Source organism: Haemaphysalis longicornis, unplaced genomic scaffold, assembly GCF_048455015.1.
Source record: "Haemaphysalis longicornis isolate Haplotype H1 unplaced genomic scaffold, Haemaphysalis longicornis Haplotype H1 scaffold_9, whole genome shotgun sequence".
Lineage (NCBI taxonomy): Eukaryota > Metazoa > Arthropoda > Arachnida > Ixodida > Ixodidae > Haemaphysalis > Haemaphysalis longicornis.
In genome coordinates this window covers 154,790,354-154,862,442 of record NW_027526460.1, presented here as the reverse complement: position 1 = coordinate 154,862,442, position 72,089 = coordinate 154,790,354, and the positions used below count along the sequence as shown (strand labels likewise).

The following is a 72,089-nucleotide window of genomic DNA, read 5'->3' as shown; positions in this document are numbered from 1 at the left end:
CCAGGTAGGTTTATTGGCGGTGGCTTTGGGCGAAGCTCGCCAATCGCACAAACACGGTAATGTGACGTCATAGCAAATTCCTCTGTCATAGGAATCAGTAAAATACGAAAGTGAAATGTGCAGCGAACTCTGCAGCTGAGCATGATTTGCGGGTCGGCGGCTGCCTTGTGGGTGTGCTTGGCTAGCGACGTCCTGCTGGCTGTTCGCTTTTACAAAGGTGTACTGGCGTCATTTTCTTGAGGGATATGACGTCAGTGAAATCATGGTGTATCCCGGCATGAAAGAGTAAAACCTGAGAGCGAACAACCCTAAATATAATGTACTTTTTATTACTAAAGGTTTCTTCCCCAAAAGAAGACCCTGTGAGCGGGGCTGCACCCTTTACACGCCGCTTGCTTCGTTGTACTGGCGTCATTTCCATCACGGATATGACGTCAGTGAAATCTTGAGGATCACCGCATAAAACACTTCAGTGTTAAAAACGCCGGGTAGTGGCTGGAAGTAGCCACTACGACATATTTTAATTTAAATACCTTTATATTTTCTCGATGTTTGCGAGAAAATTAGTGTCATTGTTATCGCGACAAAGTTGCATTTTAAATGAATCAAACTTGTATCTTCTCTTCATGGCCAGATTGCAATCACCTTTGCCAGACGATAAGTCAAACCGCGTGTACAGGTCTTCACAGCAGTGCCTTTTCATGACAAATCATTCCTAGCTGGCAGTACGAACTTCGCAGACCTCATCGCAAGGATAACTGCACTGATAGATACCTAATTTTTTTTGTAGCAAAGCCGCAGTACTAACAGGCCGGGTAATTCTCATTAATTGTCGTCCTCAGAGACTCAACGCCTGTCCCGCTATCCCACCCAATCAACTCCGACCATTTTGCGTCGCCTGTAAGCTGTTTTGACGTCTTTTTGCGGAGATAAAATACACTCGGGGAGCTGGTGTCGTGACAAGGTTTTGCCTAGCAAAAAATATGGCACCAGAAATATGGAAACCGAGCAATTTCACAGCAACGATACAGGAGTATAAGAAGAAACTAAGGATTAATGCGGTTTGTTTGTTTCTCTGTCCGTGCTAGCAGTCCTAAACTTGAAAACATTAGCTGTAAACAACTTTCCTAGGTAATGCTTTCATTAGCTAAAAACAAAAGAATACTTTTCTTCGGTGAGTTGTGGTCCCCTATAATTAGGTGTATTCACATCTTGATGGTTTGAATAAAGTGCCCTTTCTTTTTTAGGACATATACTTGCACAAAAGAAAACGACTGTTGTGCGACCTTAATTCAACTCGGCAGATGGTAGTGAAAGTTCACTTTTATTTTTGTCTCTGAAACAGTTGGGCAGCCATGGCGAAAAGTCGACTCAGGAACATTAGGTTCAGTTCTGAAATTCACCTTCACTGATCACCGATCTTTGCGCTGAGGGCTAGGAGCTCTAGGAACCAAAAACTGAAACTTTGCAGAAACTGTGGTTTGGCGCTACTTTAAGACTTCATCACTTTATCGGTGTTCCTTGAAATATGCGATGTATTGATTTCGACGCAGGTGACGGCATTAAGTTGGATCAAAGCACTGCAACCGTTCGCGGTGCCGACCTGCATCTCATTCAATATGGCGGCTATCAAGTTCCGCTCCGCTGGCAACGCCACCGTCGAATCTGCTTGCGAGGAGTCCCAAGAGAGCCACGACGTACGATGTTTCAGTTTATTTCAGCATTGGGTTCACAATTGTGACATCTCTGGCAAAAAGCTGTAACAGCTTGGCAAGGCCAGAGAGCGGTGCTACTTGAGCTATCAACACACCATGACGACGCTTTGAACTTTTGGTAATAGGTTCCAGTACAATAATGTCGAAAGAAATTGCACTCCGATATCATGGTCATCTAAACATCTAAATATCAATATAACAAATATATGTACCACCAGGAACCAAATTACAATACTATACAGGCATACATTTCTCACTCACTCTTCGCATGAAGAAAGAGAACCGTTGAACGCCTTTCTTTAAAACTCTAGTCCAAAAATTTTTCAGCCTCCCCTTTGTTCAGCAGGCTTAAGGCCGCTGAACAGGGTGTGGAAAGGGGCGTGTTTTATTATGGCACGCTGGTTGAAGCAAGTGGCCCTTTTCCCGCAGGTCTGCTCCAGCGAGAACTGGCCGAGTACAGGAGAGTCTAAATCCCTGCTGTCTGCATATCGCTCTAAAGACAGCGTCTCTTTCACCGTGGAGACCGCAGAGCTTCTCCGTGAGAAGGTACCGTCTAAACCTAGAAGCACTGCGGTAGCAATTGATAGCCAGGTTCACATCCCATCTTAGCTTTCGTGCTTATGATTTCTTTTCTTTCAGAAAGCCGTAATTGCTTCCATTCCTTCGTTATATCATAGTTAAACTAATCATGCCCTAAAGAACAGTATTGATTGTACGACCGACCGTTTAATGCAGTATAGCTGAGATGGTTAGGATAAACAAAATATGAGCGCAGCTGACTGGTGTCTTGGATCAAATTGCTCAGAAAACCAAACAAATGCATTTCAAATGAAGCAGTTTTCAATAAGCGATGCTGAAATGTGCATGAAAAGATGAAAGTGAAGCAAAGTATTCACAGCGCCGATTTTCTGAGATTACAAGGTCTGCGCTATCGTATAGGGACCGGATGATGATATGATGATTGATGATTGCTACGGGTTTCCCCTTTGTAGCGGGGTGATGACATGTCATCTTACCAAAAAGGACTAATATACCCAGATACTCTTAGTTTAATACTAGCGCTGCTTTGGGCAGGCACAAAAAGCTTACTAGGCACAAAATACTGTTTTTCCTGTTACAGGTGGTAACTGTCCTAGGCAATGTTCCCCTCTCTGCTTTTTGTCCACCAGCATTCTAATCTTCTTTTCGTCACCTCGACAGGCTTGAAGTTAACTTCCCCTGTGCTACCCTTAAATCCTAGGGCTTCTGGAAGCCGAATATTTCCCTCATGTAGATTTGGATGGATACCCTCGCATTTTAACACTATGTGCCGCGAAGTTCTGTCTCTTTTCCGCAAACCACGCTTGCCCCATCATTTTGTGAATACTTCCCCACAAAACCATTAGTTCGTAAGCAACCTGCTCTAGCCTCAAAAAGCAAAGTACTGCCCTGGGAATTATCGTAGAAATTTTCCTTTCCGATGTTCAGTTTCTCAGCCCTGTACATCTCTAACGACGTTTTAACTTCCATTTATTCTGTTCATTTATTCGTTTCAATCTGCCTTGCCTCTTTTCTGGTTACCTTGGCTGTTTTGGATTCTCCACTGTTCTTTCAGTATGTCATCGTTAGCCTTCTAGTCTTCCTTAACCACTGCGTGTCCACGCTTTTCTATGTATAGGTACCTAAAAACCTTAGCTGCACACCTTCGTTGACCCATTGCTCTCAACCTCATCTCAAAACACATTTTACTCTCTGCTTCTCGAACATCAAACGACGTCCAGCCCATATCTCCCTGCATTGCTTCGTTAGTTCTTTTTCCATGCGCGCCTAAGGCCAGACGGCCTACCCTTGTCTGGTTCATTTCAATTCCTGATAGAACGTCTGATTTTAAGCAGAGTACATCATTCGCAAATGTGCGACCCGGAACCAGCACTTCTTTCCACATTCCTCTCACTGCTTCATATTTGTTATACCCCCCCCCCCCCCCCCAGAGCTTTATGCTTCATTATAGCTGCGTTTCGCTTTCCCTTACCCTTACGTTGCTCCTCGTGATGTCTGAAGTGGTTATCCCCTTCGTTTATCCACACTCCCGAATATTTATATTCCTTCACTCTGGGTATTTCGCCTTGATTGATAGACACTGCGTCAGTGGTAGCGTCATTGAAAACCATTATTCCCGATTTTTCTGCACTAACATTTAACCCTAGGTCGGTGGCTTCCTTGCCGCTAATATTTATTAGGCGTTGCATATCGGTCTGGTTATCAGCTAAAAGAACAATGTCGTCTGCGTATAACATTCCCGGAATACGCTGTTGTAACACTTCGCCTTGCAGCATATGGGTTAGGCTGAACCCTACCCTAACCCTAGGTCGGTGGCTTCCTTGCCGCTAATATTTATTAGGCGTTGCATATCGGTCTGGTTATCGGCTAAAAGAACAATGTCGTCTGCGTATAACATTCCCGGAATACGCTGTTGTAACACTTCGCCTTGCAGCATATGGGTTAGGCTGAACCCTACCCTAACCCTAGGTCGGTGGCTTCCTTGCCGCTAATATTTATTAGGCGTTGCATATCGGTCTGGTTATCGGCTAAAAGAACAATGTCGTCTGCGTATAACATTCCCGGAATACGCTGTTGTAACACTTCGCCTTGCAGCATATGAGTTAGGCTGAACCCTACCTCACTTTCTTCAATTTTCTTTTCTAACCCTGCCATGTAAAGCATGAACAGTATTGGGCTCAAAGGGCATCCCTGTTTCAGTCACCGATGGGTGTTGACCTGCTGGGCGCATTTCGGTCCTTGCCATGTAAGGTGCACTCTATTGTCTTTATAAATTGCTATAAAGAGTAACACTATAGTAACACTTCATCTAATCCCTAGAGTTTCAGCATTTTCCACAGCAGTTCTGTGATTACGTTGTCATATGAACCCTTTAATGTCCAACAACGTAATCCATATTTGTCTATTCTGCGCTTTCGCAATTTCAATGCACTGCGTTATAACGAACAAATTATCATCCAATCGCCTGTCTTGTCTAAATCCATTCTGCAGTTCCCCAAATATTTCATTTTCTTCCATTCATGCTTAAATTTCAGATTTTATCGCCTGCATTACGAATCTATACACCACTGACGTTACTGTGAGTGGTCTGTATGAATCAATACTGGCTTTGTCCCCTCTGCCTTTATATATTAAATTCATCCTACTTTCTAGACAGTCCTCTGGTATTTGTTTGGTTTGTATCACGTTAACTATTGCCCTAATAAACGATTCCTTACTTATAGGTCCAAGCTGGTTTATCAGTTGCATTGGTATTCCGTCCGGGCCCACTCTTGTCTGAGGGGAAACCTTTTGCTCGGCTTTTTTACAATCAAGGTTGCTTAAACTTATTTCCCTTTCCGCAGTCTTCTGTGGCACTGATACTACCGGCGCTGGCGTCCCTACCACCATTGCCCTAAATGTCTCACTAAACTTCTCCGCTGGACGGAAGGCGCCACAACTCGGCGCTCTCCTCGTTAGTGGAATGAGCCGGTGAATGTGACTGCACAGCTTCCCGCTGTTTCTTCCACGTTTGCTTCTGTGTTCTCAATGTTTTGGGGGCGTTGTGAGCGGATATGGGTGTTGAGAGGAAGTCTAGACAGATGTGTTCGGTTCTTAGATGTAATAAAGGCTACGTAAACTGTGTCGACGATTCTGAAGTTGGGTATGGGCCACAATGAGATGACCGCTGTTTTCAGCGATATGCGCTTGGCTACACCTTATCTGAGCACGAATAAAACTATTATTAGTACTCATTTATTATTAAATGCACTGACGGCTACGTAAACGTATTTGACGTTTCTAATTTTGGGAATGGGCTACATTGACATAAGCGCTTTTTGCAACGCTTTGCGCCTGGCTCCGCGTGATCTCAATAGGAATAAAACTATTATTATTCATATTTATTTCTACAGCTTTAGATTGTCTTCACTGGTTTGAATGACTACGGTTTCACGCCAGCCTTAACGCTGGAATACCTCGATACGAGTGCTTTCAAGAGAAAGGCACTTACGCACGAGATCGATTACCGTGTGGTCGGGGAAACGCCTTTGCAGTTTACACTTTCTTTCTATAACCCTGAGCCTTGTGCCTTCGGTTTTGGTGAGCGACACTGTGACAGCGGTGGAGCCGAAGCGGGATTCCCACGTTTGTAGTGGTAATTTTATCAAGAGCCAAAGTTATTCAACCACCCAACAACCCAAGCTCCAAGCCAGCCCACCTTCCCTTACCATTTTACTACCTGCGCGGAATAAAGGGTGGTAACGATAGTTAAAAACATGGCAGTGTTAACTCCAGCCTGCGTTTTTTAATGCTTAAGTATCAATTACCGAGTACCTAAGAATCGTTTAATGCCTTGTAAAGGCACCAAATGCGCGCACATAGTTGCCTTAAAATAGGCGTGCATTAGCCCGGGTCCTCCAGCACAGACGCATTTCCGACAAGCTGGAAGCAGTTGGAGAGGGGTGCATGGAAGCGCAAAATTAAACAGAAAAATCGCCCAGCCCTTCGTTTAACGATGATGGTTGACCGCGAAGCTTTCGTCGCGCGAAATAGAATGGGAAACGGTCAAAGACAAAGACGCGGCGATCAAAGACCAAACAGCATGCTATTCAAATTTAAAGCTCAAGTAGTCAGTTTCAATCTACAAGGCAACCAAGGAAATCCACACCAGAAAGGTTTGGGATAAACCATCATGGTAATTAGAGGGAGGAGTGCATGATTTATCAAGCGTAGGCTGCAGCTTGTAAAGAACCGCAGCATTGAGTACGGGATTGAGTACAGGATTTCGGCATTCTCCTGGCTCTGGCTCTTCAGCCACGCAGGAATTTTTTTTTTAGAAACCATTAACCGACTAGCCAGAAAACAATTGTAATTCTTGTAAGCCAATGCTTTTCCACGACAAGCAATAACGTTCTACTATCATGCAGTATTTAATCCGTAAATGATCCCCGATGACTGTAGTAAGCGTATTTCTGTGAAATCAAACACGTTTCTACAGTTGTTAACGAAGTTACGGAAGCGTCGTCCATCACAATTTGTTTTGAGGTAAATCGTAAAAGGCAACCCTCAACTATGTCTTTCGCTTGTGCACGACGCCGTTTCGTCATCAACTGCCAAAGGCCGTCCCCGCAGCATTCCTTACTCGGCTGCACACACCGGCTTTTTAGGAGCATTTAGCTGCAATACATTCGTCGATACTCCAAACTGCATGCAGGCACGAAACATTTCAACGAAGAAACCGACGTTCACTTCTAGCTTGACTTTCAGTTTGGCGCATTGAGGATATTCCGCTGTTTGTAATTACGGAGAGTTGGCGTACGTCACACACACATGGCGTGCCTGGTAAAGGTCACCTGCTCTCATGATTTACCGATCTGAAAAAAGTCCGCGTGGTTATCTACACTTTCCAAGCCGCACCGCAGCAGAACGACAGAAAGCCATGCACAACTACGCTGCCCTGACCGCCCCCGGCATTCCACTGACGAGCAATTCGGCACAGGCGGCCTGTTCGCTGAAGCGACAGTGGTGCCATACAATGCCCGCCCGGTCCCTACATGTGTGTGCTCATAGCGAAAGGGCGTCTCGTCCACCTAAAAGACATGGTAACACTATGAACATTATTATCGTACTGGATATTAATAGATACTATTACTACTACTACTACTACTACTACTACTACTACTACTACTACTACTACTACTACTAATAATAATAATAATAAAAATGATGGTGATGTTGAATATGAATATTATAACACTATGAACACTATAAGCTGCAGAAAAGCCTAAATATTTTGTAATTGAGAGATTCATCAACAAACTTTAGTTTGAAAAAACTTTTCTTTGATGGAGTTTTTTCTGTTTTTTTTTTCTTATGTTCCACCAAGTCGACGACATGACCCTGTTCGGCTATAATATAAGGATACAAAGTATAGACGCTACAAACTACAGCTACTCTACACTATAGGCAATAGACACGGCTCTATACACAGTGTTAACTCGTCCTTGGTTAGCTCGACGAAGAAGTCATAAGACAAGGTGACCAACGGTGCCCGTCTTGCGGTGTTCGCAGGTGACCCGCGCGTATAGTCTCTATCCCCGCTTCTGCGTGGCGCTGTACAACGCAGACGTGGACGCCCAGCCTTGTGAGGGTTCCGGTGTGACCTTTGCCCGCGTGGCCCAAGTCGCAGAGGCAGCGCGTGAGTATTTCTAGAGGTATCTCGCTGTACCTCAACACCAGTCTGTTCGACACAGAACTGCAGGTTGCCAAACTTTGTTGACGTTCTTAAGAATAGCAGCATTAATAAAGGTGCTGGAGGTTTAAAAATAGACCTCACCGTGTGTGCCTAAGCGTCTTTGTATATACACTCGAGAAGAAGGGATTGTACAAGAGCGGGAATATTATTCTGCTATTATTTGCTTTGCCCCACTCGTTGGCGAGACTTCTTCGGAACACTGCGACACAATCAGAAAACAAGTGGACGATGGAAATGCGAAGTGTAGAAGACATCTGGTACGAGAATTTATAGAAATGAGCCGATACCTTCCAAATGATCTGTGACTTCCTTTCGTGAGTAACAAAAAACATGAAATTAGACTGCTTAGTTTTTTCCCCCCCCAAATATTGCGGTACTTGCCGAATTGCGCTTAACTTTGCAGGCATTACTGAATTAAAGACGGCTTGTTTTCCGGGTGGTTACTATTCTATAAATTTACTTTAGGCGCACAAAAATGTTTCTTCCCATCGATATTTTATTATATATATATATATATATATATATATATATATATATATATATATATATATATATATATATATATATATATATATATATATATATATATATATATATATATATATATATACCTATTTTAGGATAGTCTCAATCCCGTTATGGAATTATTACAGGAGTGGAGTCACACTGTAAAAACAAACAATATACCGACTAAAAATACATATTGCCAGCACTTCGTATTTCAAGCACTTATCACGGACCTACTGGAAAATTCGGCGCCGTGCAAGGCACAGAATCGTCGTGAATATAAACATTGGTTCAATCGCTGGGGCAAATGACAAGCATACTAAAAACAAATACAAAAACCAGTTGCACAGACAGAGTTAGAACTTGCGACATTGTCAACTCAAGAAACCACGGCTACATAAGTCAGCACCGATTCACTCGCTCGAATAACAAATTTGTCAACTGTAGGCTGTGTCAACGCAGTGGGGTGCAGTGCATTCCAGGCGTGTATGGCTTGTGGAAAAAGAGTGGCCGAAAACAATGTTCTTGAAGGGAGATATATATATATATATATATATATATATATATATATATATATATATATATATATATATATATATAATATAAAGGTTTGTTAGGAGGGCACAGAAGGTAGCAAGGCGGTTTGGCCGTTACTAAGTCCACACGAAGTCGGGAATACTAGCGCAGATCTCGCGCGGAAGCACTGTCGATGGATCTCCCGCTGCGTCTCTGCGGGCGACATATACCCACTGGGGGATTTCCCGCCGTGGTGGCTCAGTGGTTAAGCTGTTGTGCTGCTGAGCACGAGGACGTCAGTTCGATTCCCGGCCGTGTTGGCCCGTTTTCTAATGGAGGCGAGAAGCAAAAACACCCCTGTGTACCAGATTTCGGGGAAGATGCCCAGGTTGTCAAAATTAACCCGTGGCCCTCCACTAGAGCGCACCTCATCGCCTGCGTTGCGTCGGCGCGTTAAACCCTACGATCAATCAATCACTGGGGGACTGATGCCACTCGGAACGTCCGTCTCCATTTTAGCTGAACACATACCCACTTGAGGAGACTGGAGCTTTGACGGTCGCGCACTGTCTTTGTTACAGCCTCCTCCCCCTTCCAGGGGCAGAAGGAGCCATCCTTGGTGAATCAGGGCGATGCGACAATGAGCGAGTCGTAATGAGGCTTGAGACGCTGAACGTGAACCGTGTCGCGGCCACTGAAACGACGATCTTACGAGTGACTGGCTCGACGACGTAATTGACGAGGGACGTATTATCGCGACTACGTAGGAACCTTCGTATTTAGTCTGAAGTTTGTTTAAAAGCCCTGGGACACTTGTCGGTATCCATAGCTACATAAGGGAACCAGAAGCGTATGTCGGAGTTCCACTACTGTCCTCGTGGCCAGACTGCTTGCGTCCTTGGTCTGCGGCCATGAAGGAGCGTGCAGTTGACGGCACTCTGTGGCTCGCTTAGCGATTTCCGAGACTGGAACACATCCGAAATATCATGGCGGTAAGGCAGGATGGTGTCAAGGAGGCGGGAAGGTTCACGGCCTTATTGCCGAAAGAATGTTGAGAAGCTTGTGGTTGTCGGCGTGGCCGTATTATACCCTTCCCAGTTCGAATGGTCACGAGAAACATACATCGAGAGCATGTCTCTGAGGGTACGGTTAAAGCGTTCGGTCATCCGGTTGGTTTGAGGATGGTAGGTTGTAGTCTCGCTGTGAACAACGCGGCATTCGGTGAGCAGACTAGAAGACAAGAAGACTCATCATCAGAAGCGGACAAGAAGACTCATCCCAGGTCGCTCAACAGTTCCCTGGGCGCTTCGTGCCGCAGAATACAACGCTCAAGAAGGAAAGATGCGACATCGCGAGCAGTGGCAGCGGACAGTGCAGCTGTTCACGCATACCGTGTCAGATGATAAACTGCCACAATAATTCAACGACTGCCTGCGGCCGTACTGGGAAGTGGGACGTAAATGTCTATTTCAACACGGTCAAAAGGTCGTGCTGGGCACGGTAGTGGCTGCAATGCTCCCGTGGGAGTTTGAGATTTACGACGCTCACACTCTGTGTGCGAGTGGATGTACTTGATCACAAATGTGTACATCCCACCACAGTAGAAGCACAAACTGAGCCGCTGTTACGTTTTCAGCACACCTGCGTGGGCGCCCTGTGCGTCAGAAGAGCAAAAGTCGAAACGCCAGGAATGAGCCAGTTTCTGCCTTCAGATGAGTAGCTCCGGAAGTGGAGCAGGTTATCACAAATCGCGCAATGTTAGCCTGGTGGCGCATTGCCCGGGATACTGGAACTGTTGATGGACTTGACCGGTATTGTAAGATGGCGGCAATCCATCGATATTTACGCTGCTCCGAGGCCATATTGTGTATGGCTAGTGACGCCACGGTGAAGTCTGTTGTGAACAGGCAACCACACCAGCAGCCCTCATTATTCACACCCCCACCCTCGAGCAGTGGGAGGTCGCGCTGTGCAGTTCTGACCCTGAAAACCAGCGAAAGTTGTTGGACCGGGCACGCAGGACCACAGCCGCCGCAGGGGCCCTGGACTGCGGGCTTCTCCCGCTTTCAAGAGCGAACCTCTTGCCCTTGAATAATTGTTTCACCACCACAACCACCAGTGTCGGACACGACGGGTGACCGAGACAGAGCATCGGTATCACTGTGTTTGCGTACGGACCGGTGTGTCGTAGTCTTGAAGTCGAAGAGCCCAACGTTTGTCTACCGGAAGGGTCTTTCAGTGAGGACAGCCAGCATAGAGCGTGGTGATCCGTTACGACGTTGAATGGACGACTGTGGAGATAAGGACGAAATACTTCGGCATAATTACATCCGATGACTTAAAGTGGGATAAACAAGTAGCATTTTTAACGAACGAAGCCTTTGATTCGCTATATTCTCTTAAGACGTCAATGGCCTCAACTGATACAAAATTACTTGCTTACATCTCGCTTGTACGACCACTCCTTGTTTGTAGTATTTGCTGGTTCGCTCATACAAACAGCTTATTGCTAAATTAGAAAATGTCCTGCGGAGAGCCATTCATTTCACCCACAATAAATATAAGCGTTACGCGTCTCCCACGGAATTACTCAGAAGAGCTGAACTACCTACAATAAGTCTTTGCGGCACCGATTTACGCCTGGAATATTTGTTTTAACTAATTCATGGAGGCCTAAAAATACATTTTAAGAGATTTTTTACTCCATCTGTTACCAGGTCTAAAAGAACAAAACATGATAAACATCATATTGTCTACGTGTCACAATGAGTCCTTTAAATACTCGTATTTTCCATGTGGGATAAGAGAATAGAATTGTCTTCTTAATAATTTTTTTTGTTCATCACTTGGTAATTTTACTTTAAATTGTCTAACGTTTTGTTAAATATTCCTTCTTGATTTTTGTTCTGTGCTCACTATTGCTGAAATTTTAATGCGTTAAATATGCTGTTGGGCTAGTTGGTTCATTGATTAAGGAAAACGAGCGCGACAAACAAAAACAGAGAAAACGAAAAACGACGAGAGAGATGCGCTACTAACAACTGATTTATTCCAAGGAAAGACCGGGACATAAGTAGCTTGTCTACAAACACACAACATACACAAAAAATAATAGATCTAAAAAAGATACTATAAAAACAAAATAGCCGCTGCTGAACACAACAATCACACCCCTTTTACCGCATGTTGTCTAGGATCCGGTACTCATTTGAAAACAGTGATAGCGATGCTTCACTGATACAGCCTGCGCTGTTTTTATTGATAAAATACGCTTCGCGCAGCTTTCGCGCCACGGTGTCACGACTCTTTCCTATAATGAGTGTTTCAGTCAGTCGCGGAAGGCATCCTTTGCCACACTCGCGGCAGTGATGAGGCAAATGCGACCCGCTGCCATTCTTCATGGAAAGATCATGTTCCTGTCCGATGTACACCTTACCGCAAGTAAGCGGAATTTGGTAAATGACGCCAAATTGGCAGTCCACGTACTGCGCACCGTGCTTCTTTTCACAAAAAACTTTCTATTTTTCCCTGTTGATGTGCTTACACAGGTTCGCCAACTTGCATGGTGCAGAGAACACAAAGGCGCATCATTATTTTTGGCCACACGCTTTATATTATTGGTCACTTTGGGCATATAAGGCACTACCTCAGGTCGCTTTTTCTTTTCCCTGGTCACCTGGCAATTCGAGTGCTGGTGCTTCATTTTGTTGAGTAGCGACTCAGACACAACTAGCAGTAGACTGCGAGGATAACCCGCGTCCTCAAGTCTTGACACCTGGGCATCAAAACTAGCCTGCATGCGATAAACGCATGATTTGGTGAGGGCACACTCTAAGCACAAAATAGCACTCGCTCGCTTCGCGGTTTTAGAATGAGCGGATCCAAAAGAAAAAAAGCCCTTCAGTCGCGCGTGGACAGTACATCCAGCAAACGTGGTTTTGTGCTATGCAGATGTCTACATATAAAAATCTAAGGTTCTGCCCTTTCTGAAGCTCATGGGGGAAACTCAGGCTGCCTCCTACCTTCCTAAAAGACTCTAAAACCTGCGCAACACTTTCGTGGCAGGTTTCAGATTCTCGCTTTCTTAAAACAATCAAGTAGTCGTCCACGTATCTAGAAACATTAAGAACTATGCCATGTTTTACCTCATAGCTAAACCGCCGGTTAAAACTGGAAAGAAAAATAGGAAAAAGTCGTGACACCGTGGCGCGAGAACTGCGCGAAGCATATTTTACCCGGAACAACAGCGCAGGCTGTATTAGTGAAGCATCGCTATCACTGTTTACAAATGAGTACCGTACCTTAGGCAACATGCGTTAAAAAGGGTGTGATTGTTGTCTTCAGCAGTGGCTATATCTTTTTTAGGTCCATTATTTTTTGTGTATGTTTGTGTGTCTGTAGACAAGGTAGTTATGTCCCGGTCTTTCCTTGGAATAAATCAGTGGTTAGTAGCGTATCTGTCTCGTCGTTCTTCGTTTTTTTCTGTCCTGCTTTGTAGCACTCGTTTTCCTTAAGAAATGTAATGCGTAACTATAAATGATTTCGTAGTAGTTATCATTTCAATGCCTACGTCCTTATGCGTGTAGTCTATTTGCCTGATATGATTGTTTTTCACCTCGTTCCTTGTTTCTCCTGTTGCGAATAGTGCATAAAGTGCACGTTTATTTCTTGTGTCCCCCAATCCTGCAACAGCTTCCACAGTTGAGGCTCGCAGTATCAATAAATAAATAAAAACTACCTAAAACAAACGAATACTCCCTTCCGGAATCGGTACAATTCCTGTTACTCCCGGGTGGCGCGTCGTACGGCATTTGGCGCGTTGGTATGCGACACGTCGTTCAATACCAAAGTTATTTGCAAAGAAATACTTATAATTGAGCCATGAGAGCATGTTTCTCGCAAAAATTTTACTACGCTAAGGAATCGAACGAGGCTGGTCGCGGCATAAACTGCCATTCTACCCGTGCGATACTCAAACCGAAAGGCGGGTCTCTTAGTTTTAATTAGCTCAAAAAGTCAGAAGGGGTGCTGGAAGTGAACAGGTAGATGGTGTTGCATGCGTGCAGGTAGTGGGGGTTGTACCCTCAAAGGAACTTAACCTCCAACCAGAGGTGCACAATAACGCATGAACAGGGAACAGACGATGTTATTTTAAATGGCATAGAGTTTCAAACTAATATGTACTAGAGGGAAATCTGGCGCCACTCTCTAGGGGAGCCGCGCTTCAGCGAGCGGTCGGTCATGTACCGGGCAGGCACGTTCCACTTGTCCTTGGCATGCCTCATGAACAGGCTGAAAAGTGGGCGCTGGCTGCAAAAAAGCAACAATATTACTGAAGAAGGTTCATGACATTTGTTCGGTTAATATAAAATTAAACCTCCAAGAAGACTAATTTGTCAGCGATTGTTTCGAAGCTTCATGTATGATAGACACAAAAATTTACCTTTTTTTGTTGATTTTTGCTTCGAGACAAAAAAACGCCATATGAGTAGCTAAGCCAAGTAGGCGAGTAATGTCGCTAGCGGCAATGGCGCCGCCCACGGCGACCCGCGACTTCAGCGACAGGTTTCCCTCTAGTATATATTAGTATGAAACTCTGTTAAATGGGTTCCTGCAGGGGTCAATTGCAAAACTGAAAATCGCTAAGATAATACCCTCTGCTTTTTTTGCGACAGTTCATAGCCCTTGGTATTCTCCATTTATTGGCATTGTCACACGATGCTTTCGCCGATATTGTTTTGTTTCTTCTTCGCTGGCTTAGCACGCCTTCTATTGGAGTTCTTTGATCGCGTTTTAGCGAGTGTCCACATTGTGCAAAAAAACTCTCCGTTTTTTCCAGATTTCAAGCCTCGTGAAGCGCCAGCAGTTCGTAAGTAACGTGCCTGCACCTATTGTCAGAGCAAATACCATTGCCCACCTTCTTAATTGATGTTTGTCCAATTCTTCGCATTCATATTGGGCTTAAAGGGCTGGACAACCAATTTTTTTTCGCGTATATGATCTCTAGCTCATATGAAAGCCAGCGTTTTATATAGCCCGGTAACCACAAGCAATTTATAAACAAATTGGCGGAAATAAGTTTAATTTGGCGGCAACCTTTCTGAAATCGGAAGGGTGGCGGTTTGTAGTGTCGAAACTTGACGCCACAATGTGTGTCCCGGTCACGTGACCTGCAAACCTAGCAGTTATTGTAACTGCTGAAACGTTTATTTACTCATTGCAAACCTTTTAACACCAGCAATTGTATAAGTTCCATTTGTATGTGTATTTTTAAACATTATTTTGAAAATTTTTATGACACGCCGCCTGCCGTCGCTGGGTTGCTCTCAGTGTGGCTAACTGAGCCTCCATGCCCAGAATCAACGGCAGCGTTCAGTAAACAGACCCAGTAAAGGAGCTTTGACGGTTCTACCTGAGTCAGGGGCGTTTTTTTCTGCCAAAATATTTGATTTCAGTTTTCAAATACGCCAACGGCAGTTCAAAAAACAAAAACAAAAAACACCGCAACCGGGAAAAATCTAACTTCCGATCTCCACAACGTGGAGCCAGATTCTACCTATCGTCTATCCCAACAGATTACGCATTCGTGCAAAATACACTGTTGAATAAAAAAAAAACACTTGAAGGAATAAAAAACCATGGTATGCACACTGTTGTAGCTGGATACAAGTTTTTAAATATCGTTTTTCATTTCCCATACAGACAAAAGTATGTCGTCGCGCTACTGTATTTCATGGTTGCCAGCATTATTTTTGGAAGGACACATACGCCGCGTAGATCTAAAAATTTTGATTTAGAAAGTTTTAGGGCGTTATCAGCAAAACCGTTTCTCGTTAAGGTGCTTTAGTTGATGCCCTTTCATTTGGGATAGAAAATATTTACTCGACAAAAATCGGTTGTCTGTTCCTTTAACGTCGAGAACATGCTATAGGTTAGCAAACACTAATACCGTCTCCTAGCGATTTTTTCCTGATTGTTGATTAGAAAATAATTGTTTTAATATTCTATGCAGCCTGTAAAAAATTGTTTTTGTTTTGTCCTTCCTTTTCAGCCGCTGCAGATCAGGACGCGGATCTAAATGCAAATGGTAAGACCTATCTAAACACGTCTATAATAACACTTCTTTAAACGTACATTCCCTTTATTATTCTGTCCAGGTCAGCCGCTTCCGATGACGGCTGTCCAGAACGCCACGTCCAGCAGTAAGTTCGCGATATTGTTTGCCATCTTCATGCCGTGTAACAGGTACTTTTTCAGGTATTACGCGAACACAAAGGCGTAACAAACTTTGCTCTAGTAGAAAAAGTTCCATACCAGAACGATACGTGTGTCAAGGTTTGTGCAAACAGAACTTTAGGATTTGTTACAAGGATACAAGGACAAGTGACGGCACCTGGCTACTATTCAGCTTTCGCAGAATAATGCCCCTTGGTGCTTCGCAATCATATCCTTTTACCTGAAATCCAAATTGCGCCTTTTTGTGTCAGTAAGAAGAAATGGAAATCAGGCGGAAAATTCTTACGAAAAAGATACAATGTTACGGAATTGCGAGCGGAAATGTCAACCACTTTGCTGTGTTAGGATATTGCGCCAGAAAGGTAACAGTGGCATATCCCCTGGTAAAAATGTGCCGCTCCTCATTCAGGCTGTGATAGTTTAAATGAGAGTTCCTCAGTGAAACAGAATGCTTGATAAGCGTAATATGTGATTAGGTTTTATTTTATTTGGGAATAAGGGTTTATATGAAATGCTAGTACGATTTTGTTTAGGGCGCCATCATTCAGCATGACAAACTTATTACTGTCATTAGCGTTCTTTCTCAAGTTCCAGGAAGCCATTTTTTTTCATTAGACTAGTTGCTTTAAGCGCACCTTTTCGCAACCATTTTTTTGCGCCCGCATCAGCACTCACATTTTGAGCTATTAACGCGCTTATTTAAAAAAAAAGGGCTCTCGTTGGTGATTCAGTTTGTAAAAATGAAAATAAAAACAGTTCTCAGGCTTGAAACTGGCCGTGAATTGCTGATTTGAACTGGAGCAAAAACGTAATTGTATCTGAGGAACGTTGATTTTCTCATTAATGATATTTCTTATAGTAACGCTCTCGAATTCGCGCTTGTCAAAATGAAATAGTATACTGTAGCGTTGGTCCTGTAAAAGTTAAATATATATAGATCATACATGTAGTTATACTTATGACGTATTAAGGGGTGACCGAATTCTCCCGAAGCCTATAAGGAATACTTGACTATGACCAATCCTGTACAAGCGATAAAAATATTGCCCATCACGATACGAGTCATGTATGGCGACAGAGAGCAGCGTTTCGGCTCATACAGGTCCTAGGCAGTAATATGCAGGACTATGAGCTTATATTGGTTGTATATACCGGGATGCACGGTCGCATCAGTATCATGCAGGTGATATAGTGTGAATACAGGCCTCGTTATAGCATTATACCGGAGCCACATCTGGATCAGGCAAGGTAGCTTCGCTGGACCATTATTTGATGAGAGATCAAAGCGTGCCATCATTTGGGTCCCAGAGGTGTTCTTATAAAAACTGAAGCAGTATTAAGTTACGAACAAGAAAACGTCTTGTAGCGTCAATCTGACATTGAAGATACTGCTCCCCCCCTCGCAAGGGGCATATGTTAAAGATGTTTGCGGGTACAGTGCGACACCACGGACCCCGAGCACCCACGCCTAGCCGTGCGTGCAGCGCCATGTCCCGTGAAAGGAGGTTTCCGATAGTTGAACCGATGCCGAGTGCTTGGACTTTTAAGGCCCCTTGGCGATGGCAACACAAAAAAACTTCAAAGCGCACAAATAGACGGGGGCAAAGAGGAGGGACACAAACGCGCTTTGTGTGTGTCCCTCCTCTGCTTCTCGTAGATGGCACCTTCGGTTTGACCCATCCGGGGGGGGGGATCCGCAGTCGCCTTTTCCTGTCCTCCCCTTTATTCCCTTTCCTATCTTCTTTCTAGCAACTTTGCTGTCGTCTGTTCCTTCTTCAGTTCCCCTTTTTCCTGTCGGCTAGGGTTACCCTTGCGTGGCGAATGACCCTGTGTTCAGCCATATTTCGTTATGGTCGTGGTGTATGGCTCGCGTGGGCAGGACGTGCCCGAAAGTTCGTGTCCCGTCTCTTGTTGGGCGCCATTGTGGATGGCTGGCACCATGGCCGAACAGCACCATGGCCCCTACTGTCTGTTACTTGTTTCCCTGTTCCTCGTTATTCTTTATACCTTTTACTTTGTTGGCGCATTTCGTGTGTGAAAACGCGTTCTTACCCCCCTACTGTAATGCCCTCTGGGCGAAATGTAGTTATGTGAATAAAAAAATAATAATGAATAAGGCTCTTCACTTCATTGCTTCCTTTTTTGTTCAACTGATCTCTGTCAAAAAAAGGGGGCACCGATGCAACCACGAAGTTCTTTTTAAAAAATGCCAACACTTTCCCACGCTTCCGCGTGGTGCATAGTAATAAAAGAGGAAACCACACGACTCGTCTCGCCATTTGTAGTTGCAAAGACCCTAACAGTTACCATTGGTGAAGGCTACAAGATGAAGAAGCTGGCGAACGGAGACCTCCTCCTCGAACTGCTCTACAAACAGCAGTGGGATGAACTGCCACAACTGTCTTTTGGAGACATTCCTGTAGCCATCCGAGAACACCGGTCACTGAATACAGTCCGGGCAGTCATCTCAGATGACGACCTAAAGTAAGTGTCTGAGGAGGACTTCTAGAAAGTCTAAGGAACAGAATGTCACATGTCTACCGCATCAAAATTGAAAAGATCAATTCAGACAAAACACATCGTCCCCATCTTTGCAGCAAGCGTCCTTCCAGAATCTGGAGGTGGGCTACAAAAAGATGAAACATAGACCCTACATACCAAACCCACGCCGATGCTACAAACACGAACGATACGGCCACGGCTCGCTCAGCTGCCGGGGCCAAGAGACATGCGCCAAATGTTCCTCCAACGAACATCCTGCAGAAAAGGGCAACCACGCCGCGTACTCTGGTATTTGCCCAGCATAGAAACAAGCAAAAGAAGTAATCACCCTCAAACTGCTGAATATATTTTGCCATTCACGGAGGCGACTCTCGCCTGCCACCCGATCAACCTCCGCTGTTGTGAAACAGGGCGCGACATTACAGCGGTCTTCAGCGCCTGCTGAACCCACATCGAATGAGGCGGAAGGAAGGCTCTCCGCGCACCCGGTGGAAGCAGCTGGCTCTGCGCCGCCACCTCCAATGCGGGTTGCACGGGGTTGCATGGACCCTCACTTCACCTGTCTCCCTTCACGTTGATGTCAATCTCTTCAACATTTCTGCATCTTGCACAAACATCCAGCATCTCAGAGGAGACAATGGACGCAAGCGAAGCATGTTCTGGGTCGTCTACATCCGAGGGCGGGCGGAATCATAAAGAAAATTAAAAAAATAAGCCCCGAATCACAGGACCGAAAACATAGTTTCCACCATATAAAATAACTTGGCATTTATATTCCAATGGAATTTCAGAGGACTTTTAAATACCTTAATTGACGTCAAAATATTTTTGCCACACACTCACTCGTCACCGTTTGGGGTCTTGGAAAAACTTGCCCCATAATCACAAGAATATACTGAAAGGCTACGACGTCTTCCGCTACGACCGAAAGCAGGCGAGCAGGCTCTCTGAGGCGTTGCTGTACTTGTGCAAAATGGCATAGCATCTCGAGCAGACAAACTTAAAACTCAGCTAGAAGCAGTGGCTGTCACCCTCCTTGGGTTCAAAACAATAAAGGGGCTGTCTGTGCGTTGAACCACACCTTACAGTAACACTCCAAGATTTGAAAGACTTAGTAAACCGATTACCAGAGCCGTTCTTTATAGTTGGCGATTTTAATGCCAACTCTTCTTTTTGGGGGAGTGAAAAAACTGACGTAACTTGCAACATTTTAGAAGATTTTTTTTGTGAAATATTGCCTCTCTACTGAATACTGGAAAGCCTACATACTGCTCCCCAAGCTCAAGACAGATGAGCTGCACATGTTTATCATTTAGCTGCGTCTGTTTTTAGCGATCTCGAATGGGATATCATAGGCAAACCATATGGGAGCGATGACCTGTACTGATTAGCGTACCATCGTCACCAACATCAGCCCGAGGACACGGTTTCGATTCCTGTCCCGGCCGCCACAGCCGCAATTCTGATGGAGGCGAAAAGCAAAACGCTGGTGTGTACGTGATGTCGGCGCACATAAAGATCCCCAGGTGGTCAAAATTAATCCTGAGACCTCCACTACTGTGCTCCTCATCACCTGCGTTCCGTCGGAGCGTTAAACCCTACAATGAAGCAAGCAATCAATCGTCACCAACAATTATCCCGATGAAACCACGCAGGTGAAAACGTATTGGCCGACGGCGAACTTTTTACTTTCGAAGTTACTTTAGGCCAGGTGTTTTTGGAAAATCTTTGTGTTGATGAATTGAATGAAGTGTTTACATCCCTCATTGCTAATGCTGCACGCGTAGCTATTCCCCAGTCCACAGGAGTGATGAGGCAAAACCACAAAATACGGTGTACCCGAGAATGTAGGGAGGGAAAAATGGGCGCAAAATAATGCATGGGGAGTTTTTCGATGGTGCCCAACACAGTAAAGTCTAATAAATTTTGAATAGAAATGATGTAAGGCAAGGCACATTCGGCGCAAAGCTGAGAAAGCCTCATGGCGAAATTGTCTCGTCCGTAAACAGCTCAGTAACATCAAAGAGGTTATGGGAGCAAGTTCGCAAGCTAAACGCGACATACTCCCTCTGCACAGGTCCATTTTTAACACCACTGGATTTACCAACAAGCATAGAAGAACAGGCAGATATACTGGGTGAAAACTTCACATTGTATCAAGTTCCGCACACTGCACAGAAGCGCTCTTGAAGTGCAAAAACACAGCAGGGAAACGACGACTGCCAACATGCGGTGGCACAAACAATACATGCAATGCTTTATTTGCACTCCAAGCACTAAAAAAAGCTCTACAGGATCGTAAGCAGACCACCCCCGGGCCAGATGATATACATCACGAAATGCTTGCACATCTATCGGGTCCCGCTGTACAAGCACTTATGAAATATTTCAAGAAAATTTGGGTGTCGGTAAAAATGGCGGAAGCTTGGAAAAAGCATTTATTGCAGCGTTCCTAAAACTTGGAAAGCCGTGAACCTTTCAAAGTGGTTATAGGCGAATAGCCCTTACTAGCTGTCTAGCCTAAACGTAGGAACTTGTCCGGAACACCAAATTAAGCTTTGTCCTGCGTGCTCACACATAGACCGGCGACTGCGCCACGCAGCGTCTGTATTGCGGTTCTGTTATGTGCGGGCTTATTGCGCGCTCTCGGCGCGAAAACAACACACTTGGTTTAGTCGCGTTCAACCACGGCAAGTATTTATTTGGGGGGCTAGCCACTGGTTCGTTCTTACGCGTGCTTTCATCTCTTTTCATTTCATTGCAGACGCCCTCGTGTGCATTCTGTCTGCGTCGGCGCTGAACCTGGACCGCTTCCCCATGCGGCTGTGTTCCTACGTGGTGTATACGCGGCGCGTTACCCCGGGCGGCCCAGTGCAGCCGTTCGTCCCCGAGAATGGTGAACTCTTCGCTTGATATGCTACAGAGATTCCTGTTTTGGTTGAGTTGCGTGACGCCAGTTGTCACTTCTTTTGCGAAGGACCATCGAAGGCCATGTTTGCGCAGCCTCAAACTTGTTAGAGCTCATGAAGACTAAGTACATCTTTGTTCGATTCGAAAGAACAATGTATAGTAATCGCTCATTAAGTCGAACTGGGATATCATTATCGGTAAAGTGGAAACTTTTTTTGCCCTGCATTTACCCCCATTGTCGTTTACCATGGTGTGCCGCTTCACGTATAAAAGGCAGCATAATTTCTCGAAGTTAGCGCCATGGAGGGCAGCGCCCTGACTGCACCTCGCGGTGAAACAATATTGCAGACCCCAAATTTTCCAAGTTCGTGCACCGCTGCGCGAAGACGCGGAGCCGATGCGTTGTGGCAGGGATACCGTCGACGCTGGCCACGCTGTTCGAAAACAATGGCTCGGCCATCATGCCGACCGCCGTATCCGCAATGGCGAAACAGTTGGACAGGCAAGGACTCGCGGGCCTCGCCGTCTTCTCTACTCCAAGCGCTGACCTCGGGAAGCTGGTGGAGATGACAGGGGTAAGATACTGAGACAGTGCCACCTGAAAACCGCTCCTAACCAAGAAACGCGTGCATTTTGCTAAGCAGTCCTTACTGACGCGCTCCTCGTTCCTTTCTTAAGTCTTGTCTACTCTAGGAACTTCATTTCTACGATGATCCTATCAATGAAAATGAATGCCAGAATACGCTGTTGTGCGCAGTCGCAAGTAAAAGTATGCTGAGAAAGCGAATACATATTTCTCGGGAATATGCCTAACGCAAACGAGTACTGTTGGAATAGGAGTTTTTGCGAGGACCACAGTTAACGCAGCGTTGATTCCGGATGGTGCATACAATTTCCTGTGCTGCAAGCGTGATAAAAACCTTTTAAGAATTGTTGGTAGGATTTTGACAAAAAACCTTGCATTTATCGTCGTTCTCTCGGTCCTAAACGTATTTGTCGTCTAAATCTATCAAAGTAAACAAACGCACATGCTGTTAAGCACCTTGCACAACGGAATCCCTCGCGCATCCGGGGTATATATAGATGCTCTAGACGCCTACAGTGAGTTAAAGCAAACCATGAGAAACGGATGAAGGTATTATGTCATTTAACGCGAATAATTACGTAGTATGTAACATGGCTGATTAGTTTAAGTAATTAATTTTGAAAAATTTCAATTATTAAGAAATTTTGTACGGATGTCAATGTAGGGGTCATCGGTAAAATGGTAACGCCGAAAGAGGAAGAAAGATAGGTCGGTGGGGGACGGCAAAATAACTCTGCTTAAATGAATTCGCGCTGACAAGGCGACCAAGCAGGTGCGAGACTCGTGTGGAGTCGTCGTAGAACGTGAAACAGACAATTTAGAACTAAGTAAATTATCGCCACTTTGGCTGCCAAGTTCAGTTAGGGATAACGTTAGATACCCTGTGAATCTTTATTTATTTGCGCACATTTTGTTTGCTTGCTTGCTTATTTTTGCGTGAAGAGCCATGTTGGGGGCATTACATGAAGGGTGAGCAAGAAAACGGACAGGTCAAATACAAAAATGTGCAAAGAATAAGGATTCCATAACAGAAGAGGGGCAGAATTTAGTTTTTTTATATATCATGCCCATTATAAAGTGGTCACCTCGCGTGAACCCTGATTGGCCGAAAGAAGACGACTGGATATGACGCAGCACATCCATTGGTCAGAGGCCTCGCAAGAGCAGCTACGTCCCGACTGAAACGGACGTAAAATGGACATTTAAGAAACGGACAGAAGTGAAAGTTCCACTCCAACGCAAAATTCTTTCATCGCCAAAATAAATTCGGTAAATAATTAAACGATAATAAACAATATCAATAACTGTTTAATGAACGAATTGATTCACAGATATATTAGGCCAATGTCTTTGAGTAATGTACAGGTCCGCGCAGAAGTAAACGGAGCACTGGAGCGGTGGCCGAGCTTCATCGCTGCGCTGCGTATGGGCGCCGACGGGAACCATGGAGCGCCGGTCAAAAAGTGTGTTCGCACTGCCCGCGCCACCCTGTCTAATATGTTTAATCACCGCTTTGCTGGCGTGTCATGCTCGGCGAGGCGGTCTTCAAAAGGCAGCGCTGGCCTATGATGGGCGCTGATTGCATCGGCGCTCGCACGCATCAGCGGCGACCGAATCGGCTGTTCATAAGCTGGACCAAGCTGCGCGCGCCCGCAAACGTGCCTTGAGGCGCGCTGTAAAGGGCGGTATAAAATTGTGGGCCGCTGTGGTTTGGCATAGCATGCCATTGCGATATAATTAATTGTAAGCCGGAAACAAAATTGCCACGTACAATATAGAAAGCACATTCACAGACATTTACGTTGTTCGAAAAAAAAAATCTCGCTTACGAGATTTCTTCTTTAATGTTGTTTTTGTCCCAAGTTATTGCGGCCGGTCAGTCCAGGTCTGTTCTGAAGAAAGGGAAATAAAAAATTTCCATGCGGTGGAGATTCTGTATTAGAGAACACCGTAAAGAATAGGTACAATCGTTGCCTGCCATGACTGCGTGCTCCTTTATAGGGCGCATATTTTGCTGTCGCATTAACCCTTCCTCTCCCGTTGACGAGGATAGCCGTCATAAGATTTTGTACTAAATTAACTGATTAAGAGTATGGTCGTCATTGGTCATGACGGCTATATGCGTCATCGGTCCTTTAGAGGCCTTGAGGGCGCTTTTTTGCAGAACATTGCGGTCATGCAGTGAAGCTATCTTTCAATTCAGTGCGGAGTTTAATTTAAATCTCAACACTTTCTTAACTAATATAATGTGCTCGTTAAAAATAACAACGTCGGTTTTAATACAACAACATATGCGCCCTATGAGGCCTGCTGTAATAGCAGGCAACGATTGTACCTATTCTTTATGGTTTTCTCTAATACAGAATTTCCACCGCATGGAAATTTTTCATTTCCCTTTCTTCAGAACAGACCTGGACTTACCGGCAGCAATAACTTGGGACAAAAACAACATTAAAAAAGAAATCTCGTAAGCGAGACTTTTTTTCGAGCAGCGGAAATGTCTGTGAATGTGCTTTCTATATTATACGTGGCAATTTTGCTGCCGGCTTGCAATTAATTATATCGCAATGACACGCTATGCCAAACCGCAGCGGCCTACAATTTTATGCCTCCCTTTACAGTGTGCAACAAGGCACGTTTTCGGGTGCGCGCAGCTTCGTCCAGATCATGAGCAGCGGATTCTGTCGCCGCTGATGCCTGCGAACGCCAGTGCAACCAGCGCCCTTCTACATCCCAGCGCTGCCTTTTGAAGACAGTCTCGCCGAGCATGACACGTCAGTAGAGCGGCGATTAAACATATGAGAGAGCGTGGCGGGGGCAGGGCGAACACACTCTTTGACCGGCGCTCCATGGTTCCCGTTGGCACCCATACGCGGCGCAGCGATGCAGTTCGGCCGCCGCTCCTGTGCTCGTTTACTTCTGCGCGGACCTTTACGTTCAATAATTGGATCAATCTTCAATGGCAGCCGCTAGGGCAACAGAAGCGGTCTGTTCTGCTGCACCTACTAAGCCTGTATTCCCCTGCAATGTCTATATACATACGTACTTTGTTGCGCCGTTATCGCGTATGCGGCTGGCATAGGCCTCCTGCGCTGCCCAGGGGGCGCTGCGCAAGCGGCTTCCGGGCAGTACTTCCGGGTAGTACAAAGCTGTGCGGGTCCCATAGGATCCCGTGTTGACAGAAGCAAAATGAGCTCGACGCTCCCGATTATTTTGCGACGTGGTCACCAGCTCATCCCCGACGCGTCAGATATATTTCAGCGATCAACTTGGCATTAGGGGAAAAAGCTTTGCAGCGCTAAACACGTTTACAGCGCCGACGAAAGTGCCGGGACCGTTGCGGCGTCTGCTACTCGCAGGTTCACCGATCGATGGTCGTACGAAGTGAAATTTTAAGTAAAATTTCTAGTTTAAACTAATACCCTAGGTGACAAAGACTTCTCAAAAACAGCCGATCAAAAAACAAGAGTGACTCAATCGGCGATGATCGCGCTTTAAAAAGCCAGCGAGTCCGACGGACCGCAGGCTCGCCTGCTGCGGTGCGCCGCTCTTTTGCGTACCTGCACACTATGCGTGCGCTTTCAACAGTGCTCGTTTGCGTCGCCGTTACGAATACATGGTGCAGCGTTAGCTTGCCGTTTTGTTGCGTGTCTCAGAGACAAAATGCCGCGACCGTCAGAAGCGTGAAATCTGTTCTCGATTCTGAAATTAGTGGCCGTAAAACAAAGTGGTCGGGAGAACTAAGAGGCCGCTTGCTTTCCTTGTTTGCTCTCACTTTACTTAATTACGCTCTTGCAGCATACATTCTCAGTTCGCACCTAATAGCCTAGAATCAGGGTCAGCAACGGCTGAGTTCCATGCAGCCTACACAGCCAAGGGCTGGACGGCAAATAGGGGGGGGGGGGGGGGCGGAGGAGGAGGAGGAGGGGGGCTTTGAATGCAAAGAGAAAAAATTCAGCGAATTTCTAATAATATTTGACAATAATCTGGCGAAGTGTAAAGATGGGGGGGGGGGGGGCAATTCAACTGGAGGACGCCACTTCTCTGTTCTTGTCTCGCTGTCTAACTCCATTTGAAGTCATAACTGGCGTGTCGGCGTACGACCCCTGCACTAGAAAACCAACACAGTCAGTGATGATCGTATAGAAATATTCGGGGCCCCGCGCCGTGTATGCGGCTTTGTTATGTGTCGTTATAGAAGTACACATCTCTGCAGGGCGTGTGATTTGGTGCGTGTTTTGCGTCCTTTAATAGCACTTAATTTGTTTATTTAATTGGCGCTATTGCCCCACCTACTCGCTATGTACCCTGCCGTTCGTAAATCGTGCGGCGTAAAACGTTACGCAAGAATCATTTAGTTTGCGAAAATACGAAACAAAATTTCCACTCGTTTCAAAGGCGGTGCCAGGCCAGCAGTGTCAGCTGAGTCGGCTGCGCAATTCTTGCGTTCGCTTGCATGCTCCCGATGAAGCAACATTTGCAGTTACTACAGGATGTAAGATGAGCAGCCTTCCGTGTTTATGCTACTCGTGAACTTTCCTTTGTCGACCGCGCGCAAGAAGAAAAAACTGTAACTGTCGTCAAACAGTTAAAGCACCCGACCTGGCGATATACTGTCCCACGCCGCGACCACCGCGACAGCTCGCTCAAAAGAAAGCCTACAAATCGGCTTCTTTTTGCGGATATTATTTTGTTTAGCCTCTGCAGCTACTTTAGGGGTTATATCATACAGTATGCAGTGATTTAAACACGCCACAAAGCGCCACAACCAACTTTCACTCTGGCTTGTAATTGAAAACACATGGAGGGCGGCGAGGGTCGTCTGCTTTTGTACTACCCAGAGGCGTCGGCCGCTAGGGGCGCTGAATGTCGCCAAAACTCCAGCGCAGGAGGCCTATAGGACATAAGGTACCTAGAAATCCGGTCAGATTTCCAGGTATCCCCCAGTTTAGCTCCTTTTCGTGCTTACGCTATTCTGCTTTTTTTATTTTCCTAGCAACTATTTGAGAAGCTGGAAGGCAAGTACAAGCTCATCGTCGGAGTCCACAGCACGGCGTTCAACGATTCGAAGTTAAAAGACCTAAGCAAGTAAGTGAATCAGACATCATTCGAACTTGATGATAATGACCATGAGCTGATCGCTTGTTCTGTAAAGTAGTATTAACGCGTTCATTACCAAGGAAGCCCGATGCTTGCTTGGGCAAGGCCAGTAACGAAAGGGAATGCCGACTTCTTCTAGAAGGATCTGGCAGCTTCACAAAGACGACAGTATACTCGCTCTGCACTACATGTGCCTGTTCATTCCTGATCGAAACCCAGTCGAAAAAGTCAAGAGAAGTTTCTGTAGTGTAGTATTTTCGCATGTCGTGCTGTGCACATGGTCTCGTCGTATCCTTGTCGTGTCTTGATTCTGATGTTCTGTCATTTGTCGCATTCCTGTCCTAAGTTTGACATCCCATCGCGAGAAGAATTCTTGTCTTCTTGCGATCCTGATGTTCCATCAGTAGCTGCACATGGTTTGAATGTTACTGCCCCTTGCAAAGAATAGCGTAAATGGCAGTTGTGTTGTGACATACAGGAATGTTTGCCGTTGAGAAAATTGACTTTGTTGTTACGACAGAAATGTGTGTCGTTACAACAGATGGCTTTGTCGTAACAAGAGGATTTCTGTTGTCACAACAAAGTTTTTCGCCGTACGACAGGAATTGTTGTTAGGTTTTGCGGTATTCCTGTTGTGATTTTCGATTGCAAATTTATCCTATCCTTTGCAAGAATGATTTTCTACGCAATTATACTTTACTGAAGTGATTGGGAGTGCGTTGATAGACGGAGTCAGGTTGGAGCGACATCTGAAAAGGGGGAATAAATCCGAAGGGAGGTTTAAAGCAACCGAATGGTTGCTTTATGGTATAGTTAGGGAGTAGGGAGCGTACATTTAGGGAGCGTACAGTTAGGGAGTAGGCTGAAGTAGTTATTGTCAAATAATGTGTAGATTGTAGGCAGTATTGGCGGCCGAGCTTGTTAAACAATCCGCTCCAACAGGCGGAGAAAGGCCAGGAAGGGTTCAATGTGTGGCGGTATCACTCGGTGCGTAGGAACGCAGATGAATGTTGTTCAAATTATATATTGCGCACGATATGTAGGGGAAGGTTTGTCCACAGCGCGAACCATGGTAACCATTCACTTTCTTTCCGCGTATTCGTAATCGTTGCGGATACGTTTATTTCGATATAGCGTTGGAGTAACTTTCTTTTGTTTTTGTTGTCCGTATGTGGGCGCAATTGGGAAGGGTGGTGACATTTATGATGTTTAAAGCATGTGGTTACGTGTTGGATGAGCATTTGTACAGTGTTTTCAGGCGTATTCTGAAGTTGGCGCTGGTGATCCTAGGTGATTGTAATAGCGGTTTGTAACAGATAAAGAAAGACATGTTTCCTAATCATACTATTTGTGCTTTCGAAGTCTTCGCTGTAATATCATTAGCTTAAATCGCGGAACGGATTGATGTCTTGCTCTAGGAGATGGTCTATGCGGGTCATCGCCATACTAATAAAAACGTCTGGATACGGCACTTCCAGTATAGCAGACCCATCTGATTTAACGAAGCCTCTCTGTGGTTGTCGCTGATAACCGATTTAAGGTTTGAACTTGGACAGCACTTAAACGAGGACAAAAGAGGCGTTCACAGACACACGTGCTGACTAAGCTCTTGTTTATTGCCCCAGGCAATATAAACGGAGGAAGGAGTGATATCAGATATACGTCATTGGAGCACAAGCACTAAAAAACGCAAACAATTACCTTTGTAAAAGTGCAGCCACTAAGTCACCATCGCCGAAAATCGTGCGTATGGGTAGCCAAAGTTCTTTTCAAAGAGGACTGCTGAAAAAGTGCTCACCCAGCCTTCACCATGCTTTTCTATCACCCACGCTTCGAAAAATTCGCGTAGGTGTGTAGTTTCAGACATTGCAATGCCCAGCCAACTTCCAGTTCCAACTCGGACGGATTAGGAATGCCCCTTCAGGCGCAAATCTATGGACATCACCCGGGTATTCCTACGTAAACACGACCAGAAGCCATGGGCATCTCATAAACAACGCAGTCGGCATGGCACGAAGTGTTTCGTTTGCTTTGTCGTGCATTGCACCTTCCAGCTTTCACATATGTATTCACCTTATTACTCAAACACCCAGTTTATTAAGTGCGTAGACCTTTAGGCGCTCGCCTTGTCGTCCTGTCTCGCTCGCTGGAACCAAGCCTATCGCCACGGCGTTACGGTGTAGCCTGTCACGGTCCCTTCGCCGGGGCATAACCCAGAGGCTTAGAAACCAAGCGGCTGTGCCAGGATATACGTAACGTGAGCTAAGATTCAGCTGGTTATTCTTAGCTTTCGTGGTTGTCTAGGATTATCATGCTTACTGCTGCTTATTATCCATTCCAAAACCAATTCAATCCAAGCCAAGCCAAGCCAATCCTCGCGCTTGCGCAGCATGGCTCATCAGGACCTACGCGAAACTGGTCAACTTCGGACAGTGTAGCCAATCCAGTCAAATCCAATCCAAGTAACGCTGTTCGTGGCGTACCCCAGAGGCTTCGAAAGGCAAGCGGTTTATATAGTCATAAGTGTTCGAAACTCGTGAAACGCTGGCGCTTGTCATACATCTTCCCGTTGTTTAGCGCAAAGAAAACTATAGGTACATTTGAGGAAAAATATACGTAATTAACCGGCAGCGCCCGCGTTCCTTTAGTTGATGCCTGTTGGGTTTGTTTTTACGATAGTAAACGCAAAATGTGGCAGTGCAATGACGGCACGCGCGGGAACTCCCGCTGGCGAAGTTTCAGGCAGGGGGCGCGCAAACAATGCGAGGGCGGAAAATTTGAATTGCATGGGGGGGGAGGGGGGGTTGGGGGTTCGCAGTTAGCGGATAACGGCGGTACAGCCCATTATGGCAAATCACTGCTCTGCACTTCCGACAGCTTTCAGATTGAGCGGAACGGCTTCAATTTTTTCAGCCAGCTTCTCTATCCGGTGGGCAACGTTGTTTGTGCAGGAAATGACGCCCAGGGGCGTCTTCCGTATGTGTACTTGCCTCGTTTTCATCACTCCAGTGGACGTTTTTCGAAACTGCCTCGCCGATACTAGACATCAAGGCCTGCGGGCAGCCCTGCGACAGCAACCACTCCACTTGCGTGTCCAAGCTTCGTTCCATATCATGAGGTCAAGACCGAACCCCCGCGCTCAGCAACGCAACATGGTCTATCCCAGGGTTTGTGCGCGTAGAATGGAACGAGTAAAATGGAAAAATCTTTTTCGGTTCTTTGCGCGTACCTTCATCACTTTTATCATAGGTGGGGAACTTGGCACAATAAGTGCAAGTCCAGGAAATGCAGAGTGCCCGCCGCCGGAACTTCTTTGTTGAGCGGGAGGTGCTTGAGCGCAGATACAACCCACCGAAAAGATCATCCATCTGCCTGGACAACGATTCCGATACACTTGAACTGAGAATTGACCAAGTTGGCCTCATCAATTCGGACGTATATCTGACTTATATCTGACTTCACTCAACTTTTCACCTTTATATTGTCTAGTGCAATTTGGAAGATCTTAGTTCAGCTCTTTGTCAGCACTCATGTTTTGAACTCCTTTCTTAGTCCTGGTTTAAGCCCTGGTTTTTCCCAATATTTCATATCTACTTCGTGGCCTCAAGGATCTATTGTTGACGCAGTACTCTGTACGTAGAAAAATATTAATGCATTCCAATTTCCTTCATCAATTTGGTGCTTTTGGAAAAGTGTGTCTCTAGGTTGCATCCGACGATTGGTAGTAACCCTATCCCTACTCTGCTTATTTATATTTTATTGTAATTGGGAGGGCTGCCTTTCGTGTCCGATTCTCATCTCACCTTATCTCCCTGCTTCTACTTTTCGGTTTACTTCAATTCCTATAGGTAACACCAAATCTTGAAGGTTAGCGAGTTGGGCGCCAGCTTCAATAACCACTTACAGGCTGCATAAAAGCTACAGCTACGAGTAAAACATGCAAGGAATGCAACAGCCATTTATCATCCTGGTTCTTGTAGAATTTCTGCCACCCACTCACCGCACTGCAGATATAAATCTCCGCTTTTCCTGCTGCTACGTGAAAGGTGGCATTTTCCCCTTCATTTGGTGAACCTGACGTTAGCAGCGCCCTATTTCCGAAACTGCAGGAGCAGCGATCTCTTGGTGCTGTTCACACACACCACGCTTCGGGGCTCCAACTGCACCGTAGCAGCACCCAGCACCCTCGTCTTAAACAAGTCCCACTACGAAAGCATGGTACGTCTACCAACGCTACGATGAGGGCTACTTGGTTCTGGTTCAGTTTCACTGCGTACATTGGGGACCAATGAGAAAGAAGACACGGGGGACATATACAGGACGACAAGGAATGGCGGCTACACGTCGTTGTTTTGTAAGCTTAGAAACATAATTTTGAAGTATACTAACGTATAAGCTTGGACGAGTCGGTAATCTATTCTTTGGTACAGCGCAGAAAAAAAAAGACAGGGACGTTGACAATTAAACGGAAAAGCGCCCTGTAAAAGTAAAATGGTGGTACAAGCAGCCCTGTTTCATTTAAGTATCCAGCGCCTGGTTTTAGGTCCGGAGTACCTTAGGACCGCACAATGTCCGTCCGTGTCCATGCGCAAAGCATTTACAATCGCGAAAAAATCACACAGGCACAGGCAGTATTCGCGCCAGTGTCTGGTAGAACAGACAGAGTTAGTGTCAGTCATCTTACTCATTCGGCTACGACCGTGAGTTAGTACCAGAGAAGCAAGCAGCTTACTCCCTCGCCTTTGACAGTGAGGAGTACCTTAGGACCTCCCAATGTCCGTCCGGGTCAATCCGTGCGCACACCACCATCAAGCTAAAAGCAAGCGAAATTAGATTTGAGCCGTTAGATGCAGTTTCATTCATTTTTTTTGAATAATTAAGGTGCAACTCACGCCTCAAATCGAGTGACGGTCGGGGCGCAAATCCGATGTCACTCGGGGCGCAACTTGGGTGTCATTTTGAGTCCCCGTAATCCGCACCCTGGCCATCATGTACGGAGTGGGGATGCTGCCATTTTTTCACTTGTCTGCGTCCCTGCCTTTTTCTTGCTCTGTACAACCAATGCATGGGGCCGGTTATGATATATGGATCGGAAACGTGGCGCATTACTTAACAGAAAAGCAAAGTTGGGTAGGCTCAACGGACGATGGAACGAATAGTATTAGGTGTAACTATTAGGGACAGGAAAGGCGCTTCTTTTATCAGGGAATAAGCTCTAGTAGATGATATCATAGTTGAAATAGATATCATATATATCATAAGCAGATCTGAAAATTGTGTGATATCATAGATAATATTACACTGGGGCTTGCCATGTAGTGAGGCGAAATGACAACCGGTTGACCACCAGGGTTACAAAGTGGATACCGAGAACCTTGTCTAGAAAAACGGGAAGGCAAATAACTCGCTGAAGGACATGAGTGCCAGGAGGTCAATAGGAGAGGGGTTCGTACTACACGTGACCTAAATAGGCTGTAGTTGTTGCGGTGGTGGTGTTTTTTTGTTGTTTTTGTTGTTGTCGATGATGATGGGGATGATGATGACCCACGAAAGAAAAAACGTTGACGTCTTTAGGCAAGAGGTAGGAAAAAACATGTGATCCTCCACTTTGTCGTGCACAGTGAGCTCTCGGTATACGGCGATCGGTTTATTCATGGGGTTTACGGTGCACACTAAAGTGCAAAAAAATTACCCGCACTTTTACGAATATCGCTTATGTCAAATCAAATTTCTTCTCGGGATTCTTGACAATGAGGATTGACGTATTTGTAAAAATCTAAGCGCTGGTGAATATAGCCCTTTAGCCCAAATGGTAAGGTCTCGACGGCATAATTCGAAGGTTACGGGTTCGTTTTCCAGCAAGGGCGATATTTTTGCTCTTCTTCCTTTGACTAAAAATATTTATTACACGATAAAAAAATGAGCTAGTTTCCCTGCGTCCCTTTACCGCCCTTGACTTATGGCTTCCCTTTTTGTGCGCACTCGGCGAGCCCCTCATAGCAAATTGCAATATTTGTGCGCCATAAAAGATGCATTTTTTTCTTATCACTGTATGGTTTTGTTATCCTAAAAAATAAAGGACTGCGTTATCGGCCGCACTGGAGCGTAGATGTCAGTTGTTACAATGATATATATTTAATCTTCCTGGAACATATTTTTGAGTCCTCATACGATATGCGTACCTGTTTTCTCTTTTTTGTTAAACAGTGGATAGCATTTTCCTCATAACTTTATATCTTATAGTAGAATATGAAACAAAACAAACAAAAATATTATCGGGCCTAGTGCTACTTAACACTGCTACAATATATTTGCGTCTTTTACTTCTGTTTTCTGATTCACTTAGGCGCGAATTGTATCGGCAGGCTCATTTACTGCTGCATAGCGTATGAGCGTCTTTGTTCGATTTCATTTCTTTGTTGTTTTTTTTTGCGGGAAGTTATACAACAAGAAGACCGGCAACACACGCCACAGGTTCCACAGAGCCAGACTTCTGCGCAGGTGTATACGGTGCTATATTGTTCTACTTCCGTTCCGCCCGTTGTACGTGTCACGTAGAACGCACTAATCTATCTTTTGTTCCCCCGCTGCTTGCGGGAGGATGTAGCCGGTGCTAATACACTCGGCTTCTACTCTGAAGACCCGGTGTCAATAGCCAAACTAACTCAGTTATGTCTTTTAAGTGCGGAGCACTTGAGGGGCCCGGCTTATCGACGTAGCTCATCCGGCGTCACGGTATCTAAGAGCTATTGTCAGGGCGTCACGCATCCAAACGAAGGGTTGGCAAGGATCACCACTTCTCTGGTTGGGATCGAACTTGTGTCTCTTGTGTGCCGAAGCCGGTGTAAATCCCATTGCGCCGCATAAGCACACGTTACTCACAAGCAAAATGTTGGGGGTGATTTTGCACTGGGCCGTTCCCACGGACTATGCCGTTGCCAGGTCGCAAACAAGTACACAACAATATACAATAAGGAAAACACGAATCAACGCATTGATTACCCCTAATGAATCAAACCTGAATCAATCCAGTGTCTCCTTATATGGCTTTTCAGGGGCTACGGTGTCCTTTCTTGGCTACTTTCGGTATCAAGGCCGGGGTGATAGGGAAGCTAGTCAAAAGAGAGTGCCAGATTTAGTTTTGAGTGGGAATTTTTTCATTCTTAGCACTTACTGCTTGCAGGGGCGGCACTTCTTTGTACCGGACAACGGTGCTTTCCCACAGTATGGGGCCCTTAAAGCCTCGACCCAAATAACATTCGCGGTATTCTGCGCAAGGGGCAGAGAAGGCCGCAAACGTTTTTGGTGCCATAGAAAAAGACGTCAATAACGCCCCGTAATCACTATTTTGGATATGTCGAGTATAGGAGCGCGAGCGTTCTCCCGCCATGTATTCAAGAGTGAAGGAAGTTGGAGTTAACGAGGGAGAGCGCGTGTGTGCGTATGTGCATGTATTGGTGTGTGTGCATGCTGACAGATGTTCGCACCATTTGAATTCCAGAAACACATCGCATCGTCCAAAGGCGAGCGACCAACTGCGACGTGCGTTTCGGTGAATTTCGCCGTCATGGGATTCAAGACCCGGTTCTCGAACACGACACTCGGTGATGCCTGCGTCAACAGGAGGCTGGAATCGTACGACCGTGTGAGTAAACTCGATTTGTTACAACGCGCACGGGGACGACAAGGAACTAGCCGCCGACAGCATCGCTGTTGTGACTGCACCATCGTTTGAGCGATGAACAACTATTTATGGGCCCATTTCGAATTGTAAAGAAGGTTCTAAAAGAAAATAACAGGAAAAGACAATAACAGGAACGTTATGATCACAGAGTTCTTATTTCTTCGGTGCTCTTTAGTGAACTTAGGCATATTACAAGCTTCGGATAGTTAGTACATTGGGACGAAGAAAAAAACCGCAAAAGACGTGCACAAGAACAGGCAAGTATACACACACCGCAGTGTCTATTTGCCTTGTGTGCACACGTGCTTAATTTGTAAACGTATTTTGCTCAGTTTTTCTTCATCTCTATTGCGCCGCGTCGTATAGCGAGGCGGGATATGAGCAAATTTAATATATCACGAATATTGCGCGTGCTAAACGCAGTAATCACATGGTGTTCACGTGAATAAAACTGGATTTTCAGGCGCTAATTCGAAGGCCCGTTCGTTGCATTTCAAAGAGCCTTGCAAAAGACAGCGTTAAGGCCATTTCACGGTGCTCTACGCCTTGATGAGCGCAGACGTGCTGGGTGAAGGATAATGCCTTGGCCCTGGCTCCCCGGGGTGTGCACCAGCGAAACAGCAGCTGGGTGCAGACTTTCGAGACGGAGCGCTCCATCAGCGACGCGGTGCGCTCCTTCCTCGAGGCATACCCGGGAGGATGTGCGGCCGCCGTTTATGCCGACTTTGACGACTCTGAGGGAACGTGCCGGGCTCGCTATTCCCGCCTCAGCGAACTTTCGCAGCTGATGGCAGCATCGCCAAAGGAAGGTGAGCGTGTTTTAAAGCACAGTTTTCTACCTTACCAGCCGACTGTTTCGTCGTGGCGGGTGCCACAGGAAACCCCCACCGAGGCGGAAAAGCGGGAGTTCGCTTTTTACTCACAGAGCACAGTGTAGATGGCGTGGTGAATGGACGCTATTACCCAGCGTTTCCCGCGCGCCAGAGCCTGCTCACCCCGGCGGGTGGGTCGGCGGTTCCCATTCCGCCGGCTGTGTCGTCTGCTTTATTGACGGTTGTTTTGGGCCTGTTTTGTCGCAGATTCGCGTTCATTGCACGTCCTGAGCACGGCCTCATTAACTTGTTCGACAGAACCTGATGGGTAACCCGTACCCGACCGAATTGAGTGGTCGCACGGCAGAGATACGTTAAGAATTGGTTTGCAGGGCGGGAAAACAAAATGTAGAGACCGCATCTTGACATATGGCCGCTAAAGTAACGCTGCCGTTTGGGCTCTGCTTGCCACGAATCGGGCTGCGTTTTCTTAATTGGTGAATGCCAATTAGTTCGTGTTTTAACAGTTATTAAAAAGTTGAAAGGAGCAACTGGTTATGGTTTATTTCGATTACAAAATTCCCCTCAGCTTTCTCGCAATTCTGAAACTTACTAAACTAACTAGTTTAAATTGATATAAATGGGAATCACTGAGCTCACATGCCGAACTGTTTTGGTGTCTTCGCTTGCGTCGCCCGGTGGTGTAGCCCCAACTAGTACATCACGATGGCTAGGTTTAGCTGTCGCACCCTTCGAAAGACGCTCCTCTCCGTTTTCTTTATGCCTACACCCGGCCGGGCTACAGCGGCGGCGTCCGCCGCTCTAGCCCGGCCGTGGCCGACGGTGCTGCGTTCGGGACACCGTCACCGCGAATCCGAGGTGAGGGCTGGCAGAATCTCCAGTTTAACTTTTTGTAGAGCCACATGTGTGAATAAGCAGTTGTGGGTGCCGTCTACAGCTTTGATTTTCAACGACCTTCACAGCATATACTGGAGCCAATTTTTTCAACTTGGTGGTTACAAATAAAAGGTACAAGATTTTAATAAGTTTCAGTTTGAACTCAGCACTTGTAGAGTCGTGTTTGTTTTATTCCCTTGTGCTAGAGCTTCTTTGGAATTAATGGCGTGTAGTTTTGCACATCACACCGTGTATTGTCTTGCTCCTTGCAACGTGTGCCGTCTATGTCATTGCTGGTTGTTCTCACTTTACGCGTTCACCTGCAAGGCGTGTACTCTCTCATTGGCTGCTACCACGATATTGTTTTTCTATTGTACCACTACAGTTATCATTCCGTGCATTCTATACTTTGCCCATAATAAACGTTCCGGTCGTATTTTATTTTTTCCTCCAGTACAAAAGCCTATTAGGTGTCCCTGCGCGTGCTAAAAGACGTTTTTGTTCATTTGTTTATTTATTTATATGCCAAAAATACAGAATTTGTTGTCCTAAGCTTTAACACTTCGGTCGTCAATAAATTCTGTACAAGTATTACCGCGCGGGGCTTTTTTTACTGTTCTTTTGCTGAAGATCACGTCAGTGCTTTGCGCGTTTTCGTCTTGTCTTTTTGCTTATCAACTTTTCGTTTCTACAGGAGCACCAACGGAAGCACCAACACAGGAAGAGACTCGCCAGGTCGCGAGGCGAAGTAAGGGACGTTTACATAGTACTGCGTGCAACTTCATTACTCGTACAGATGCGTTCTACGTTCACAAATTCGTGTGGGCTTGTCGCCGACACTTCGGGCAGACGCAAAAAAATACTAATCATTGGTCCTTTACAAAAAGTGCCAGTTGTTTGGAAAGTTACGGGGCAGAAAACGGTGGGTTCATCTATATCTGAAAGCAATACTTGTGACCGAGCGTCTAAATTTGCTCTCGAGTTATGTTGGCGCGAAATGCCTGTTCGCAGACGAAAAGTTTGAATACCCTTTTATTCACTATTTGAATAGGTGCACGGCTAAGTAGACATTAGAATACAAAGGAATGCAAATGTGGTTCCACAAGCTAATTTCAATAACTGAGCGCACGAGAAATTCTTTAGTACCCGCGTACAATTTTCCTGAATCCATGCAGTTGAATTTCCAGTTAGCTCATCCGGGATTCTGGGAGCTTCAACTTCTAGAATGCCGGCTTCAGCCTAAGCTTCAGCTTAAGCTTCAGCTTAAGTGCCTTATTCAGCCTGACTGAGGCAGAGGCTGCGTGGATCCAAGCAGACTAGCGTGACGTGTATGTTCACAGTTCCCACTGCGAAACGAGCGCAAAAAATGAAGTTGCCGGCGAGGGCAACCTCACGCGCAGGTTAACAAATATTTGGAAATAATGCGCCTCTCAGCAACCGCACCTGTTCGAAGCCTAATTCCCACCATGATAACAAATATATCAAGCAGCAGCATACTATACCTGAGTTAAGGCTGCTATCTAGGGAACTTCACTTGCGTAGCTTCAGAACGGTGGGAAATGGTGGTAAGCACCCGCGGTACACTAGCGCCCTCGTGCCGCTGAGGCAAAGATAAAGGAAAAGGAGCCGGGAAAAAACGAAGACACTTAAGCACGCGTTGTGATGCAGCAAATGCGAGAGCGTTTGTGCGCTCATTTGTTAATGTCCAATAGCTTAAGTAATGCTCTCATCATCACAATCATCTGCACCACCATCGTCGTCGTCGTCATGGTCGTCCTTCTTACCATCGTGATCATTATCGTTTTACCCTCCCGTCGTCTTCACTCCCTTACTATGACTGTGCACATATCTGCGTTCGCGTCGGCAAGAAAAGAGGCATCTAGCGGGAATGCACTCTGCTATGCGCCTAATTGTTTCTACTGGTTAAGCATGCCCTGATTACTCGTTTAAGCATGGGTCTGCAGCACCGTTTAAGTGGGTCTCTACCACGCAGTTCAAAGGGCCCACATTTAACAAGCTAACGTTAGGCAGCTGTAACGAATGCGTGCGTGTGCCACATTCTGGAGGCCTTGTGCTTTATATACACCCAGACCAAAAAATTCTTCGCAACTCAGATGGTTCGGTTTGTTTATCGTCAAGAGTCCTAGCATTCTTTGACTTGTTTTGATTTTTTGAGCCGTCGACCATTTCTTGTAATTGTTTAGCGGTGCCGAATGTCACGCTAAGACATCTAAGTAAAGCCTCTCGCAATAAAATTGCCTTTATTGCACGCAAAAAGTGTACAGAGGAGGAGTGGCGATTGGTGCGCGGCGCCTTGACGACGCGTCTCCATTATTATGTAAATACGTTATAAGATTGCCCTGGACGCTGGCCTCAGCGTACCTGCCTTCTCTGTACCTTGAAAAAACCTGGGGAAGAAATGACATTCCTTCTTGTTTCTACACAGCCAGCCATGCGGTAGAAAGTATCTCTGAATTTCCGCGGCATCTTAGTGGCCTACGCCATTTCCCCTCTGAAAACCGCCATGCACTGTGTCTGTGAACGCTTTTGTGATAGTAACTACTCCTAGAGAGTGAGACCAACCTCTTACATTCTTGACCGCGCAGACAAGATGCTTTGCTTCGTGGAGCCTTCGTCGTCCACTACCGCGGGCTTTCCGGCTGACTCGTGCAACTACGTGGTGCTGTCGACGCAGAACTTCACCGCTGTCGAGAATGTCACCCGTATTTTTGGTGAGTGTCGTTAGCATACATGATTTCTGTAGGGTATAAATATGCAGCGGGGCTTGTCTCCTATATCCAAAAAGCTGTGGTTGATTCCTTTGCCATAGGATTCTGAAAAACACAAAAATTAGATGTACAGCAAAATCTGCAGCTGAGCATGATTTGCGGGTCGGCGGCTGTTTTGTAGGTGTGCTGGACGAGCGATGTCCTGCTGGCGGGTCGCTTCGCCAAAGGCGTACTGGCATCATTTCCGTGACGGATAGGACGTCAGTGAACTCTTTGTGTATCGCGGCATAGAACACTTTTGCAGGAAAATATTAAACCCGAAAACGAACAACCATAAGTATAACGTACTGTTGAGTACTAAAGGTTGCTTCCACGCAAGAAGACCCTGTGTGCAGGGGTGCACCCTTTACACCCCACTCGCTTTGTTGTACTGGCGTCCTTTCCGTGATGAATATGGCGTCATGAAAATCTTCGTGTATCCCGGAATAAAACTCTTTGGAGTTAAAATTGAACTCAATCCCACTCGTAAAAGCCGAAATGTAAGGAACTACGGAATATTGAGCTGGTTGGGCTACGAACGCGAGCACCTGGATTGTTTTTTTGTGTTGTGAACCCCTTCCGGCTCCCGAGTCTATACTGCTTCTGCAAGGGCCAAAACTAACAGTAGGGCAACATTTAAACAGTCTATACGGGATGGTGTACACGAAGTTCAGCAAAGGTCAACACGGTCGGTGTTTCGGCTGACCAATGCGTCGTTAAAGTGAGGAAAACATGGCCAGTAACCTTGCGCGTACAGCAGCGTAGCACATCCGCGAAGGTAAGCGCTCTAACAAAATTAATGGATGGACAAGGGACCATCGGAATATGTACGAAAACCAACACGAAGGACCCATGTGGCATAGCAGCTAAGTTGTCGCACCACTGAGTACACGGCCACAAACCCGATTCCTGAGAGCCATGGCTATATTTTTCCAATTCAGACCAGGGCCACTTTGCGCATGTAAAACCGGCCGAAGTTTTTTCATGGTGTTTAGAACTGCTATATTTCTCACCTTCTTTGTTTGATGTTTTCTTATCTGTTTTCTGAAAACAACAATCACAGTTCAGCTGGGTTATAGTTTTCGAAATATAGGGAAATTTAATACGGAATTTCAAACTGATCGTCTGAAACAAATTATGCTTCCGGCAGCCACGCTGTTGGAGGAGTGAAACACTACTGTAGATTTCCATTGCCTGCTCCTGCCGGACTTCATCTTTGTTTTTTTTTTTTCGTACGCTTGCTTCTTCACGTTACAAAGCGATTTCGGCGTGGAATGAAAGCTAGGTAGCCTGAAGGACTTTAAAAATTTGCCTTCTAAATAAACATTATCTGCAAAAGAAGCATCATTCCATGCCGAACCAGTTTGGTGTGATGCATTAACTGCCCAGTCTTTCGAAAAAAGGACAGTTGCGCGTGATTCGTGAGGAAAATGAGTGGCCGAGACATTGTTCCGTAGAAACAAGGCCCGAAATGTGGCTCCCACTTTCAGGTGTTTTATAGCGCAGCTGTACTACGGTCATTCATCGCGTCGCAAATGACCTCGAACCGTTGGTGCGTATGCTGGCTCTCGTCCCGGTTGCTTCGTTCACTCACAGCCCCACCGCCGCGGTACAACGGAACTGGGAAAGGGTGAAGCGGCTGCTTTTCCTGCGCTTGATCGCTCGGCGCTGGCTGGACCGTCTCTGTGTGCGCTTCTGTGCAAGCAAATCCTATAACAAGAAGACGTTTACGCAGCTGCTTCACTGGCGGTTGGTCCCCCAGCATCGTCATCGATTGCGTTCCGGCCTGACTGTCTGTGTGCGCCCTTCAGCCCGAGCAAAAGGATGAAGCCAATCATCCAGTAGATATAGTTAATTGGTGGGCTGCGAAATCACAAGCAAAAGCAAGCTTCGGCAAAACAATGCGCTGATAGTCCTTGCTTTCACACACGATCATTAGGTTTACAAGCGTTAAGCCTGAGCCATGTTTAATATCAATCTTCGCCACAGGTTATCGTAACTGTTTGCGTGACACAATGAGCGTACGGAACTGTAGACCGCGACTAAGGGCCAGATTATGTAAAAGGAGTGGCCGTAACTTTGAAATATTGTGCTATTGGTGGTACAAACGAACTTTTTCTTCAGTGTGGGAATCCTGAGAGCAAAGGAGAGACAAGGAAAAACAAAAAGCGTATGTTGGCCTCCAGAAGTCTCATCCGGGCGCAAAAAACCACCCTCGGGAAAAGCAGGAATTTCTCATGCCAGTACCTCGTAGTTGCAAAATGACGGCAGTCGTTTTTACACAATCCCGTCCTGAGCTAACAAGGCGGGGCATGGCACGCACGTCAACGAGAGGCAACTGAGTTCAAAGTTTTGTTTTACTGTGCCATTATTGCTCCGAAGTGCTTGCCGGCACTCATATACACAAAATTTCATTCCAAACACATTCGTAACTGATCAGTTGCAACAACCGCAGAAGTAATCACGGGTTAAAGAAAACAAAAGGCTGCAGAAGTTAAACTGAAATCAATTGCCTCACATAAAGAAAAAAAGAAGGTACTGTGAGGGCTGTTCCATCTCGCTCTTCGGGTCGATTCGCTGTTTTTCACCTAAGATTTTTAAGGTTGCTTCCTCTTCGGTCATATCAAATGCGAGCGCTTGAGCTTGCTTACCTCAACCAGGAATGCATACGTCGTACCAGGATCTCATAGATTTTGAATGGCCCCGTTTGGCCGCACAATACAGTCATGTAGCACCAACGGGACATCATAGCCTCCTACGAAGCCCCAGATATGGCTATGATGTATCAGCAAATAAACTATCAACTACCGATCAGTGTCGTTGGCTTCTCTGTATCGCCCATTGTCGCCAATTTCGGTTAGATTAGGTTATATTACGCTGCCCCATGGAGCCTTTGTGTTCGGAATTTTGTGTATTTTCTCCCGAAAGAGGATGCCGCGCCAACTAAATGGGTGGCTACCACTTGTGCAAAATAGGACGGTGAAAATGGCAGCATCATGACCGCGGCAGTAATAACGGGCACCAACGCTTCGCTCTATTGCAATTGGTGTTTCTGCATTAAGCACTGCATTGTAATAACTACCTCAACAGTATATTAAAGCGAAGCTTCGTATGTCTGGGTGAAAGAAATGCCCGATTGTCACGTGCACGAAGAAAAGCCCTTTGGCGCAGCCCGACGCGCATGCACGAGAAAACCACGTTAGAGAGGAGTTAGAAGCGTGGGCTTAGAGATTGGCTGAATAATAAGGATGCAGCGACACTTTCGCATCAACCGACACTTTCAATTGGTAAACGGCGTATGGAGCAGCGTCAACGTGTCAATGGCAAATACCGGTCGAACGTTACTTTAAAATGGGCAGGCCACGCTGTATCTGCACTCCTGTGGAGCAGGAATGCAGCCTACGACCAGCGACGCCACGAACACGAACGCGGTTGCGAAAAAAATTGCAGTAATTGATTTAATTATCTACTAATGCGCAGCATTCTTATGCCGCTTGTCTTGACTGTCAGTTTATTCCAGCCAATTCCTGGTTTTTTTCTAAATCCTGTCTCACAAATAATTGCCATTTACTCAAATATAACGATTAGAAGTGGAACTTTCGCAAAATCTGCATTATCGTGGAAATGCACGGAGTTTCACGGTTCACCTTGGTCCGTAAATATATTTATTTTCTTATCTCTTTGCGGTTTTTAAAGCTTTCGTTAGACCAATTATCTCATTTACGCTATTATAACGATTGCAGGTTGAACTTTCACGAGTTATGCATTATTGTGTAAATGCGTGGCGTTACGCAGTTCGCCATTTTCCGTAATAATGTTATAGTCTTCTTATGTTTTATGTTTTTAGTTTTTCCAAATTCAGTTCGGCCAATTACCTCCATACATGCTATTAGGACGATTACAGTTGGAACTTTCGCGAAATCGGTACTATTGCGGAAATGGCATGCGTCATACGTTTTGCGTATTTCCGCAGTTTTTTAATTTTTTTGATGTTTTTTGAAAATTTCATCCGACCAATTATTTCCAATTACGTCATTACAACGATTACATTTGAAACTTCCTAGATATCTCCATTTTTGTGGAAATGCAAGGCGTTACAAGGTCATGGCTGTTGGGGTACTCGGCAAGGAATGCTACGCATTAATACATCAACTAACACACGCATACGGAATCATAAGGAGTAACACAAGCGGAAATACCTGCAGACGTTACAGCTTCCTTGGTTAGCCATCTGTTAGGAGCCCTTCTTTTATTCGTGTTCTTGGGTCTTCGAATCGATCGTCCGCAGGCAACTGGAAGGACGCCATGACCAAACTGGCACCCACGACGCGGGTGGCCCTCGGCATCAACGCGCACACGCTGGTGTCGCTGTACAAGAGCGACTACGGGGCCGGCGTGCTCCTGGTCGAATCCATGCCTTCCTGGCTCAAGCCCAACGGGGGACGCGCCGTGGCCGTTCTCGTCGATACCCTGGCATCGCAGGACGAACTTCTGCTGTTCCGCATACTCAAGGTACGCGTCGTCATGCCGGGACTTCGGTGTGATCGTGGGCTCAGAAGTTTTGACATGAAACAGGGGGAAGCAGATCACCGAGACCAGAGTTTTATTTGGCCTTCATGAAACTTCGGTCAATTCTTTGGTTAGAACACGTGGCGTCTCGTGTTTAGGGCATAGCACTATAATGGATATTGCCAATCGTTGCGAAGCTATTTAGAAAAGACCGTACAGCAGTTTATATAAACGTTTCGACTGTTTCCTTCCTGCCTGGAAGCAATGAAAAAGCTATTGTCATCGCCAGCACAGAGTGGCAATGCCTAATTCGCTCGTCGCAGCAGATACGGCATCAAGTTTGTCTTTGTTGTTGTTGTTGCGATTTTCTCTCAAGTAACTATCGAATGCGTTCATTGTTGTAACCAAAAGGAGATGGATGAATGGCCGCCTGATGCTTGAGTTCCGTCACTCAAGTGAGCAATCAAGGCCGAGAGGGAGAAAGAGAGAAGAACTCTGATAAAGTGTGTAAATTGTCTTATGCGCGTACAGCAGTAATATTTCGCTGAGGCACTTTTGGGCACCCTATTCCAAGTACTCCAGTCGATTTTGATTACGTTCTGAGATAATGTGAGATTCTTGAAAAAGTCCCTTTAAATCAAAAAGCTGTTAATCCAAAGTGGTGTTAATTCACATCTTGCATCCCTCTGTTCGATTTGAAATTCGTCGATTGTTAAACCGCCTTATTTGGTACAATGTATTCATTGCATGGACTGTCCGCACTCGGTGAAAATTAAGCTACAATGCACCTTCTGACGTCACATCTACTTTTAGTGCGTTTTATTTCGCCTACATCTGAATCCAAACAACACAAACGAAGAAAACGTGACCCACACGTAACCAGCTATCGATTCCACTAATTTGGCTTGATCTGCTAGCACCGCCACTTTATTTGCATGGATTCTATCAAAACAAATTACGCCTTTTTCTAGCATTGCAAGGGTTCTTGAAAGATGGCAAATAACACAAGCTTATTGCATAGCGAGCCATTCAGCTTTTATGGAACAACAACGCGTTCCTGCAAACGGCTGTCACGTTCGTCAACGATTGGTCCGGTGTTTGGGATACCCGGGCATACCTAAGGCGTGAATGTAAAGAAGTTAAGAATGGCCACGTGAAAGGAATAAAAAGTTCTGGCCCGTCGGATTGACTCCTTTAAGAGGAGTCATGAATAATGAGTGCAGTCGCAGTGACCCGTCGGCAGTTGTGATGCCTCGTCGGCATGCAGTTGTCGGCATGCAGTTGTGATACCTCTCTTAGCCGATGGACATATTGTTGTAGGAAGTCACGTCGATTTTATGGTTTAGTCCCCTGGCCAGTGTTTTTGGCCTGGGCTCATTGTTCCAAGCTGAAATTAACCTGTTCTACAAGCCCTTTCCCGTCGATGTTATTATCATGAACACTGAAGTATCATAACTAAAGGTCTCGCAGCTGGCGTTGATGGCTTGCGACCCGCGTACGATAGCCGATTTCCGGAAAGAGGCGCTGATAGCTTACGGTGCAAAATAAATTTCATAAAGTACGCCTCTGCTGTATGAGCGTACTTATGCCACTAAAAGTTCCATTTATTTGTGCCCGCCGACCAAACTTTTCTGCATTGTTCGTACGCCTAAACGCATAACTTCTAGCCATATTTTTCCTTTTTTTCTTTGTGCATGTGACAATAGAAACCTAATACCCTGGGCGTGTTGTATAGCTCAGCCAGAAAAGGTAGGCAAGGATTTTCTCCCGTTCCCCGGGATAAGCTATAATCCACACTTAATATGAAAAGTGCGCTAACTTCATCTAGACGTGACGGCAGTTGCAGAATTCCAGGTTATTTCAATAAATATCACCTTTTTTCCGCCCCCTCCATTGGTCTGATGGTTTCGCGGAGGTAGGTGCCTCCTTTCCTAATCTCTCAACATCCGCATCGTATCCCTCTGTATACCCCATTCCCATTTCCAGCTCACTTGGAACCTTCCCGTCACTCTAGCTTCAGTTTCTTTTTTTAGTACCTTTGTTTTGTGTTCTTTCTTGTTTTTTGTACCCCTTATTTTCCCGGCTTTACTTCTTTCAATTTCATTTTATTGTTTTAACTGGAAATACTGGGGTTACCAGCAAAGCTTTCTGGTGGCGTCAGTAAGCTTTACTACTGGAACCACCAGTAATCTGGTGATTCCAGTAATCTTTACTGGTACCACCAGAGTTAATGAAGCTTTCCTAAAGCTGCGCTTTACTCGATGGGACGACAGGGACACTGATAGCTTTGTTGAAGACATTTCTTGCAGGTATTTCATCCGTAAATTCTTTGTGCATTTTTTCGGAGTAGTACGTAAATGTCTGCTGCTTAAATGAATCTAATATGTACACAACTGAAAGTAGCTCGACGAAAGCGTTTGGTCGACCGAAAAGACCGCGTAACGGTTGCTTCAACTGCTGTAGTACATTCGCAGTAAGGAGCGAAAGAACAAGACAATAATTAAAAAAAACGATTGCCTTATGACAGCAATAGCCTCTTAAACGGCAATACAAAATGTAGCCTACTTCCATGCACTGTTGTTTATGTACAACTGCAACAAAAAACTGACGAAATCAAGAGAAAGCTTGAAGAAACGAATGGGGAAGTATTTAAAGCAGTGTGGGTACAGGGTCGCCAAAAACCCGTTTAGTTTGTTCAAACCATTTTACTAATTTCGTCGTATCCCACAGCCGCTTTATCAATCGGCTCTACATAACGTTGGCTGGGCGTTTCTCGTGTAATTTATCCCAATACAACTATCCTCAGTCCCGTTATTTCCATTATGCAATTCGTTTCGTGCTCATAGTAGTAAATTCGTATCGAGTACGGGTTTCTTCTTGCTTAATCACGCAGGATCTGCGGACGGCGTTGAGCTCTACCAAAGACGCGGTTCCCGACCTCATCCTGGCTGTGTCGTCAGCGAGCGAGCTCTTCCATAAGGAGCTTATCGAGTGAGTCATGCTGCGCGTGCGCAAAACTTTTTAACACGAAAGTGTTTTATGCTGGGCTCCACGAAGATCTCACTGACGTCATATCCGTCACGGAAACGACATCGCCATAAAAACTTCGATTGACGTGGCTGCGCAATGACAGCGGGATTCGAGACACGAACTCTTTCACCGCAATTGCAGGTATAAAACGCGCTCCCAACTGCGCTAGGTACAGACCCGTAGATAGGACGACGAACGTGTCTTATAACCTTCCCTGCAGATGGCGCTGCCGTCTAGGAGAGGCGAAGCGAAATAGTGCATCATGACGCTACTGAACGCCGACAGTTGGCGCTTCGATGCCAGCGCTCACGTGTACCGGGGACGTGCAGCGGAAGCTTAGGGGAAACCTGTACGACGCCGACTTGCGAATATCGCGCTAGTGACAGGGTCTGGTGCTCCTTTTGCTGCAGCGGACCGTGCGTTCACCAAACGATTCGCTGCAACCGGTTTGCTTTTGTTCGCGCGGATGGTTGGCGAGCGCCTGTGGTTTCAGACGGATTTCCCCACTGCTCCGGCACGTGCAATCCAGTGCCTAACGTCGACGCCTATAGCGGTGCCATACTGACGAAATATAAATAGTGACGTGCAAGTCACATCGATGCCCAATAAACATTCCACTGCTCCTGTGAAGGCACATTTCACTTTCGTGTTTTACCGGTTCCTATGGAAGAGGGATCAAGGACATTTTTTTAACATGTTTCAATTATTGATAATAATTTTTTTTCGGTTCGTCACGACCACGGTTAGGGGCAATACATAAGCGGAGGGTGTGCGTGTAACGTGTGGTGTCGCCCGAAAACTTTGTGGGCGTGCTTGAATGGTGTGCCTGAAACACTGCAAATCTATTACAATGGCGGTTTCAGCTGGCTGGTCATTCCAGTCTCCAGCAGTGGGCGGAAAAAACTATTGCTGAAAAGTGGCGGTGTAGAGATGCTAATGCTACACCCTAATAAGGTGGGTGGTGCCGAAAATGTGGTGGATTCTGTAGATGCGCCCATTTTCCATGTGGAAACAACTAAAATATTGTGGTAAAGACAAATTCGTCAGATCCTACGGCAGGAAACAAGAGTAGAGAGGATAAGCTACTTTTGGGGACGCAGATGCTTGGAAAACGTGACTACTCGGAAAGTATTAATCTGGTTGCGGAATATGGGACCGATTCGAGAACATTAATTATGGTAGGTTGGTGAGGATCAGAAATGGCTATAGGTTAGTCAAACTTGGGTCGGACAAACGTTACGTAGCTGAGTAGATTGGCAGCAGGATATAGCAGGGAAATATTACGGGGTAAGTATCCAAGCCCATGGTTAGCGGAATTAAATATCTAATAACGTGAGTGGACCATCCTGTAGTGTCGATAAAATGATTGTAATAATAGGGTAATTATTTGTGTAGATATAATTACGTCGACACTGAAAGGCTATTAGTTGTTTGTTTTCAGGACGTTTAAATTCATGAGGAAATCGTTGCACTAATGTTGAATGAGAATAAGATATTCTTTAAAAGCAGCGGTATCAGTGCTGCTGGTGAATTGAGGATAAATTACGCAATCGTTTGCGAAGAGACAAAATCAGGAAAGAATGTTAAGTGGCATGCCATTAAGAGAATGGGTCGCAGGACCGCATCTTTTGGCATGCCCGAGTGTACGCATGCGAATGATGACGAATGAGAACTGGCATAGACGAACTATTGGTGGTCGTTTTGCAAACCGTGAATCGAGTTAACACGCAGGTGAAGGAGAAAAATCGCAATAATTTCCGTAGCAGGCGAGCATGGGGAGCATGCAAAGGGTTCTTCAAAGTGGATAAAAAGCGCTGGCGCGAAGAAAAGGACATAAACAAATGGACCACGCACTATTGAGCTGGAAAAAATGTACGCAATCTTGCGTAATTCACACTTTCCGCAAAACCATGAACACATACATTTTGAAAACTTAATGACGAGTTTAATAAATTCAGGCAGTCAAAGTTTCTTTCGATTGTTTTAGGGGTTAACCTGCCGCTGTGGCACAATGGCAAAGATGTTTTGCCCAAGGACGCGGGTTTGGTCCCAGGAGCGGTGGCTCCTTTTCTGATGAAGGCGACAAGGTAAAAATCCGGTGTATCGTGATTTCGGCGTGTGTTAAAGATCCACAGATGATCCACACACGGCCTGCCTGTTTGCCCAGGTGTAGGTTCAAACCTCACAATTAATCAGTTTCGGAGTTAGCCAGCCTTGCCCCCGAAGTAGAAAAAATATATATATTCTTGGGATGTTTAACGCGCCGAAGCTACATCCGGCTACGAGGCGCGCCCTAGTGGAGGGCTGCTCCGGAGTAATCTTTTACGACCTGGGGATCTTTAGTGTTCCCAGAAATCTCGACACGCGGGCCTTCAAGTTCGCTTCGAACAGCGGAGCCTTTTAAAGTGGAGCTTGCTACGGTGGTGTTCGCAAAAAAACAAGACAAAAACAAAACTCCTCCGGCGCGACGCGCCCGGCCCGACCTACGCGCAGCTGCGTAAGCGGAGCCAAGCATCGCGTAGCTATGGCAACGGCCGGGCGATAGCGGCGGCACGCTTGCACCTCCGCTCTAGGCCGACCGTGATGCGCCTTCCAGTTCCCGAAGCGTCGGTGACAGCCAGCGCTTGGTGACTCCGCACCAACCGCATCTTTTACGCTCCCGCTAAACATGGGTTGGGGAGTATGCAACTCCCTAAGAAGCAGCAGCGCAGCGCGAACGCAGTCGTGTCGCTGCTCCAGAACATACGCGACGGCTACGATCCGACCCCAGATATAGCGCCGAAGCCGCTTCGTCGTCGTGGGACAACGACGAAAAGGATAACGGCGATGTACATACGTAAATGCTACTTGCTTTACATTGCCGTCGAAAACGGCTTTGCTTACACTGCTGCACACAGAACACAAATAAGCCGAAATCGGAGTAAATGGCTTGTCGCATAACTCAGTACCCATTCGAAGTATTCCAAACTCCTTCCAATGGGAGTTTCGCCTTACTCCCATTATTTCGGCAGTTTTTTCATGAAACGTAGCATATGGAGTTTCATTTTGCTGCCACTACAATGGGATTTTTCAGGGGAACCACTGGTAGTATATTATTTCCACCAACTGGGAGTTTTGAGGGGGCGCGTTGGGAGCAGTGTTGACCTCCATTCGAGGTATATTTTTTTCTGTTCTTAAGAGTTTGATATAAGCGCTGTAGAGAAAATAATTACTCTATTTGGGAGTTTTTAATGAGCGCACAGGCCGCATTTTCATTGTTTGTTTAGGATTACGTAATTTCTAGTCTTTTTTTCCCCTCAAATGTTGAAAGGCGAAACGAGAAAAGTTTGTTTTCTGCGCACAGTCAATTATTGCATAGCAATGACATAAATACAATATACGTATGAACACATTAATAACACAATAAAAACACTGATTCAACAAAACACCCACATAGAGAATACAAGGTATCTTGGTAGGAACTTTATCCACTACAACACTAACCAACGAAAACAATGTAAGCCATTTGGAAATAATGAGGCGTCGTCGATGCTCTGTTTACTTGCACTTGCCTCTCAAACGCTGCCGTGGCCGCGCCTCTTGGCATGTTCCCCAGGAAGCTACAGCAGCACATGCATTACAGGCATAACAAAAACGCTTTAAATGTACGGCAAAAAATACAGAAGCATATAGGACATCCGACCTGAAAAAAAAGAAGAAACGGCATTGTAATAGCGCTGCACTCGTAACTCTTGTGTCAAACTTTCCGTAATGTCTGAATGTTTATTTAGAGCTCCGCGAAATTGCACTTCCGTCCGAGACACCTGCGCACATTAGTCGGTCAAAACGAAGTGCTGCTCGAAAGGGAGCGCGACGCTTTGGCGGCCAACTTCTTAAATGAGCCATGAAGTCAAAATACAAGTTGGGCTTATTAGACAGACTGCTTAGTCCCGATAACAATGATACAAATATCATGGCAATCTTCGAGCAAATAACGGAGATATAAAAGAAAACGTGTGAAGCAGTCGCGACCCCCTAGCCAATTTCCCGCAACTTTTCTATGACGTCACGGAACCTTGTTTGTTCGATTGGCGGCCGCCTAACTTATCTGCCGTGACGCCACATGACTGGACGTCTGTAATGGGGCGTCTAGTTCCATTTGACCGCATCACTTGAATGCTAACGTGCAGTTAACGCACTCAAAATTATGCTTTATTGTTGGCCCGTATGACGTCATTCTTGCTCATAACACGTCACTGTGGCGCAAAATTTGAAAGTTTTTAAATACTTCTTGCTTTTTTCGTTAAAAAGACATCTTTTGGGGCTGTAATGGAGCTGAGTGAGACACTGAATTATAGTTCTTTTAAATTACACGAAGTTGTATTTTCATTTCATTTATTCTCCAGATGAACCGCTGGACGGCCTCCTGGATTATAAGCTGCAAGCTGCAGCTTGACTAGCCCCAGAAGCCGTTGTACATAACAAAAACAATGTACAACAAAAACAACAAACAACAAAACCGCAAAAAGCAGCTCCTTAAGCTATGAAAAAACAAACTTAATGCAGCTTGTACAAATGATATAAATAATACAACTTGTACAAATTATACAATTATCACATAGAAATTGTAAAAGGTCCGAAGGCGAACCTAGAAATTGCAGAAATAAGTCGCGTGTACAATTTCGCAGGACATGCAGTATACAGATGAAACGCAGAATACATTGCAAATGAAACCTTACCGGAATCATAACACAATTTCAGTCACATTCATATACACGATCACAAAAGAAACCATTAAAAAACACGAGAAATTTTACGTGTACACATTCTTCGCACTCATAAAAACTTGTATCTTGCATACGTTGTCGCCACCTACATTCATTTCTGTAAATTAATTATTTACACTCACTTTGATAAAGTACTCCCGTAATTTTTTTTGAGAAGTAAAGGCTGTATCTTTCAAAGTATTAAGTGTCACGAGTAAATTAGGTTTTAGCTACTGTAACTTATATTGCGTTCGAAAGTGGGATATAAACCATAATTCACTATTTCTGGTCATATCTGAAGTGCCGCAGGGCGTAAGAGAGGCTAAAGTGTGTAGGAAAGTTTGACGTTCGCTTCCGCAAAAATACATTGATTGCAGTATGCGAAATTCATAGTTGTGTTCAAATCGAATAATATTATATTGTAAAAATAAATTTCCAGTGGGGAATATCCTGTGAACATTTGGTATGTGTCGTAAGATTCGTTTTTACGAAAGCAATATTTTATTATTGTTTCCCTTGGTTGTCGTTCCCCATACTAGGCTGCAATAGTTGATTTGCGAGGCGAACAAAGCATACATATTTTGAGTTTAACATTCACTGGCATGACCATCCGACAGCGATATACAGCTCCTGCTATCGAAGAGAGTTTATGGGCAACATATCGCACATGCGAATCCCAATTCGGGTGAGACGAAAACCAGACACCAAGAATTTTGTGTTCATTAACCGCTTCAATAATGTTATTATTCAGAATTAGGCTATTTCTTAGGTTGAATGCCTTGAATTTTCTCTTCATGGCTCCTTTAAAATACTTCCTTTCCCTTAATTCCTCGCGTATTGTGTTCTGGGAGCGAGCTTCAGGTTTTACCACCCGCACTTCCCCTCTCTCATTTTACCCAAAGTTAAGGAAAAATTTCGGTTGGCGTGAAAGAAAAAAAAATATCCAGTCGTCCGACGACTTTACAGAATGCCCCCTCAAATGGCGTTTGCTGGTAATAGTTACACGCGCCTAGCGCACGGAGAGCTCGCACGGGGCCCCGACCTTCCCCCTTTCCAGTGAAAGCAATTAATCGCCGTCGGCGTGCGGCAGTCGGCGTCCTCGTAGCAGGCGCGGCGGAACCACACGTACTTCTCAAGAAAAGCGACCCTGCGACGTTTGACGGGCCAACTTCACCTTCGCCTGCCAGTTAGCCACAGAGACAGCCTAAAAAAACCCCGAGCCGTCCACACTGCGGACACATTTCGTTCCGCTCGCGTGTGTGAATGAGTGAGTGTTCTGCTTGAGACGTGCGCAAATACGCATTCCTTTCACACCGTTCGGCCTCCCCAATGACGTTCCGCGAATGACCCCCTCTCTCACGCACAACGATCACCCTCAGTGGCGGATAATCGCCCGTGCAGTGACGCGGGAAACACAAGTCTCCCAAAATGTTGGTTACAATACAAAACGTGCAAATCTTACCTTCAACCACCTCGCTGAGGCACAACCGCGTTGTTTTGAGCGAGCCACTCTGTTAAAGGAGCCATGAAGAGAAAACACAACTTTGGTTCATTCGAAAGATTGCCTCGTTAGAACCATACTGACACCACTTTTAACACAAACTTCGCTCAAATAAGCCACATAATTAGGAAAAAAGGGAATGACCATGCGACCCACCAGATCATTTCCCGCAACAGAACCTATGATGGCACACGAGAATGCTCTGCGATTGGCGGAGGCCGGCAAAAGCAAACGCAAGTTAGGCAGGGCTTACCAGTTTGCATAGTGAGCTATATGCCCGTTAAACATACTGCACATTCCTTTTATGACACTAAGAACGGTGGAGTAAACGGTTGAAGTTCCGAATAAACACGCAAGCGTGTATGCCAATGCGTACGAAACTACCGCCAGCCGAACTCGACATCTCGCCGTCGCCACCGTCGCGCAGACGAATTTTCGGGTTCGAGGCTCTTCGGGGCCAACGAACCGTCCCAGCACGCACAGCCGCGACCTTGGTTGGTATCGTAATCCCTTCACGGGAGGTTGGCCGTCATATCGCCAACCAGCAAAGGTAAAAATAGGAACGAGGGGAGTAAGGAACAGCAAGCAGCGACGAGATAGTGACAGTCGTCGCAGAAGTTTCGGAATGGTGTTGGCTTGCTGCTGTTAGGAGCTCGTTTCCAGGTTACAACCACTGAAAACTTCAGTTTGTTCGAGTACTTTACAATGAAATTTCTTTGCTGCGTTTTGAAATGCCCATGCACTACGGGCGAATCGTCGAGGGTGTGCGCCATCCCCGCCGGTGAGGAGATCTCCTTTCATGTGCTGCCCAACGACGAACCTCGGTGAAGCAAGTGGCTACGTTTTGTGAACTTTGCAAACGGAGGAGAAAGAGAGCTAGAGGAAGTACGAGTGTGCTCGCTTCATTTCCGAGGAAGTGATTACGGCAGGGACCCTTACGTTTGCTCACTCCTGGGACATGCTGGCGCTTGTCACCGACTTCATCAAATCGCCCTCAAAGCGCTCTGACCTTGGGGGAAAAATGCCGTACACACGGCGCATTGACGCTCGTATCTTTCTGGTCGCAGCAGAGAGCTCGCGCGAACTGCTTACCATACACGACACCGGTCAACTGGCATAAGCGATACTGCTACTGAAATTGAACTATTATTAACCGTAATAAAAATACGGCACATACGTACCAGTCTGTATTGGTCCGTCGCGACGGGGCTGACGAGGCAGCGGTGCCGACGGCTGGGCGTTCGTCTGTTGTGGCTATCGCGGAATGGTCGCTTTCCGGTCCATACGCGTATCCCACAACTCCTGCCGCTCGTGCACTTAGAAGCATTGAGCGTTCAAGTGGTGTGAGGTTGTTAAATGCAAGCCCGAGCTTCTCGGCGAGAGTTTTGTTCTCCGGATCAGCCGATTCCATGACTAGGGCTGCGGGTGCACTAGGTGTTACTAGTATTTTTAAAATGGCCGCCGTCTCGGTTTCGGCACGACTTCCGGTTCCTGTTTGATTCCCGCGTGTGGGTGCTATATGGAGCCGACATACTAAGTATGTTTCATGGACCGGCTCGTATGACGCCATTGTTCACGTCACGAAATGTGCAATTTGGCGGGAGATTTAAAATTTTGGCTTAAATTGCATTATTTCTCAGTGAATAAAGCATCATTTGCTTCCGGGAAAGCGCTTAGGGTACTATGAAACACCTAATCTTTCGAATAAAACAAACTTTTGTTTTCTCTTCATGGCTCCTTTAGCGATCACTGCATTTAGGCCTCGCGTAGGCTCGCTGGCGTACTCCGTATTCTCGAAGGTTGGAGACTCGGAGGCGACATTGCACTGTGTCGCACGGTAGAATAGGCTGGTTCCACAATGTTCGCAACGAGCTTCGATTGTCGGTAAGCACTTCACATCCATTCGCGCGGCCGCAAGTTCACACCGACAATAAATTTTCAGGGACGCTGGAGCTCACATGACACCAACTGGGAGCCATTTTGTAAGGAGGCATAAAGGAGGGTGGGGTGAAGACGGAGGAGCCGGAGTAGGCGTGGGAGTTTTTAATACTACCCCACGCGGACAAACGTAGCATTCACAGCTAGATACTGCGTTTTGTGGGGAGGTACAATCATGGTAAATGCGCCTATTTACGACGACTCGTGTCCCCCGTTGTAAACTGGCAGTTTTTCCACCATCATACTACCACACGGGGAGCAGACCACCTGCCGTGAGGAATATAAAAGGCGTATTTCAGCCAAGAAACTCCCATTCAGGCTTATCTGTGTTTCGTGTGTGGGTTCCGGCTGATCCCTCTCTCCCGGATCCGCTGTCAGTGTAGGGCCGATCGGAACGTCCCGGTGAAAATTTGGTTGACACTGGGGCTCGCTCCCCTGTTTCTCCAGCCTTGCACCAATAGTGCAAGCGGCGCCATTTTGTCTCTCCATCTGAAAAGCAGTCCCCGCAGCCTGGATAGAACTCGCGTCCTTGGCCTCAGTAGCACAACAGCTAAATCCACGGAACCACCCCACCCTTCCCTCTAAAGTCACAACACATTAGCACGCATGTTTTCATTTAGCCAATGGGTTTAATAAATTGTTGAACACTCAAATAGATGAACATCCGTACTAGCGTTTGAAGACATTTGTTAAATGTAGAATTCTTCGGCATCTACATATGTCTAATCCATCAGATTATAATAGTAATCATTGTAACGTGACAGATGAGCTGTACGAAGCGTTTAGAAATTTAGTAGAATGTTCAAAACCCAATATTTGGACATGTTATTGCATTCCTCACCTAAAGTCTGATTCGAGCTCAAATAAAATCTGCTTTAGAAGAGCGTTTTATACGCTAACAATATTCGTAAGTTAATTAAAATGTTTTAGGCAGCTGCAATAACTACGACATAGGCTTGCCGCCATATTTAGGAGCGTTTATAAGCGTTTATAAGCGTTTATAAGCGTAATATCCATTTATAAGCGTCAACTCTTCTGTGATGCTTGCCAGCACCATGCTCATGTTTTCCCAGTCATGCGGATGAGTGATGTTGCTGTAACCCACTGGTATTGCTTTGCAGGTGTAGGGATGCTTCTTAAGAAGGCCTGTTGTGTCCGCAATTTAACGCTGGCGCTCTTTTTGCGCAGTTTGTGCGACGTGTTCGTCCTCGTAGACCACCACATCCCTAATGCGCGGCGTTCCTGCCACGTGACCTTCCCTTCTGTATCGCCGAGGACTTCGTCCCTGGTGAGAATCACTACATACTTGGACAGTTTTAGTCCATTTAGCGTCTGTTTAAAGATGCGGCGTAATTCCGGTTAAGGCACCTCTCACGTCGGGGCTGAAACCCACGCCCCATCTTTATAATCTTGCGGCACTTCCGTGTCCGCCTTCAGCCGGTCAGGCGCCGTTCAATCAAAGCGGACGCTTTCGAAAGGAACACAACAGGGGTTCCGCGCGTATTTTTTTTCCGGAGAGGGACCTTTCCGTAAAACGTTTAAAATCTCAGGTGCCTAAAGTTGAACACTTGTATGGGCATCGGTGCGACGGCATGGACATGCGAAGCGATAAAGAGCCTTATCAATCGTCACGTGCCTGAGCCTAACATTTCCGGATCCCGCAAACATTGATATTTACCGACGACTCTGGTCGTTGTGCGTCCTTCTGCCGCAGACGTCGCCGATGCTGATTACCAAAGAGCTGATCCAGAAGGGCATGGAGAACAAGACCTTCTGTGTCAGCCTGAACTTGGCCGTGCTCAAGTTCGCCACGCACGCGACCAGCGCGGCCCGCGGCGGCCGCTGCGATTCGGAGGCACAGGTCGGCTACTCCGAGGTGAGTGCTGACGGCGCACCTCGTGCGGCGACTGTCCGCGCCTTGGTGTTATGCTATAGTTCTACGTATTATCAGTTAAAGAGACTCTGAAGTGAATTGTAAACATTGTCGAAGTGCCTCACCAGATTAACGTATGCAATGCGTAGGCCGTTGTCGGTGCTTCTCTAGCCGATTTTCATGTATTTTAACGACAAATGCGCGCGAAAGTGCTGCTTCCGTCAGACTACCCTCAACGCTCATTGGACGGCGTCGGAGATAACGACATAGTGGTGCGTCCATAGTACTCGCATAACTAGGGGAATAGGCAAAGGGTCAGACTGCCTTCAACGCTACTTGGACGGCGTCGGAAATGACATAGTGGTGCGTTCATAGTACTCGCGTACCTAAGGGGAATAGGAAATGGATGCGGCCGGTTGCTTTCCGAATTTTTTGGTCCTTGGGGGGGGGGGGGGGGGGCGGAGAGAGGAAGTGAGGAAACGGGGAGTCTCATCTCTCTACGATTCAGATATTTACTAGCGGCAATTATTTTTTCTGTCACAAGCTGCGCACCAACCACACTTAGCTTCGATGTATGGTCCGATCACGACGAGGAACCGTTTAGCAATTACACGAGGGGCGAGGGGGGTGAAAGTGATCGAAACAACGTTATGTAGAGCATCATCAACCTAGAGTATCTTTCTCGAAAAAAAATTCTTGCTGTAGTTTTTATTTGTCGTGTTTCTTTCGTTTTCCGTGCCCTTTTCCCATCAGTGAAATTCTCTTGACGCCAGTGGTACACGGGGCTTAATTTAGCGGATTGCTAGCATGTCTAGACCCTGTGCCTGCACATTCACGTAGCCCTTTTACATAGGTCTCCGCACTTCTGCAGCAGTTCCATCTGGTGCAATGTTTCGAGCCTGTTCTGCCTACAGTGATCATTCAAAACGATTTTCTAAAGTGTCTTGACAAGTGAACGTGTTCCTGTACAACTTAACCCCTATTTTCAATATATCAGCAACGCTGTTTATTGCGTTACCTTTTCCATCCCTGAGGGCACTGTATGGTGTCAGTGCCAACGGCGAGTCTCTTCTTGCTTGATTTGAAACTTCCGTTTTATATGGTTCCATTCCCTGTCATCCATTTGTACATCTTTCTTCGATTTCACAAGTTTTACCGGCCGCTTATTATTCGGCCGCACTGAATACTAGCACGCCTCTTCGAAGCAGGGGCTGAAAACGTGCTTCGTTTCCGATTAGGGTGCTTTTTACGAAGCCCCTGTTCGCCTCTAGTAGGAGATAAATTCGCGTTTGAAGCGGATTGATGGTGTTGAAGATTGGTTTCCTACGCTGTCGATGTGCGTTGAGAGACAAGAAACGCTGGCTAAAAAGGTTGTTTTCCCTTCTAGTGAGTCCGCTTTCATCCCCATACCTTTGGCAGCCGCACGAGCGCCATTGTCCGCTGAATTGTCACAGATGACATGGTCAATGTACTTTGCCATTTCATGCACTTATTTACCGCATCGCAATGTGATTGAGCCGTTTTTGCCGGCAGATTTTGAGTTTAAGCACACGTGCTATTTCAGTAAACAAATATTTACCAATTCTGGATAATTTAAAGACCAACTCTCCGCAGCTCAGCGGCGCCGAATACTTTCCGCGTATTATATATTTATTTCTTTTGCAATACTCCCAGTCTCTACTGAGGCTATATCAGGTGCGGACAATGTGCAGATACAAAGGACACTCATCGCACCAACTATTAAGCTATAAGTAAAGAAAATCAGTAACAACAATTTTGCATTTAGCGGAAAAGCAATTCACACTTACAAGCCGTACTCACGCGTTTAAATTTTCGTAAAAAGAATAAAGAAATCAAACATTCTGCACATACACGAAGAACAAGTACATGATGGTTTGCGGGGTGACAGAAGAGCACTGGAAATTAAGACAAGCCAGGAGATTTTTTTTAAATTTTCACTCGAGCGCAGATAGCAACTTAGCGTTAGTGGTGAAAGGGACTAGCATTATGCATTGATTGATGGCAACCAGAATAAAAGAGCATCTAAACGCGTCATTATTACATATATACTCAACTAAAGTGTTTGTGTGTTTGTGCCTGGTAGCTCGTGTTTGAAAGTAAAACTGTACTTTCAAATATCACTTTTGTAACAACTATGCAGGAGTTGATAAATAAACTTTAAGCGTGCCTGTCTCGCTCGTGCTTCAAGAGTAAGAAGTCGAGGAATGGCTGGTAGGTTAGTGGGAGAGCCTCAGCGTTTAAATTGGTTCAGAATTAATCGTATGGCCTTCCTTTGTACTGTTTGTTTTTTTAATGCTGGTCTGGGAAAAAGGAAACCACACAGTATTTCCGTATTCGAGGATCGGCCTAACAAATGTTTTGTACGCTAGAATTATCGTTGACAAGGGTGCCAGTTGAAGTGATCTGCGAAGAAAAAAACTATTTTTGCATAGCGCGAGCAATTATGCTTACACTCTAGGGAAGGCGGCCGTGTAGCTAGCATAAATGTGAATGTAAGAGTACTCACCTACAAGGCAGAAACGCGGAGGCTCACTAAAAAGGTTCAACTTATATTGAGGACAACTCAGCGAGCAATGGAACGGAAGGTAATAGGTGTAACATTACGGGACAACAAGAGAGCGGAGTGGGTCAGAGAGCATACCCGTGTTAACGACATATTAGTAGAAATTAAGAAGAAGAAATGGACGTGGTCAGGGCATGTAATGCGAAGGCAAGACAACCGCTGGTCATTAAGGGTAACAGAGTGGATCCCTAGAAAAGGCAAGCGTGGCAGGGGGCCGCCGAAGGTTACATGGGCAGATGGGACCAAGAAGTTTGCGCGAATAACTTGGTTACAGTTAGCATAGGACCGGTATTACTGGAGATTAATGGGAGAGGTCATGCGCTGAAGTGCCCGTAGATAGACAGATGATGAATGATAATGAATGAATATCTCCCTAGAACGTCCTTTAACTTTTAAGCAACCAACGACCGCTACAAATCGCAAAACCCTGCACAGGAGTTATCGCGGAGATTTACCTTTCAAACATAACACTTCTCGGCCTTGTAAACACACGCGCCATCTGTTGTAAGAGGTATGCAGGGCAGAGAGGTTGGAGGCGTGGGTAAGCACATTTTTTAATATACTTCTCTTCTCCTTGCAGGTGTGCCGGCTGAACAACAAAGTTCCCGTGTTCGACATGAACTGGATGACGGCTTCTTTGAGCGACAGCAAGCAGCTATACACCTTCGAGAAAGCGGACATGCTGTTATCCAAGGTGCGCAAACCGGATGTGTTCCTCACTCAAAGTGTGTTGGCGGACATAAAGGTTTTGTAATTGTGAGAACAGCGATCGGAACTGCGTACCCAGTAGCACGCAAATAATTCGTGTCAACCGACATAACGAGGATCTGTAGTCGTCGCACCAACTACCTTTATGGCCTTCAGCGTGTTTAACTCTTCCGGCCACTGGCACGTTATGGTTTATACACACGATATATGACAGAGTATAAAAAGCTAACAGCTGCATCTTGTCTAATGTTGGTTACTTCATTATTCATCGTCAGTTTTAAACGTAATCGTACAGGAGTCGAGTAGATAAAAAACAGGTTCGGATGAAGTTGTATATTACCACCACGAATCAAAATGGCGTTGAATAATTTTCGCGACACGTTGCTTACTCCGAAACCACGATAGCGAAAGTACAAAAAACTAACGGCAAATCAATCCGATACAACCCTTAGATTATCGCAGAAGCATTAGTTCTTTGATACTGCCGTTACTAGCAATGTATGCGCTTCATAGTTTTGGTGAACATTGTTCTGAATCTAATATACTGCGATTGGTAACAACCCCACCCGCATATCTTTTGTTATTTGCCCTAACTGCGCGTGAGCGACAGTTAACCGCCAATTTGAGCCACTTTCTGACCTGACCTGACCTGACACTGGCGTGACATCTTTCATTGGAAATTAGGTAGTCGGGTCCTTTCCTTATCAAAACGCTGTCATCGCTTCAGTGTGCCTAGTTGGTTTAATTGAAAACTATTACTAAACTATACAAAACCTCGAGTAGGATTCATTGGACTTAGTTGTTGTCTCTGAGCTTAGTCTAGGGAGTCCAATTAAAAATCTTAGCCCAGTTTCCCCGCCCCCCGTAAATATTAAACTATAAGAACAGTGGCCCGATCTTAACATCAAAAACTACGAACACACACGGTTGGTAGGTAGAGACAATGAAGTTTTATTATGGTGCGGCTACGTCAATCACAGAGCAGGCTCTAATGTGCCCCACAGATGGCAGCAGAAGAGAGTGTGGCATTGCGCAATTCGGAGGTGGGAGAGACGCCGCACCTGGCGAGGACTATACATAATTTGGGAAAGATGCACAGGCCGTGGAGAGCATTATATAACCTTTTGATGCCCAGTGTTGCTCAGGAGCAACAGAACATTTTTCTCTCTCGCACTTTGTGGTTTTTTCGACTTTAACACCATCTATCGACAGAAAAAGGAGCCAGCACGTTCAAAAATTGAAGAAGAGAGGGCAGCACGTACTTCCGTGCGCTAAAAGAAATATTGTTTACGCATGTCAACTATCATCAAGCCCGGATGGCTCAACGGGCTTGTGACGGGTAACCCAAATTGTGCAATTTGGTGGTTATTACATAAGATAGCAATAGAAACCTTACGTTATTATCTTCACTTGAACCATAAATCATCGTGATCCAGGTAGCTCTTTTGTTCGAATGATCCCCCCCCCCCCCAGTGTTTCTCAGTGACGAGTTTGTCAGTAGTGTACGTCTTAATGAACCAGATTTTTTTCTCACTTCATATTTGTGCTGCCGGAAGTTCTTTTAGGTCATCAAAAACTTCCCACACGCTTATGCAAAATAATAAAGTTTTTGGCATCAAAAGGATAAAGAGGGGCTGTCACCGTACTCCCTCCGTATATGGTCGTCCTTTATCGTGGAACAAACAATCTGGGAAAGCATTAAAGGAGGAACCAAGCTTACACTAATCCACCTAATCCAGACGGGTACGCTAATTCAGCCGGCTGCACCTGTGACCGCAGATGCATTGGTGGGATGACACTTTTTGAGGGGCATTGAAAGGTATCTTCTTCTAAAATATAAACTCCCTTGGACCTCGTTTTATTATTATTTAATTTTTTTCATAGGCCTAAATCACACCGCTGAATAAATACTGAACCTGGCGCGAGGCTCTCTGATCATACCCATTTACTGCTCCGCTAAACTAACCTTCGGCGTTGTCATATACTACGCTTACCTCAGCCTCGAAGAGGACGCCGTGAAATTTTGATACAGCGCAACCCGCAAATTAGCATATTAAAAAAATGCTGCAGCTTGCACTAGTTGTATAAGGTTGCAGAAACAGCCGAGCCGGCGCCCCTCTCACGTTGTCGGCGACCCGGCACTTGCATCATCATCAGCAACAGCAGCAGCCTACTACGTCCGCTCCAGGACCATGGCCTTTCCCATCGACCTCCAACCGCTTCTTTGCGTGCCTCTCCAGTCCATTGTTTGCCTCCAAATTCCCTTACTTCGTCCATCCACCAAGTAATTGGCCTTCCCCTTTTTCTAGACCCGACCCTCGGTGTAGCTTGTACCGGCTGAAACCGGCAGCGCGACCTCGGCGCCGGGAGCGCGAGCTGCTCTGTGCTCGCCACTCCAGCCGCGACCGCACGTACACTGAGAGAGGACGATCACGCCACAGAACTCTGCCACGGATGTTGGCAGAGTGTTGCCCACTTCATCACCAACCAGTCCAGTGGCTGCCTCCACGTCTGCAGTGTGAAGGGATGACTTGACAATTTGGTCGTCTCCTCAGCACGACGACGCGGGTTCGATTACAGGCGGCGGCGGCCGCTTTTCTGATGGAGACGAAAAGCGAAAGCGCCCATGTGTACGAGATTTGGGCGCACGTTAAAGATCCCCAAGTGGTTAAAATCAATCCGGAGCCCTTATCGCTGCGTTGCGTGGCAGCTCATCGACTGTGTTGCGTCGGCCATGCTGTTAAACCCTATAAATAATCAATCAATCAATATTCGCCATCATCGTCTTCGGCGCGGCGCACCCGTGGGGCGGGCATTGCCGCGAGGCACGCACTCACGTGCGTTCTGGGTTTTCCGTCTCCCCCGGACGGATTTGTGTCGGTCTACAAAGCCCTCTGTTAAGAGTTTCTATTCAAAACGCTGAAAAAGAATAAAAGAATACGGTTATCGATGCCGGCATCGACTCAGAACCAGGGTGCATCATTTCATTTGGGCGGCACGTGCCAATCTGTATGTGTTTTAACACGACGGTGTTTTACGCTCGGGTGCACAAAGATCTCACTGACGTCATATCTGTCATAGAATGACGTCGCCAAAAAAAGTGCAATTGTCGCGGCGGCGCCAGGACTCGAGTCCACGAAATTCTCGCCACAACGGAAGGTACGTGGCGCTCTGCCTACTGCGCTATGAACAGAGACGGAAGCAGCTCTAAGAACGCGCCTTATGTCCTTCCACATGACTCATTTTGATAGTGCTGCCGTCTAGGAGAGGCGAAGCGAAGTAGCGCATTATGACGCTAATGAGCGCCGACTGTTGGCGCTTGGATGCCAGCGCCTTCTTGTACGGGTGACGCGCGTGAATTGAGGCACCCTCTGCTGTTGCATCGATCCCATAACCATTATGTGTTTCAAGCTGCTGTTTCTGTGCACATCATGTTTGGTTTTGGTTTCCCGGAATAAACAGGTTATCTTTTTTTGTTTCCTGCGTGTCGGCGTCACTTCTTCTGGCGGCGTCACGCTCTCAAACCCTTCGCACATGGAGGTTCCTTCAACGTTCAGCTGCTCCTGTGAAGGAACTTTTCACTTTCGTGTTTTGCCGATTCCTGTGAAGGAGGGATCAACCACAATTGTTTCCCGATATGCTCCCTGGCCTATGTTTTGAAAGATTTCATCAGTTTGGATTCGATTACAATGACTTCTGTCCTTGCGTTTTGGTGTGTTTTACCCGCGGTATATATCCCACGCTGTGACTGTGCGCACTGCAGGTCCTCTTCCTGAAGGCGTGGTTCCCGTCGGTCTGCATCGCGACGTTCCACACGGAGCTGGACGCCGTGGACGCCACCCAGTGTCCGCACTCGGCACAGTACGAGAGACTGCTGGCCGTACGGAAGGCTCTCGGTGGGTGGCCCCGCTCAGCTCGTAGTTCCGCGCACGTTCCACCTTAAAGCTGCATGAGGTGGACATAAGTAGCGGTACTACACAGCCACTGTTATGTAATTAATACCTGAAACTACAGTGGAGTCAATATACATAAGTAAAAAGTGGTAAGGCATATCACGCCAGCGACACGTTGAATGCATCACCGTTTTCGGTAACCCAGCTTTGGCGGTGTTATCTTGCCTCATTTAGCTGATCTCCTTCCCTGTTAATAAATACGTTGATATTAACGCTGTACCGTCATGTTTATTTTTATTTTCAATGAAATTTCGGTAGTTATAGTTTCACATTGTCAAAAACCTACGTTTAACCTGTACATCCATAAACAGACCGGCAAAAATGAATTAAAGTGTGATGCTTGTGAACAGGATGCGCGAATGTTGATGCATTGTTAAACTTGCTTAGAAGGCATACCACGTGCAGCGTAGAGAAAACACTTTACTTGGGACGTAACGGCCGAGGACCAACGCATGGGACCTTCGACAGACTACTCAAGCGAAGGACCCAGCACAGTGATGAAGTGGCTAAGGCGTTGCGCCGCTGAGCCAGTGACCAAGTTCAGTCCCGGCCGAGGTGGCGGCTTTTCTGATGGAGGCGAAACTTGAAAACGTCCTTTCATCAAGGTTTCGGCGCAGGCTTAAGATCCCCGGGGTGGGGGGGGGGGGGGGGGGGCGGAAATTATTCCGGAGCCCTCCGCTATACCGAGCATCATAGCCCATGTGTAGCTAAACTCTAGCGAAGGATGAGGAGAAAACAAATTCGCATGACTTACACACACACGCTCCCGGGCAGACACGAACTTATAAACACTCACGTATAAAAGATTGAAAGAATTAGGGACTTAACTGGCAGTTTCTGAGGAAGAAAAAATGGGTTCGCGTGATACCAACAGCCCAAAGAGTTATAAAATGGCGAAGCGTCTAGTATCTGATATTGTAGGCTCGATTTCACTGCATAAAACTTGTTTCTTCTTTGGTGTAATGCAGACGCTGCCGTACATGAAGGAAATCGTCCCTGGAGAAACTACGCCGAAGGTATGTTCGCACACGCGAATGAACGCTGTCTTGTTGCATAGGAAGAAAAACACAGGGGGTGGGTCTTTAAGCAGATACAGTACACATCCATTCACTAGCAATCTTGAGAATTAGTGCGCACTACAGTTAACCGCCAACTGACTTGGTAACTTTGCGGGAGCAGGGAGAGAAATGGGATAGTAAGAGTGGCATTTACCTTTTGAGCTAGGTTTATGTAACCGAAACTTAACTCCGCGTTTGGGGGAAAAAATGTTTGCCTGCTGTTTTAAAGGGACCCTGCAACACTTTTTCAAATTTCTGCGAAATCTTAAATGCTCATAGAGCGTTGTCGACCAACAACCTCAGTACTTAGATTAGTTGGTCGCAAAGTACCACAGCGAAACATTTTTTATGTATGCTTATCAGATAACTAATAGACTTGCTCGAATGATTTTTCTCTTTCCCGGTCTTGGCATTCGTAGACCGCTGGAATTACGTCATTACAGCTGTGCAGTGGCTACTGGCCGACTTTGCTTCAGTTACCGCAGTGAACGTATTCGATAGCCACTTTAAAAAGAACCAAAAACCAAAACAAGACTCGGAAGGCGTATCTGCTGCTACATGCAAATAACGCAGTGCCCCACCGTTCTGGCGAAAACAATAGCTTTTACAGTGCCCCCAACGCGAACGAAAGAGGGAAAGCGTGTGTCGGAGCTGTTGCAAAGTCCCGTTGACAGCACAGTAGCACGAAATTAGCTTAGCGCTGTTTTCTTTTCCGATTGCAGATGGTGCATGACGAAGCTGCCACCGGAGAGCCTGCACGTGCCTTTGTTTAAATCAAAGAAAAAGATGGCCATACTATATTGTCATTTGCTTTTATTATTCTTTTGATGGGTAAAAATCCCTCACTGCTCTTTCTACGCTTTTCCCGAATAAGGTCTCAGAAATCTATCCCGCCCTCTCCAATGAGTGCTCCTGTTACCCTTAGGTTGTACACATCTGATGGGAAATAATTCTCTTTTATGCATAACGCTATGGGTAGCACTTATTGCGGAAGGTAAAATACGAGGTGTGTATAAAAAGTACCATCTTATGATGCGAAATTTCAGTACGCATACTGCTTTGAAAATACCTAAAAGAACTCACCTGAACCCGCTATGTACCTGTGCGCGTGATTCATACTGAATCGCGCGCATCCAGGTATATAGCGCTCCACACTGTCGCATCTTCAGTCGTCTAGGAGATATACGCGAACTACTGAAAGCATATCTCTGAAGGTTGCCTGGGGCCATACATTCTGTGCAGTATCTTGTGGTGAGCTTGCTAAGGCGTTATCGCGGCTTTTCCCTACGGTGGCGTGAAGCTGCAGCCTCTATAGCCAATGTTGGCGGCATTCTAAGAAATCTTTGTAGTATTTCCCTGTCTGTGTCCTAATCACTTTATTTCAAAGATATTCTGCAATACTCGTACGCAGTTCTGTGGAAATGTAGGCGCTTAAGCATTATTTGGGTCGCTTTAGGCGCAATGCACATCCAGTCCGCAGTTTATGGGAAGTTCTGGGGGGGGGGGGGGTTCTTGCAGAGAGGAAAGAACATTCTGAATTGATTCAAGCAGCTGTCTTTACACTTGTTGGGGAGGTGTACGTGCAACTGGCGTTTTATTTTCTCTGAGGAGGAGTAGGGAAGGGGAAGCCACCTTTTTGCGACATTCTCCACTTCACAGGGGTGTGATGAAGACTCACAAACGTAATGTGGGGAAGGGCTTTCCGTTCGGTAGCCGCATAAAAAGCGATAGGGTTAGGGGATTACCCTCCCATCTTTTGCTGCAGGATTTCGTTCCTATTGCTGAAAGGTTGCCTCGTATGGATACTAGAGAGTGCGCAAAACAAAAGTATACGCTCTCTTTTTTAGGCAGCTTTTTTTTGTCCTTATACTGGCTTCTTCGCACACCTGTTTCAGAATTATTAGCGTATTCAGTGATTTAAGCAAGAGACAATAGTTTTTGTCAGCTGGATTAAAAAAAAATATTGTTAAAGTGAAGCCCTTCAATCATGGCTCCGACACCGGACAACCGGGCTGTTGTCGTTTGCTCCCCACACTTCCGTGCACCAACCGGGGATATTTTACAGTTGCGTCAATAAAGAATGCTTGGATCACTTGTCTGCCTTTTCCTTTAACATTAGATGGAAATAGATAGGATGATTCAGGGTACTTGATGAGTTTCTCGGTTAAATGACAAGCGCCTAGTGCATGTCAACTGTTTGTGGTAATGATGGAGTGAAGTAAATTAGGTGGAGATGGTTTGCCTTTTTTTGGTCGTAGATACCTTTGCGCCAATAAACAAGCATAGTACTACTAGTTGGTTAAATAACCCGCACGGGGCACCTTGAGCAATCTTAGTGACAGTAGGCAGCGACACCGCGGACACCGAGCTCCCATAGATAAGCTTTGTCCAACCTTGGCGAGGTGTTTAAAGGTGAAGGGTAGAAACCTCAAACGGTGGCCGTCGGAGCCTTGGTAACGCTCCGGCCGATGGGTTCCTTCTGTCTACCAGACAGAGAGCTCCGGGATCTCTGACTACCAGGGTAACGTCGAAGGAGAAAGTATCCCTGTCTCCTGCTTTATACTTTGGTGCATGGTATTTTCAAATACCCTTTCTACACTGATCGGCCCCGAAAAGGGTACATACCGAAGCAACAAAGGTACTGTCCAACAGCCAAATATTGTGCACCCCAGAATATCCCCTCAATTTCTTGTGATTCACTATCTTGAAGCTGGAATTGCATTTACAAGGAAGTCCGTGTTCACAGTGGCACGATTCCTTGAATTAATTGTTGGTAGCAATGAAGCAAGCAAACTGTCATCAGGTGATGTACTTGGCGAAAGATACACCAAGGACAGGTTTCTGTCTCAACTCGCCACACCGTGAATACTACGCCGGGAGATAATTTCTGAAATAGAACTCTTGAACAAAACAATCTTCTTGACGTCCGTGACCAAGGTGTAACAGGTGTAAAACGAATTACTCTGAGACGCGATGGCAAAGGAATGAAAACTAAACATATTACCCCAACTTTTGACAAAATTACCCCACCTTCCCGCGAGGAGAACCCTATGGAGATGCGACGCATCTTTGGGGTTCACTTGGTGTTTCCGTTGGGTTGACTCTCTAATTGCGTGAAACGTGTGAGGAACGCGTATGATGTATTCTTTAATTAACACGTGGCGTAACGTTAACGATGACGGCCTTGTGGTCACTGAAGTGTACGGGTAGTGGATGGTGAAGTAACGGGACCACAGTGCAATTTGCAGCGAAGATGAAGTCTATGCATGTGCTCGAAATCGTAACGCCGGTGCTGGAACGACCGCGGCTATGACACAACACAATCCAACACAATCCACTTTAATCCAATCCAATCCAAGCCAAGCCAAGCCAAGCCAACCCAATCGAATCGAATCCAGTGCCCCTCGCTACAGAGTGTTCGCTATCGGAGAGAAGAGGGGGTGAGGGGCGGAAAGCGCAGCTCGCGCGGCGATGAGAATGGGGGAGGGGTGTGGACGGACAACAACAACGCGGTATGGAGGGACAAGGTGAGTGAATGAGATGCAGTCGCATCTAAAAGCTCTCTTTCTCAGGCCATCAATGCTGCTTTCATTCGCGGTCAGGTTAGCCGTTTACATTCCAAACCCGCGTATATGCTTGAAGGGTCAGCGTTCAACCAGAACGTGATACCTCCATTTGCTGGTGCCGGGATGTGCTCAGGGGGTAAGATTGTGAGTCTTGCTGCGCCCTGCGGAGACCGATTCGGTTCCCTTGGTTTGAAGCGGAAAATAAAAAAAACACGGACGACAAACACAGAGCGGACAGGACAGGCACTCACTTCCAACTACTACATTGTGCTACACATGCGCCTATTTTTGTAGAAATGGAGAGGGCGAGAAATAAGGGTAGCAAGAAAATATACATATGATCATGAAGAGAAAGTCGTTCAGAGCACGTCTTTGAGAAAGCCCAATTCGCTGCTGTACATTAAAATCGATGTACAGCTCGCACAATAACTTGCCCTCTTTCTGATACAGTACGCTTCAGCTAACACTTTTGCCTCCGCGTTGTTGCTTTTGGTCAGTATTTTGATTTCGGTTAACTGTGGTTCACAACCCCAGGCATGACAGGGGGAATACAATTGCGCTCCCTGTCCTTTTTCAATCGACAATATATATTCCCTGGCTCTCTTGTTGAGGCAAAGGCCTGCTTCGCCAACGTAATACGTGATACCTTCCAGAAGATACTGTACCACGCATCTATGTTGAGTCTTAATACTCCAGAAGGCGTAAGCGGGAGTGATTAGAGAGGTATCTAAAACCCGGAAAACAACCAACCCGTTATGAATCATTTCGTCCCATAACCCTATTTACCTGTATCGGAAAAATCATAGAAAAATGATCTTTAAAGGAATGACCTGGTACATCAAAAGGGGGAACCTTTATCCGCTTGAAATGAATGGCTTTTGGGAAAACAGATCTGCCATACATAGCATCCTTGCTCTTGCGCCGTCACTAGAAGGAGAACTACACTGCGGGCACATACCAACTGTGGTCTTTTTAGGCATAAAGACGGCATTTATTCGGTTTTTTATACAGCCATTCTTGAGTCCGTTGCTCGTCTTGGCTTTGGTGGGAGGTTGTATGCATGGATATTAAGCTACCTGGAACGACGAGAACTTTTTATGAGTGAAGCGGAAGGCCCTACTTCGTGTCACATTATCCAGAAAGAAGTACCACAAGGAGCAGCTTTGAACCCTCTAGTATTAAATATTGCGCTAATCAACTTAAAGCGTGCCCTTCCTCCTGGCGTGAAAGTCACAATTTACGCCGAATACATTTTCATTTAGAGTGCAGCAAGGTCACATCGCCATGCACAAAATAGGCTCCAGAAAGCTCTAAAAAATATATCTGGTTACCTTGCGCCCAAGGGTCTCCGCCTCTCGCCTGAAAAAAGCGTTGCTGTGGCATTCACCCGCAAGCGTAACTCCGAGAGTTCCTGTATATAGCTCCCCTAGGTGCGCGATATACAGGAACTCTAATCGTCACCGATGTGGGGCGCTCTCGCCGAAAGTGGCCGCCGCAACTGGAAACTCCACGGTCACGCGCTCGCCCATTGCTGACGCACGATGCGGCAGGCCGGACCTTGCTTCCATCGAGCGGCCGTAACCGGACTTTGCAAATATAACTTGATGGTTGAATCTTGGTTGATGTCTTCGCATAGAGTTAATCTTCGCCACCTGGAAATTGTGGAAAGGACGAAAAGAGATGATAGGAGAGCGCTAGGAAAGGTGGTAGGAAAAAGAAAGAATAGAGTGGAGGACAGGAAAAGGCGAATGGGTGGTTCTCCGTTGCCAGGACAGACGTGCATCGTCTGCGAAAACCAGGTGCCAAAGTGAAATTTTGCCACAGCCAGGTTGCTCGGAAGGTCAAAAAGAAACCCTTGCTATAGCTTAGCCACCAGAATGCCAGTTTACGTGCAAACAGCTAAGCCACACACAGCCTATTCCACGGTGTTGCAAGGCTCCGAATGTTTCCAAGTGTAGGCACCCCTGCGAGCTGTCGACCTCTTTGCCGCCAAACCCTAAATACCCTGATTACTCAATGTGCTTCCTCGGGCGCTATTCCAGAAGGCCCGAGATAGCTCGGTCCCGAGTTACCAGCTGCTCGAGTTAACAAAGTAGTGATAGTAGAGCATCCGATAAACCTCAAGAGATACCGGCGCAATCGCGCGGAGCACGCTTAGCATTATCAGCGCACCCAGTTGAGGGCACTCACGTTGAAAAAGCACAGCTTTCACGAACTTCCGCGTGCAGCGCCGTCTAGAATCGAGTTGCAATATGTACTCCGTTATGCAAAGTAGATAACCCAGCTATTCCTTTTAAAACTCCGGCCTGGCCCCAGCCTTCCTTTAAAGCTCCGCTATGTAAAGCGCCACGGGGCAGCTCCGATTTTTCCGGTGTTCTGTTCTTCCACTGGGATGCGTTTGCTACGTGGTTTGAGGGTGGCTCCAGTGCAGCTCAGCGCAAGCCCAAACCAAGTAACCAAAGCAGTTCACTGTAGCGAAAGGAACACACCCTTATCCCGACTGTCAAACTGACCGGCTTTATTTACGTGCGGACGGCGGGCGTAGTATCAGATATCGCCCCTATTTAGCGTGTCATGAGCGTGTTTCAACATTTTACGAGTGCGTTTTAGACGCTGAAGGCGTGTAATCTGTTGTCGATTGTGTTTTTGCTGTCTATGAATACGGCTGCCGTGGGAAAATCTTGTCGTCTTGGCCGCTGCTATCGTCCGGACTACAGCGAGCACTTCGTTCGGTCCGACTACACCCCCCCCCCCCCTCCTCATGACTGTGGCAGCATTTGAGTGACGGTGGCCTGGGGACGTCATTCGTTCATTGTTTTCCTCTAAGCTTCGCTACCGAAGCATCTATTGCAAGTGACGTCGTGGCTTCGACGCTACCCCATCGGCGATGTGGACGGCATGGGAGCCATTGTTGAGTGGGGCTTTGGTCTCTACGCCGCTCCCACTAATGGTCTGGGTGTGTGTGATTGACACGAGAACTCGGAAGAAACTCGGGAAAGGTAATGCGCGGCCGATTTCAACTCGTGACGCTCGTTTTGGCGGCTGCTGCGGCGTGGATCATGGTTCACGGTCGCTGTAGCAGGCATATATCTATACCGACAGGGTTTTTCCTTTAGC

The 72,089-nt window shown here is 46.2% G+C and overlaps 1 protein-coding gene across 1 annotated transcript; it reads left to right on the top strand.

Annotated features, from left to right (window-relative positions):
* Positions 1-21,520: 21,520 nt before the first annotated feature.
* LOC144153944 (uncharacterized) lies at positions 21,521-67,472 on the top strand. The gene is made up of 16 exons (XM_077685719.1): positions 21,521-21,646; positions 22,009-22,235; positions 27,243-27,334; positions 31,456-31,564; positions 34,848-34,991; positions 35,590-35,839; positions 37,434-37,487; positions 39,346-39,471; positions 43,796-44,019; positions 46,910-47,007; positions 56,419-56,518; positions 56,945-57,106; positions 60,268-60,381; positions 64,159-64,291; positions 65,317-65,364; positions 66,129-67,472. Exons 1-16 carry the CDS (start codon positions 21,568-21,570, stop codon positions 66,137-66,139), a joined length of 1,971 nt encoding a protein of 656 aa, XP_077541845.1. The 5' UTR covers positions 21,521-21,567; the 3' UTR covers positions 66,140-67,472.
* The last annotated feature ends 4,617 nt before the right edge of the window (positions 67,473-72,089 follow it).

Excerpts from the sequence above, each read along its gene's own strand:
- LOC144153944 (XM_077685719.1), top strand. The coding sequence starts at position 21,568 with ATGCGGCTGTGTTCCTACGTGGTGTATACGCGGCGCGTTACCCCGGGC. Across the intron at positions 21,647-22,008 it reads GCCGTTCGTCCCCGAGAATG|ACCCCAAATTTTCCAAGTTC; the intron begins GTGAACTCTTCG and ends ACAATATTGCAG. Across the intron at positions 57,107-60,267 it reads CACAGGTCGGCTACTCCGAG|GTGTGCCGGCTGAACAACAA; the intron begins GTGAGTGCTGAC and ends TTCTCCTTGCAG.